Source organism: Phasianus colchicus, chromosome 3, assembly GCF_987193195.1.
Source record: "Phasianus colchicus chromosome 3, bPhaCol1.hap1.1, whole genome shotgun sequence".
Classification (NCBI taxonomy): Eukaryota; Metazoa; Chordata; class Aves; order Galliformes; family Phasianidae; genus Phasianus; species Phasianus colchicus.
In genome coordinates this window covers 73,157,495-73,222,989 of record NC_143438.1, presented here as the reverse complement: position 1 = coordinate 73,222,989, position 65,495 = coordinate 73,157,495, and the positions used below count along the sequence as shown (strand labels likewise).

General features: G+C 39.9%; 1 protein-coding gene and 1 pseudogene across 2 annotated transcripts; both read right to left on the bottom strand.

The window, feature by feature from the left end:
* Positions 1–6,031: 6,031 nt before the first annotated feature.
* On the bottom strand, positions 6,032–38,570 carry MTDH (metadherin). Of its 2 annotated transcripts, XM_031591041.2 has the most exons (13): positions 37,871–38,565; positions 32,325–32,429; positions 27,362–27,443; positions 26,714–26,893; positions 25,309–25,377; positions 23,026–23,277; positions 19,338–19,424; positions 15,677–15,775; positions 13,322–13,449; positions 12,676–12,795; positions 11,578–11,697; positions 9,964–10,120; positions 6,032–8,850 (listed from the first exon to the last, which is right to left on the bottom strand). In XM_031591041.2, the coding sequence occupies exons 1-13, from the start codon at positions 38,255–38,257 to the stop codon at positions 8,780–8,782; spliced, it is 1,857 nt and encodes a 618-aa protein (XP_031446901.2). In that variant the 5' UTR covers positions 38,258–38,565; the 3' UTR covers positions 6,032–8,779. The 2 variants fall into 2 exon arrangements, with proteins under 2 accessions (XP_031446901.2, XP_089993953.1); XM_090137827.1 differs by lacking the exon at positions 19,338–19,424 and having other exon boundaries at positions 37,871–38,570.
* Positions 15,783–19,319, bottom strand: LOC149918677 (uncharacterized; annotated as a pseudogene).
* Positions 38,571–65,495: the final 26,925 nt, after the last annotated feature.

The window sequence follows — 65,495 nt, the reverse complement described above, 5'->3', positions numbered from 1 at the left end:
GCAATAATGAACACCAAATTCTCTCTCCTCTCACCCTGAGGAAGCCTGTGAATGGCTGTAATAATTTTAGTTCTCTAAACAGAGCTATTGAACCTTACACCCCATCTTGTGCCCAGGAGCGAGGAAGAGCTTTGCTTTTCCCTCTTCTGGCCCAGCACAGTTGGCTGCCCAGCCCTGTGCAGCGAGTACCACTGCAGCCATGCTTCTCATTTGCAGAACATACAGCCTGAAGAAAGCACCAGGCAGTGTGCTCAGGCACTTCTTGCACAAGCCTTCAAGTCTTTGCCCTTGTATTGAATCCTGTGCCTTGGACCCAGCTAGAGACCCGCTTCCTGAGAAGTGGAGGCACCATCACTGGTCTTGACAGCCTGGCTTCTGCCCATCATCAAGTCGTTAGCACCTATTAACTTCTGCTCTACAATGAAGTCTGCTCCACATCTTTTTGTCAGATTGAATTTCTACCAACCAAACGCCCCTTCCAGTCCTTTAGGTACTGCTTTCTGCTTCTCTTAGAGCTGCATCTAGGCAGTTTTGTAAGAGCCTCAAAAATCACAGGTGTCAGACATGACAGAACCCATTCAATCGGTGGGTGCGGTATTGGGACTGCTCTCCCACTTCTCTTCACTGCTCAGATGCAAACATCCCAGGATTTACGCTTGACCTTTTGCCATGATGACACAGGGGAAGGTCTCGCGTACAGCTTGCTTCGTCCTTTGGCCCCATTACCTACATCAGACATAGCATTAAACTGACTGATATGGAAGGATACAATCTATCCGTAGTTTGCAGCCAATTCTGAAGCATGAAATACAGCATATTAGGATGAGATTCTGGCTGTGGGATAAATAGGTGCCAGCACATTGCCAGCAGTGCCTTACTGCTTGCCAGATTGCTTAAACAAAGGAAATGTAAGTGACAGTTTTCAGTACCACGTTGGGTTTGCGGTCACAGGAGTCGCAAAGCTTTTATCGATGGGAGAGGCAGACCTTCCAAGAAAAGCTAATGTACATCAAAGCATATTTACTTCCTCTTAGCTCCATTAGTTAGATTAGTTAATTTTTAATTTATGACTTCATTCGTGTATTGGCTCAATACTGGGAATTTGGCCAAATTTAATTCCTCTTTTTTTTTTTTTTTTCTCACATGATTATGCGTTTCTCTCCTTCTTGTAAAGGCTTACATCTTCATTTTTATTAATGCAGAATAATAGATGTCCGTCCCCCCCCGTCCAGCCCCCCTGGTTTTCCTCATCAGCCATGTTCTGTTTGCATAGTTCTCAGGATTACTTTCCCTTGTACCTAGCAGAAGACATGACCATCTTGCCTTTCAGTATCAACCCCCGTGCAGTGACAGAGCATCTTCTTCCATCCTACTGGAACCAGCACTGACTTCTAAGTACAGTCAGGAAGAACTAAAACACCACAGATTTCATGATTGCATCTTGTTGCTGCCCATAATTTACAAGCAAACACTTCCTAGTTTCATCTTTTCTGTTACTCAGGTTCCAAAAGTTACTGCTTGAAGCCTGCTCAGACTTTCCCTGGTGTGCTTTCTTTAAACTGTATGCACTGAGCTTTAAAAAGCCATCAGCAGCTTTAAAGCAACTAAATAACATCTCAATCATTACTTTGATATTTGCCATTCTCTTGAGCAAACTCAAGGGCATGCCACACAATTTTCAGTAGCATTCTTCACAGTGAGAGGTTTCAATTAATAAATCTATTGCTTGTATCAGGAAATGCATCTAGGAAAACCAGATTGAAAGCTACAGAAGATGAGCCACCAATATTGGCTACACATGTACATAGCTGAGATACCTGGGACTCTTCAGCCTGGAGAAAAGAAGGCTGAGAGGGGATCTCGTAACTGTTTGTAAACATCTAAAGTTCAGGAGACAAGTTGATGGGAGGGTAAACTTTTTCAGTGATGTGCAGTAATGGAAGAAGGGGCAATGGGCACAAACTGGATGCTTCCCTGCTGTAGAGAACTGTTGTAGCAGGGATTTGGGCTGAGTGATCTCCAGAGGTCCCTCCAATCCCTACAATTCTGTGATGTGGGCAAGACTGAAGCTCTCCAGTGCTGTGTGTTTTATGTTGTCTCTTATAAACAGAGACAGATGAAGTCACTAATGTTCTTCTAATTAGAGTAACCAAAGATACCCCTGGCTTGTCCTCATCACACTCCTCCAAATGACTAAAATGCCTTCTTAGGATCCCTCAAGCCAGAACTAAGGTAAAGAAGTTTCTATGAATGTTTAAATCAGTTCTGAAGCTGAAAGTGCTCTGCAATTATGTCTGTCAATCTAGTCACAACACATATCCACTGATCTGCTTAGACATATTGTTACATCCTGAATTTTGCTGTTGCACGCACCTAATGTCATTTTCTTCCTTTCTCAGAGTCCAAATTCTTCAGCCTGAATAGTTTAATGCCTCACACAGTATCACATTTTCAATACAGTAGCAACAGACTGTGCCAGAGACAAGGTGTGATGCTCTCTGGAGTGGTTAGCAGTACGCCAAGTCCTGTGTGAGAACACCTGCTCCACTAAGGTGTTATCAGCAGCACAGAACGATGAGCACAAGCAGCCTACTAGCACAAAATCAAGATCGTTAGTGATGGAATTATTAACTTTAAGTTGATACTGTGCTGCTTGACCAATGTTTCAAGCTGGCAGTGAACAGGTAAAAACTATTTTCTGGTGTGATGCACACTATTTCTGATGCATGTCACTTCTAGTTGCCCATAGCTAGTATTCAGATGATGTTATTGTGAAAATCCAGAATGGCAACTACAGGACATGCAAACAACAGCTCCTACTGTCACAGACGCACTTGACTCTGGAAGCCTTCAGCCACGTGTCTCTGCCACAGCCTACAAAGTATTTTTATATTTAAGGCAGGGCAATCTTCAGTGTATTAAAACCCCTAAAAATCACTACATTTGCTATTCTGCATGCCTACTACAAACTCTTAGCTAAAGAAGCACTCCTAAAACACCGTGAAGTTGTTACCCTAGCAGGCGGCACAACCGAAATGACTTAGAGCAGCACCTCTTCAATCTATGATTATAAAATAGAACGGTATTGATTTTCCAGCTCCATTCTACCCAGTGCTGAACATCCTGAGCCCATGCCAGAAGAGCACTTAAATACATTCTTATTCATACAGAGAGTTCAGCTGGATCCAAGGTCTGAGATCCTTAGCCTTTTCCCTTTCATAGTACAGAAGACAAAGGTTGTGATGAGAGATGGACCTTAGACTCCAGCATCAGTGTAGAGATCATTGCCATTCAGTCTGCTTCCAAAATATCCCTGTACAGGCAGCAACATGGGGACACACTGCCAATGCTGGCTGACAGCCTGCTATTACTGACTTTTCCAGCTCACTTACCAGAGTGGCACAACTGCCCAACATCACTGCTTACATATTACCCTTACATAAATGAATGGCAGCAATCTCTAGAATCACAGAACGGCCTGGGTTGAAAAGGACCACAGTGATCATTGAGTTTCAACCCCCTGCTATGTGCAAGGTCACCAACCACCAGACCAGGCTGCCCAGAGCCACATCCAGCCTGGCCTTGAATGCCTCCAGGGATGGGGCATCCACAGCCTCCTTGGGCAACCCGTTCCAGTGTGTCACCACCCTCTGTGTGAAAACTTCCTCCTAACATCTAACCTAAACCTTTCCTGTCTCAGCTTAAAACCATTCCTCCTTGTCCTATCACTATCCACCCTCACAGACAGACATACCCCCTCCTGTTTATACGCTCTCTTCAAGTACTGGAAGGCCACAACGAGGTCCCCTCAGAGCCTTCTCTTCTCCAAGCTAAACAAGCCCAGTTTGCTCAAACTTTCATCATAGGAGAAAATATCTGAAAATTTTTCAAAGATCTTGAGATGCTCTAATTTTCCAGCCAGGCTAAACACCAGCATCACTAAGGCAAAATCAGAGCAAAACAGTTTAACAGTCAAATGAAACACCATTGGTAGCATAACACTGTCTCTTGCAATAGCTGACTCGAAGCGGGCACCTGAGGCAGCTACCCTTCTTCAGATGTCCCTGGCAAACCTCCACTGGGCCAGGATTGCGGCCTTTGTTTTAACGGACGTGTAGTGTTTGTAGTGTTGCCTTAAAAACTGAGAAACACTCAGAAGGTTTCAGCCCACGTAGTTCACAATCCTTTCCCCCCAGCCCTCGCCTTTATCGCTTGATCTGCAGACAACAAATCCCGAAGGGATCCCAGCTGTGCTTGTACTGCTGCCAACCGCTATCCACCAGAATGGAGAAATACTGATGAATTACATTCTTCTGGAATTCAGGAGCATCTGAGCTCTGCTGGTGGTTGCAAGGAGGACACTTAATGCTGCCTTGCAGTGTAAAAAAATACAGTCTTTTAAAGGAGAAGATGGAATCCCCGAACTCACAGCCAAAGCTCTGGAAAGAATAACCTTGAGAAGCACGCACAGGACTTGACTGCCAAGAAAATACAGCTATAGGAGGTGCTTTGTGTATTCTGCAAGCAAACAAGTGAAACACACACACACAGAAAGTCAGGTAGCGGTCATGGAATGTCATATCAGTTTTCTGTTCTGTTAGGTTCAAACAATACAGAAGTTTAAGTATTGATTATTACAATTATTTTGTCAAGGAAAGCCCTCTTCATTCAAATGGAACTTTATAGGCTTAGTGTGGGAAACCTTCATGTGCCAGCGTTCCTCCCTTTGGGCACAACGTCCAGCTCAGTGGGCACACTGGACAATGCATCACTGGGCCACCTTACAGAAGAGCTCCTGTGTGAAGAACAGTCACCATTTGCCACCTCTGCTGGATGAGAGCTCCAAGGATTTCTTTTAAGAGCATCTCCTCCTCCCTAAGATTGGATGAAGAATTGGAAGGAAAACATTATGGCTGCAAAAAATCATTTTTACCAATAAGATTTTGATGTTGGGATACTTCAAGCTTGTAGTCAGTCCAGTGAGATCGATCACCTTGCCATTCACACCTGGTCTCGTGAGAAGGAACTAATAGCGTGGACAAAGAATAAAGAAAACAGATTTCTGCGTGTATTGGATCTCTGATATACCTCAGCTGACAAGGCATAGATTATGATGATGTATGGGGTGTTAACTATCTCAAGCAGCCCTTCCTTTCCTAGACAAGCACACAGTGACAGTGATTGGCAGCAGTACAAGCACAGCTGGGATCCCTTCAGGATTTGTTGTCTGCAGATCAAGCGATAAAGGCGAGGGCTGGGAGGAAAGGATTGTGAACTACATGGGCTGAAACCTTCTGAGTGTTTCTCAGTTTTTAAGGCAACAAAGTTTACGGAGATACTTAGAGCATAAAGATGCAATAAGGACATTGAAGATCACTGTTCCATAGCAGGCAACAAACTAAATAAAGCTGGAAAAGAATTCCAGCTTGAAATAGGGCAGTTTTATATCTGGATGACTTAACACTTGCAGTTGATCCAGAATGCAGCCTGCAGCTCTTCATAAACCCCAGTAGGAATTTTGGGATCATCTTTTTCACCCTCAGAAAGATGCTGGTTCAGTTTTAGGATTTGTATATCGTCGGCCAGAAGGGGCCATCAAATTGATTGCACATATGATTACACCTTGCTGACATCAGGACTGGATTTGGGGCAGATTTGAACTTCCAGCAATGGCATCTCCTTGCAAAAACACCTTCTGCAGCCATTGTAGGCAACCAACCACAGAGATATGTCAAGTATAACTTCTGCATATGTGGTTGGGTGAAAATGCAAGGTTACCTGTACCTTCATACTGCCTTCAGAGACTTCTGAAAGCAGAAGCAAAGCCTGTGCATCTCTTTGGATGTATACCCAGCCTTCTCATTAACAGATTAATAACATATGAAAGTATGCTTAAATTACGTGCTCTGGTATCATCCCACAGCTGTTATCTCAAGCCTCCCTTCACAGGACAATCCCACGGCAAGGAACCACGAATTAGGCAGATTCCAAGGAGATACAACTCAGTTACAACACAACAGTACTAGAAGTATTTCTATAAAGTTTGAAATGTTTTTAATATGTACATTCTTAGTAAATATCAAAGTAGTGCTTTTCTCTTGCACTTTTTCTTTAGACTTCTAAAAGGGCATCAGAAATACAGTTTTCATCCCCCTCCAAATCAATGCACAGGTTGTTACCTCCGTAACAAGCACATATGAATTCTGTACATCTTCCCCTCCCCACAAAAGAAAAATATGCCATGACTATCCAATTACACATCATCACAACAAGTTTAAATTACGCATACAAATAATTCTGGAGTACTTAAAAAAACCCAACATATCAGATTTATGAAACCATTCCATGCATTCAACAAGAAAAAAAAAAAAAGACTCGTTTCTTTAAATGGTGTTTTTCTATGCCAGTACCAAAGTCTGGATTCAGTGTAACCATTGCTTGAGTCATAGGAACGTGACAATACATAGATAACCAAGTTTCTATTCATAGACAATATGCTATACTGTTACTACCTCTTCAATGAATGTCAAAGCAAGGTTTGCTTTCTAAGACATTGAAACTGCACATTAAGAAAACAGTAAGAGGTGCTGCTAAATAGGTAACAACATTTTGAAAGGAAGGCTACGTATTTATACGATCCTGTTTGGGAGCAGCAGTTTATCAACACGGTTCCTACCTTGTTTGCTAGTTTCTTTTTTCCAGACAAGCTTTTCAAGAGCTAGAGTGTATTAACCCAAGAATACCACCAACTGTACCCTGAAGAGACAAAAACCAAGATTTATGCAGTGACTCTTCCTTGGGACAGCCTCTCTGTGTTATCTCTGAGAGCAGCCCATTGCACAACATACAGTTTGGGAAGAAACGTTTTGAAAATACATTACAAACCTGAATTCAAAGGGTGCTCTATTGCCAAGAAAACGTAAAATTAAAATGTTATTTACATGCATACAACTCTGCATGATTTTGTAATATCCAATTTGTGTGTCTGCTTTCAGATACTCCTTGAAAACTGTACTTCAGCTCTCAATTTAGCTTACGTGAGTCCTGCCTGACAGGTATCAGCATCAGGCATTATTCCCTCCCAGCAAATTAATGAGTACTGTTAATACACTGAATTTATTTTGACAAGTCAGTTTAGAGGTCACACATTCCTGATACACAGGCATCAATTCCTGTGCAAATTAGTATTCATTTATTAGCAAAGTTGTCCATTAGCAAGGTGCATTTTCAGTACAAGTAAAACCAGCTCGCATCATTAACTAATTGTGTCTTGCAGTAGTGCTGAACTGCAGTTCAGTACAGTAAGACAATGAAAGTTTGTTGACCAGTACCATGAGTTGCAGCTGTTAGCAATTCTGCTCATGGTACAAAACCAGAAGTCAATAATTTAGAAACATCCTGGCTCTTTTACTGAAAGTCACCAGGGGATGCTAATCACCATCCGCATCCAACAGTTTGTTGTAAAGGCTATTTACAGTGTACATGACTTAGCATGCACCTTACAGACACAAACACATCTGTCAGTTTGATACCATGTAGTTACACAGTGCCTGAAAATGACAACACATCTTAAACACCATTTCAATTAACAGTTTCAAGCAGGAAATGTTCTTTATTTTTGTAACTGCTATACTTGAGTTAATGTTTTTCTTTTATTTTTTATAAAAACACAAACTCCTGTTCAGAAGTCTAGACATACTCTACACACTACAGGTTAAGGCAGTAAAAAAAAAAAAGTGTTCCTGATAACTGGTCTTGACAATGTCAATTAAAGCTGTCTGAAGCCACTCCAGTTTTCCAACAGATCACTGAAATCCCACATAATCTGTTGAGTGAAAGAAGTTCACCTTATTTTGAGCTTTAGCAACAGAGAACAAAACAGAGTTGGGTAAATGGTAAATGAATAAAGTCCTAAGGGAAGAGAACATTTGATTTCAATTCTTGTGTGATTTTAAGAGTTAAAAGTGTTACAATTTTGGATGGGAATTTGAATCAACCAAGAACTACAGCGAATGAAGCAGAGAAACCAATTTTTATGCACATGACTGCATTCTTAAAATATATATTGTTATCTTCAACAATTCAAGTAAGGTAATAGGCATTATCAAAAATAACTTCATGGACCATACTTATGTTTTAAATCACATTCTCAAACTTTTAACCCAAAGTAGTTTTATTGTGTTAACTTCATATACAAACCGTGAAGGTCTGACTCGTACAAATGGTTATGATTTGCACTTGAGATTCCTGTACTAGCTAGCAGACTCGCTAACCAACTTACTGTAAGGATATGGCAGATTACATATTAAATCAAAGCACTTTGATTTAGGCATGAAACAAATTCAAATGGTTGACATTCTGTGCTTCTACTGCATCACCCACAAGAGAGGCAAGAAACACCCACTATTGTACAGACAAATATTTTTACAGAAAACCCTCCCTTGAAATTAACCTTTTATCCGCAGCAGTAGATGAGAATATAATCTGTTGTAAACAGGGCACTGTGTTGTAAAACCAGTTTTTTTTTTTTAATTAAGATCTCTCTCCAAAAGTTGGAAAAACAGACTCTTCAGAATGTCTTTCAAATGTAGCATGTTCTGTTTCCTATATTATAAAGTTACTTTCGTTTGATTCCTTTTTGAAGATGTTTGTGTTCACAGCAGTTCTGTTTTTAAAAATTGTTTGAAACTTATAAAATTCTGTACATGTTCACAAATTATTGCATAAACAGCATAATCTTCATGACAGTATTCAGCAACGCATGTCCATCTCAGGAAGTTCACGTTTCCCTCCTTGCTTTTTTCTTCTTTTTAACTTGCTTGGGGGATTCCCAGCTTTCTTCAGACTTTGCTAGAAAACAAAACATAACTATAGAGTCACAACTGAGAAAATTTAGATAGACTTTCAGAATAGTAAAGTCTACATAAGATAGAGCTATTCTTCAACAAACATGATTTTTGAAGGAGACTACTATTTTCTGTTGTACTGAATAGGCTAATTCAAAGAGTCTGTAAAACAAAGTCTGCTAACTCCAACCTATTTTTATTATTATTTTTACACCACAAGTAATAAAATGAATGATTTTCTGTAATGTAAAACCTTCTATAAGATAGGACACAACAAGCCACTATTATTTCTAGTTAGCAAAAATAATAATGTATGCGTGTACAACATTAATTGTTCACTTACATCAGATTTTAACCACTAAGTGACTCTCTTCCTTGGATGTATTCAAGGCCAGGCAGGATGGGGTTGGTTGGCAGCCCGACCAAGTTGGTGGCAGCTCTGCCCAAGGCAGAGGGGTTGAAATTACATGGGTTTTGAAGGCCCCTTCCAATCCAGGCCATTCTATGATGATCCCATAACAGTTACAAGTCAAAAGATCAGTTTTTAAAATAACGAACTACATTAAGCTGTGGTTACAGGTATCCAGAATTAAATGAAGCAGCAGCATAATTTTATCAACATGGATAGCCTCAGCACACGCTGGCTGCCAGAAGTAGTAAGACAGGTGAAATATTTTATCTGTAGAACAGAAGATATTTTCCTGAACCGCCAAGGCTGGAATTAGTCACAAAAGCCCTCCTACTTCAAAACCAGAGCAAAAAGCAGATAACTGACATATTAGCCACTTAGTCACAGCATAGAACTCTGGTCCTGATTGTGAGCAGTAGAGCCAAATGTCTGTCAAGGATCAGACAAGGCCAACAAATGTTTTCAGTCATTCAAGCATACTTGAAGCTTGTTTTTCTTCATGGTGAAAGGACATTTGCCAAACTACTTAAACGAATGCTATAATATCACAAGACATATATATTTCATGTATAGATATCTATCTGATGTGCTACTCTACACCCAAACCTCATGGCAAAGCATGACTACACACATTCTATGGAAAAAAACAAAACAAAACAAAAAGCCACACCCTAAATCCAGCCCAAGGGATTGTACTGACATACTTACTCTGGGGAGGAGGCACACTGTTTTGCTTAATACTGGGACTAGAAACATCTGTCTCTTGCAGCATCTGTGGCACTTGGGAAGCAATCTTGACAGAATCACTCTCTGATACAATTACAGATGGCTCAGTAGAAACAGCAAGAGAAGGAGCCTCCTCAGGCTATTGGAAAAAAAGAAAACATTTTCCCAAAAGTTTACCACATCATACATCAGTAAGGTACCCTTATACATTCTTATACTACTAGTTATTAGCTGCTGGGAAGATGGCACTGAGAAACTAAACCAGTAATAAAAACCCTTAAAATTCAAATCAAGGCTGCAACACTGACTGCCATCTAGTGCCAAAACTTTTAGTTGCATACAAGCAAGGCCACACAAACTAATTCCTCTTAAAAACAAACAAACAACCACACAACAAAAAACCAAGTGAGGCTGGATCAGGCCCTGGGCAACCTGATCTAGCCCTGGTGTCCCTGTTCATTGCAGGGAATTGGACTAGATGGCCTTCAAAGGTCCCTTTCAACTCTAAGGATTCTATGATCTGACGATTCTTTAAGAGTTGTACCTTCTGAAAATATACACCAGAGGTTTTCCTTAGCACGTGAAGCCTAATGTGTAATAAAGGAATGTATTACATGGAAAAATATTACCAGATCAAAAAAATAAAGAAAAAAGTACTCAATGTCTTCCTGTTTCTGGTCTTCATTAGGATATTCTGAGTAACTGCTTTCTGTACTCTAATACTGGTGTTATTTCCCTTGGATATGGTTCTCATATTCCTTTTCCTCGCATTTGCTTCTCAGCTTAAAGAACTTTTGCTCAAGAATGGATCATCTTTGTCAGAAACTTAGGTCATCCATTTCAGTCATCAGTTAGAGACTACTTCTAAAACTTTTTGTTCAGAGAAGTCAAACAATATCAGAAAACCACTTAACACAAGCTAAACAGCAGGAAAGCCAAATCTGATGTCAAAGGAGCTTGAAGACAACTGACAGGTCATCATCAGGGTTGCTTAAGTCTAAAAACAGCAGGTACACAGACCTGGCTTACAACAGAGCTGATGCTGTTTAACCATTAAGTTGGGACTAGTTTTAACTACTAAGTAACAAAGTAGTCTGCTGAAACTGAGCTGATGTTGGATAAAGGTTAAAGAACTTGTATTCTGTGTATATGTTTAAACTGCAAGCTGAAGCAAACGGTCTATTTGAGAACTGGTTTCATGTCAGTTCAGAATACAGTAAGTTGGCGACTCTTCATTCTTTTTGCAAAGAAGCCATAAAATATGCTAAGATTATAGTCTTGTACTCTTACCTATTCATTCCCAGGTTTCCAGATTTCAAAGTTTTAACCATTTATTCAAACTAATGAAAAGAATCCAACTTTGAAAATTGAGAAAAAAATTATTGTTTTTAGCAAATGTTGTTTTTCAGAGTGGGTGCCTTTTACAGGAACTCGTTACCGACCTGTACCTAATAAATTTCAACCTTTCAATTACCTTCATATTAATAGATGTAATTCAAAGCAGTATTATTACAGTAACACCACCATACACAAATTAATGTGTGATACATCTTAAATGTTTCAAAAATCAGAAATCATACAATTTCATATTCCTACCTTAGCTGGTTCACTAGTACTTATGGTCTTCAGAGAAAAAGCTATTTCCTGCTGTGGTTTAGCTTTTGAGGTATCCTCTTGAAATTCCTCTCTAGCTTCTCTATCCAGTTCTTCAGTGTCCTACCAAGTGGGAGGGGAAGGGGAAATGAAAGCCTTTTAATATTTGGTATTTAACTAGAATTCTTGGTAGGAATTGTCTTTTACAGTTGTGTTAAGACAACCTCAGACTAAAAGCATGACAATCACAAGAAAGAAGTCCAAAGTAAGTATGACTGAAATAATGCCTTCCCCCCTTCAATTTACCTACCCAGCCAGATTCAACTGAGAACTTTGTTTTTTTGTGAAAAAGCTAAGTTATGAATGGCTGCTACCACAGGCAGAAAAGCAGGACGTATTCTCAGCATGATCTGACAAAAGATTTCTCCTACTTGAAAAGTACTTGTTTTCAGCTATTCAAACACACTTCAATTGCCAAGTGCAATCTGCTTTTGCTATTTAGACAATAATTGTGTTTCAAAGTAATTCCCCCAAAACTACTTAAAAATAACACAAAGCTCTAGTCATCATCAGTTTGCAAATAGTAGCCATCTAATTCAAATCTGGTTTCCACAGCATACCTGCAATTGTGCAGTTAAGTGTCATTACCTTTAACATTTCATGTAAATTACAACACTATTTCTGGAACACTATATTCTAGAGGAACTGCACTTCAACACATCAAGAACACCTAAAAGAGAACTTAAATTTCCCTTGTTCCCATAGCTAGCCATGCACAGGAGGGCAGTTGTCTCTCAAAAGGCAGGAAGGGAGTGCTTCCATGCAGAATGCCTGCTAGAAGCATCTCTACAGTACAGAACTCTGATTTACCAACAATTTGAGGTTCTATGTGTTTCAAGTTTTCCATAAATCCAGCAGAACTACAATGTATTTACCAGTCAATTCATAGAATCAATCAAATTAAAGGAAATACTGACAGATTAATCTCTCACGCATTTACCTCTCAACTTACAAAAGAGGAGTAGACTACACAATAAATAAATCAATTTTATCTTTCTCTGATTTTGTGAATTCCTCACAAACTGATCTTATTCCATTTACCTGTGAAGGAGAGTTAGCTTCTTCACCCTGCTTCTTCTTTTTCTTCTTCTTTTTCTTGGACTTCCCACTTGTAGAACTCTGAAGAACTGGCTCTGCTTTTTCTCTTTCATTATCTAAAGCCTTCAATATGGAAATAAGATATTTAACATGCTTTTTATATGCTATGTATAAATTACTAGCTACAAGGTCTATAACTGCCTATAAAAGTGGAAATAAGTGAGCACAATCTTATCTGTTCATTTTGGGAAGACCACATTCTTTATACAATTTCTGAAAGCAGAAGTACAGGAGCTGGGAATAAAAAATGCAGCAGAGAACAATGGACCGGTGGCACAGAAATGCTGCTTTTCTCAACATTTTATTTTTGTGTGTGAAGTATTTATGGGGAGAGATCCAAATCCTTGATTAGTACACAATGAAAGGTAATACCTTACATTATGGTGAGACAGCAAGATTTGACGTGGAGCTAATTGGTATCTGTTTTACCCATTAGCAACATTCATCTTCACATATTAACAAAATTATGATGCTCTTATCAGTGTAAAGGAGATGAGAGATTACCTTTATCACCACCTTTAAGTTACGTTAAGAAATAGCAGTGGTAAGGGCAAAGTCTTGGTGCTAAGGAGAAAATATCACCTTTTACCTTCTGAACATCAGATAATGCCTCTTCAGGCTGTGGAACAGATGCAACTTTTTCTTCATCTACCCAGTTTCCCCACTCTTCTGCTGGTGCATTCCAATCAGAGCTAGGGTCAGCAGAAGAAAGTCCATCTACAAAGATTAAGAAGATTCTCAGGAACGTTTTCATTCTTTACAGGTGCTCTTTGAGACTTTAAAAATAATTAAAAAAATACTACGCAGAGAACTCTCCCTGATACCAAGATATAAAGAGGCATTTCCCTGAATTTCTGAAAAATTTTAGTGTTTTAATAATAAGACATAGACTTTGGCATGTAGTGAGTCAGTTCTGAGTGTTTTACAGAGCAATAGGATTACAAACTAGACATAGCAGCAGTTATCTAGATGCAATTGCTTCAGAATACTCATGGAGAATGTAAAGAAGGACAAATTTAAGAGAAGTTCTTTATCTCAATTTTTTCTAGTTCGTGAAGAAATTGGGATGAACTGTGAATAACACTGATGTTTAGAAATTTTTTTAAAAGAAACTTATTTAAAAATGTCTTACTGAGCAAATGTCTTCTTGTAACATAGACATTTCTTAAAATCTTAGAAGAAATAAGGTATTAAGTCCCTACTCCATTTTGCTAGTATTGTCATTTTATGATGGTGCATTATGACAGAGAAATGACAAGTTCATTTGTATGCAAATTAGAAACCCTAGAAGGGAAGAACTAAGCCTGTGTTTGGTAGAAAGCTATAGCAAGTTTCTTTCAAAACTGAACAGCTTGTTAAACATGATATAAACACAAAACGAAAGACTATCAGCAAAAATGTTTCTTGCCCTCAGTCTATGCCAAATATGAAGATACAAACAGAAACAGTCTGCCAGCTACAGCAAAATTCAATTTAAACATATAAAAACTTACATCAAAAGAAAAAGTAATAATTAAACCAATTACATTTAGTAACAAATAACCAAAAGTTTCAGAATAGTCCTCTTCAGGAAGTCCTGTTTACAAGGGTGGATAGTGATAGGACAAGGGGAACTGAGACAGGAGAAGTTTAGGTTAGATATTAGGAAAAAGTTTTTCACACAAAGAGTGGTGACACACTGGAACAGGCTGCCCAAGGAGGCTGATACCCCATCCCTGGAGGCATTCAAGGCCAGGCTGGATGTGGCTCTGGGCAGCCTGGTCTGGTGTTGGTGACCCTGCACATAGCAGGGGGTTGAAACTAGATGATCATTGTGGTCCTTTTCAACCCAGGCCATTCTATATTCTATGAAAAGTACAGTAGGATTTTAAGATTACTTAGGATTTTTTCCCCCCCGTCTCCTGCTTTTGTGTAAAAATATTACCTCAACTTCATACTTTGAAGCACTAACACTAAAAAACTGATTTGAAAGAAATTACTGTGCAATGTAACTCTTAATAAGCTTTGTCTAAGAAACTAATGGTGGGACAATAAAGAAAAAAACGCTCTCTTAATATAAAAAATTCAGTTTCTGCACATGCAGCTAACTTCCTTGTACTGAACCTGATAAACCAGCAAGGTATATCTGCATATAACTTAGAGCTGGAGTGCACTAATAGGAATGGGGAAATAATTAAGGTTCAATTACTTGGTATCTATGAATAAACTACTTGATTAGAAGAACATATAGCCATAAATATACTATGCCCAGAAATGTGAATAAATTATACTCCTGTGATGTAAAACTGATCACTTCCAATGATTAATTGAAATGTGCTTCCCTCATCCTTGAACCAGATAGAAAACAAGTTTTTATATGATTTGGTATCTGGCAAAATTGGAATAAAAGACTGCAACAATTCATTTTACTTCTGAAGTCATTAAACAAGGCACTGCTTTCTGAGAGAAGGTAATATGCAAGGCAGTTTTGGTCAGTCCATTGACCAAGTTTTTAAGTCAGTGAGGTCATTAGCCATTGTTTTTCTTAAACAACCATTTTTATATTTTACTGAATAAAAATATCAATTACAAGGCAATTCAAGAAACAAACACCACAAAACTTTCCTCATGGGTGTGGTTTCAGTAGTAGGTATTTATGTAAGACTAACTTCACTACATTACTCCTACTATCTCTAATACGACCCTTGTCTAGAGAGGCTGGGAAAAGCAAATCTATTCTGCAATTAGCAAGGAAAGGGAAGAATAAGCATCAAGCCTATGCTTTCAACGTCCAAGTAGAAATCACTGTGTTTTCAGTAAGATACAAACACATGAAGGCAAACTCGATTACTCTAATGCATGTTTGCAAATGGCTAATGCAAGTAGCTATGAATGCTAGTAGTACATATGCTGTAGAGCTGTGGCAATTACAATTTTTGTTAATGAACATTTTAGAGGAACATACTTAACCCAGACCATTCATCATCAACAGGGGGCTGAGCGTGACTTAAATCCCATGGAAAATCAGAAGTACCAGCCTGAGAAACCGATTCATTGTTGGATCCTGAAAAGGAATAAATGAAATTATAAGTTGCAACTTCCTGAATTATTTTAGATAAAGAAATTCAAAGCAAAGTAACAAAGGAAGACAGAAGACTGGAAAACAAACAAACAAACAGTCTAATTCTAACAACTCTGCACTACAGGAACACTATAAGCTCTTCAAAATTAAATATTTCCAGAAAACTAAGGAACTGGAAAAAGCAAAGTTAAGTCAATAGACTATGGGGGGGAAAAAAAAAAGAGGTAATACAGATGAACTTTTTTTTTTTTTAAAACAGCTTTTTTGCCTCGCTATTCACTGATAACTGCTTGTTACACAGCCCTCAAATATTTGGTTTGGTAGGAGAGGACTGGGGAAAACAACATCCCTCCCACTGTAAGCCAAGATCAGGTTTGAGACCACCTGGGGAACCTGAACATTCACAAGCCTATGGGTCCCGATGAGATGAATCCTACAGTCCTGAGAGAAGTGGTTGATGTAGTTGCAAAACCACTTTCTATGATATTTGAAAAGTCGTGGCAATCAGGTGAATAAATCCCTCTTGACTGGAAGAAAGGCAACATCACACCTATTTCTAAGAAGGGTAAAAATGATGATTCCAGGAACTACTAATCTCTCAGTCTCATCTCTGTGCTAGGAAAGACCATGGCGCAGATCCTCCTGGAAGCAATGCTAAGATACATGGAAGACAGGGAAGTGACATGGGAGAACCAGCATAGCTTCATCAAGACCATAATCTGCTTGACCAACCTAGTGGCCTTGTATGACGGTGTCATTGCATCAATGGACAAGGGAAGAGCCACTAGTGTCATCTATCTGGACTTCAGTAAGGCCTTTGACATGGTATCCCACAACATCCTTCTCACCTGATTGGAAAGATATGGATTTGATGGGTGGACTGTTTGATGGATGAAGAACTAGCTGCAGGATTGAGTGCAGACAGTGGAGGTCAATGGCTCCACATCTGGATGGAGATCAGTGACATGTGGTGTCCCTCAGGGGTTGATGCTGGGCCCAAAACTCTTTAATATATTCATCAATGACATCAACAGTGGGATCAAGTGCACCCTCAACAAGTTTGAAGATGACACTAAGCTCTAGGGTGAGGTCAATACACCAGAAGGATGGGAAGCCATCCAGAGGGACCTAGACAGGCTTGAGCAGCGGGCCCAGGTGAACCTCATGAGGTTCAACAAATTCAAACAAGGCCTTGCATCTGGGTCAAGGTAAATTCTGTTACCAATACAAACGGGGGGATGAAAGGACTGAGTGCAGCACTGCCAAAAAAGACCTCGGGGTAATGGTGGATAGGAAGCTGGATACGAGGCACCAATATGCCCTCAGAGCCCAGAAAGCCAACCATACCCTGGGCTGTATCAAAAGAAGTGTGGCCTGCAGAGTGAGGGAGGTGATCCTGCCCCTCTACTCTGTGTTGGTGAGGCCTCACCTGGAGTACTGCATCCAGATGTGGACTCCTCAGTATAGGAGAGACATAGACCTGCTGGAGCGTGTCCAGAGAAGCACCACAAAAATTATCCATGGAACAGAACACATCTCCTATAAGGACATGTTGAGAGAGCTGGGATTCTTCAGCCTGGAGAAAAGAAAGCTGCAAGATGACCTAATCGCAGCTTTTCTATATCTAAAGGGGAACAATAGGAAAGAAGAGGACAGACTCTTTAGCGGGGTCTGTGGAAATAGAACAAGGGGAAATGGTTTAAACCAAAATAGTGGAGAGATTTAGATTGCATATAAGGAAGAAGTTCTTTTACATTAAGGGTGATGAGATACAGGAACAGGTTGCCCAGAGATGTAGCGAATGCCCTGTCCTGGAGACTTTCAAGGACAGGCTGATCAGGCCCTGGCCAACCTGATCTAACTGTGGTGTCCCTGTTCATTGCTGGGGAGTTGGACTAGATGACCTTTAAAAGGTTCCTTCCAACTCTAAGGATTCTATGAATGCTGCAAATCTTACAGAATGCTGTTAGTCTCCTCAAAATGGAAAGCAATAACTTTACAACCCACAGAATTTCAATCACCTTGTGCAACTTTGAACATTCATAAAGAATAGCCTAAAATAAAAAACTAGAAAAACTTGGTCATTTGCACCATAGATAAAGCAATTAAATTATTCACTACTAAGGATCAATTTTTCAGTTCAAGTAAAAGTTTCCAGAAGTATAAAGGCAACATGACAAACAGCGAGGCCAATATCAGCTCTGATAGTAAGCGTTAGACATTTAACATCGTTGTTTTAGAAAAACAGGGCAAGCAGAAACAGTTCAGAAAAAAATGAAAGTTCAATTGTGAGACTACAAGAACTTATTTTATGATGAGACTTATTTTTGAAATGAAGAAGTTTAGCTAAATATGATCCTACCTGGTTCACTCTAATTTATAAACTCTTCTGCAAAAGATACCTCAAATGACAAGAATCTTGCCACATTCTCATCTTTTGCCAGTTGGTCACAACAGAAATAAGTAAATATTCATTAGTATGGAATTATGACACTGTTGGCTAATGTACAAAGATGATGAATATACTTCACTTATGCTTCTCTCTGAATTAAAGCTGAAACGATGCTATTGCAGATGGATTACAGATCAGTCTTCCCCACTTCAGTAACTGAATTTCCTTAAGTTTCAGAGTAGCAATTGAACTTAAATTCAAGTGGTGCCCTTGAAAAATTAAATTTTATTAAAATGCTTTGTCTTAAGCAAAAGTTCTTAACTGTACAAGCTTTCATTCAGGGAACTGCTCTTTGGAAAGTATGGTGAATAAGACCTTGGTATTTACAACTTCCTTATTAAACTGGCACAGAAGTGCAGAGAATGAAGCACTTGTAAGCTATAGGACAACCAGCGTTAGTTTTACAGTTTAAAGATGCAAACTGCAATACAAGTAAAAGTCAAAGCACATGAGCACTCGGCTAGCTACTTTCTAAAAGAAAATAGCCATGCCAAGCTCCAAGGTAATTGGAGAAAGCAAGAACAGAAAACCTGAAATACAATTCCTTTATTGCGTAATAAATCACTGAAGCACTTATGTCAGTAGTGCAACACACACGATTTGTTAGGAAGCCAGGTTTGCACTCTGCAGCCATTTCACCCTTTAAAACAAGAAAACTCTGCAGTTCAGCTTTCTCATCCATCCTGAAGAGCAAGGACTCGGGAATTTTATGGAACACATTTTTCAAGTAGCACTTCAGTCTCATGAAGGAAAACAAATGAACAAACCAACAATCAATGAACAGTAAAATCCCTCAAAATTCTGGATCAACAAAGCTTCCTAGAAAGCAATTTTCAAAGTCTTCATCTTGAGATGTAGCAAGACCAAGCATTTGATTATCAATTTTAAAGTTACCTTATTGCATTATTTGAGCATAATAAGACAAAAAGCTTTCCAGACTTTCACAAAGCAGGTCTTCTACTTGTTTACATTTACCACTACTTTTTCAAAAGACCATTGGAAAAAAAAGATACAAAATTAATAATATTTGGCAAATTCTATTTCCATCTGGTAGGGAAGCAGAGAGGAGGGTCTTTGGAAGCATATACATACCAGAAACTGCAGGAGTTAATCCAAAAGAAGAGAAAGAAGTAGAATTCTGTTCAGAGGTATTAATCCTTGCATCTACCTTCCAAGCATCTGTGGGGAAGTACAGGAGGAAAAAAACAAAAAAAAACACAACAAACTTCACACTGCTGGCAACGTTGAAGAAGTTAGCTATCTAATGATAAACAGAGTGAGAAAAACAGAGGAAGTTCTAGTCATGTTAACATTCTACAAAACTGAATTATTTTGATTATTAATGATACAATCAGTGCTGTTAAGAGACATGAATGTGTGAAAATTCAGACAAGTAATTTTCAAACTATCTTCCTCTCTCTACAGACTTTTCTATATGTAACAAGTTTTTTTTCTATAAGCTTTTGAGAGAAAAAGTTGATTGTGTTTTGAGACCCATACTGCTGTAATTTTCCCCACTATAATCACCTGAGCAATTAAAAATCTTATGTTAGCTCTGTAGATTACATCTAGCTTACAGAAAGTTGCTTATGTCGTATTTCTGACAAATAGGAGACGCTGATTAAAAATCAAGACGTATTTGATTGACTCTGAAGCATAAAGCAGAAAACAAGATAAAATAAGCAGTGGCACAATTGTGTCAAAAGAAACAGATGGTAAGACCCCAATTACAAATAAAAGCTACCAGGAGTTTAACAAGCTACAAAACAGAATCAATCAGGACGGAAAGGATCTCAGAAGGTTCCTAGTGCACCCTCCTCCTCAACACACATTCAGCTCTGAGGTCAGACCAGGATACACAGCATTCTATCCAGTTGGGTGTTAAAAACTTCTAAGGATGAAGACTGGTGACTCAAAAAGGCCGTGCATGGGCTGCCTGACAGTATTTTTTCCTATTTATTATTGTTGCTCCACGATGTCAGAGGCAGATGTTGGTGGTATGGCAGTAGAGGATGAACTCCCACCAATATTCCCTTACATTTGTTGCCGTGTGACAGGTGGCAGCAGAGAGGCAGTCTGACAAAACATCATTTGACATGGTAGCACATATGAAACAAAGGTGTGTCACTGAAATTCTCCATGCCAAAAAAATTGTACCCACTGACATTTACGGATGCTTCACGAATGTACATTTCAGCTGTGGCAAAAGTGATATGAAAGACAAGCCACATTCAGCTCATCCACATGAATTAGCTAATGGTAGTGTTTATGGTAAAAAATAGTATCTTGTGGCTGGGAATTTGCTCTACCAGAGTTGTTATATCCTTTGTACCTGTTGTAGTTTCCATGGAAATAAAAAGAAGGCATTATTTTTGGAGCAACCTACATACAATGCCTTGTGGTGAAAAAGTTTCTGCTTACATTCAGTCCAAATCTACTGACTCCTCTTTCTACCATACACCACTGTACGGTAGGCTCTATCTTCTCAGAAACATCTCACAGGTTCCAGAAGGCTCCTGTTAGGTCCTCCTGAAGCCTTCCTTTTCCCAGGCAAGATGAACCTCATTCCTTTACCTTCTCCTCACAGGGCAAGTGCTTCAACAACTGACCATTTCTGAGTTTGCTGCATTCATTCCAGTAGATCAATATCCTTTCCTCAAAGGGGAGCCCCCACACTGGGTACAGTATTCCAGATTAGGTCCAAGAAGTGCTTAGTAGAAGGGAATAATTACTACCGCAGTCAACTGACTGACTCCTATTAATACAGCCCTGAACACTGCTGGTGTCCACTGCTGCCAGGGCCCATGGCCAGCTGGCTCATTTCCATCTTTGTGTCCACCAGTTCCGTTCTTTCCAATGAAGCTGCTTCCCAGACTGTCATTCCCCAGCTCAGGGTTCTTCCTTTCCAGGTGCAGAACATCACATTATATTTGTCCTTGTTCTAGTTTGGTTTAGGTCCCTCTGGATGGCATCAGCTAGTTCCTCAAGGTTTTCTGTAATCTGGAAATGTGATGCAAGTTGCACTTCATCGTCGTCTCCATTACAGAGATGATAAAGCCCTGGGACATCCCACTGTCAGCCTCCAGGTAAAGTATGATCTCTGAACCTAATCAGTTTTTCAACCATCCATAGCTGAGCCCCTTAAACTGGATACAGAATATGCTGTGAGAGACAATACTGAAAGTATTACTGAAGTTATGGGAAAAGGATATCCACCTCTCTCCCTTCATCTACAAATCCTGTCATTTTACCAGAAGCAGATCAGCCTGGTCAAACATGATCTGTTCTCCATACCAAAACAAGAACAGGATGTTCAGTCAATAAGTAACACTGTATTAGAATACAAAGTACCACCTGATAGGACAGAGGGGAAACAGTTAAAAACTAAAAGAACAGAAATTCAGACCAGATTTCGGGGAAATCTTCCACTGAGAGGATGGTGAGGTGCTAGAACAGGCTGCCCAGGAAAGCTGTGGATGCCACATCTCTAAAGGCGTTCAAGTCAGATTGGATGGGGCCCTGGGCAACCTGATCTAGTGCCTGATTAAATGATTGGCAGCAGGTTTAGAATTAGATGATCCTGGAGGTCCCTTCCAACCCAAGCCATTCTATGATGCAAGCAGAATACAGCTTTCTGGAATATGAAGAAATAACACAGAAACCAAAGCACACCTTTGCTTCAGCTTGGCAACAATAGAGCTTCCAACAGAAATCCTTCTAATAGTCCAGATTCAGATGCCACACTTCAAGATATGTGGGACAAATGAAGTCTGCCTAGACTTATAGCAGTGTTTCTGACTATAAAAGAACAATGTCTTGCAGAAGTGACTAGGATCTGAACAGTGGGAAAAACAGTATTACAGTATCTACTAAATAAAAAGGCTGTTCCACAGACAAATGAAAAAATCATATTATACAGAACAGCGTAAGCAACAAAAGCTAAAAACTGTACTACAAAAGATTGAAAAATAAATTTCTAATGAGAAAAAAAGGAAAAAAATAAAATCAGTGAAACACTAAGAATCTGTGACAAGATCTAAACACTCTTTATTCCTGAAACCTAAACAAATGTCTGCCAAAGACACAGAACCATACAATGGCCTGGGTTGAAAAGGACCACAATGATCATCTAGTTTCAACCCCCCTGCTATGTGCAGACCAGGCTGCCCAGAGCCACATCCAGCCTGGCCTTGAATGCCTCCAGGGATGGGGCATCCACAACCTCCTTGGGCAACCTGTTCCAGTGTGTCACCACCCTCTGTGTGAAAAACTTCCTCCTAATATCTAACCTAAATCTCCCCTGCCTCAGTTTAAAACCATTCCCCCTTGTCCTATCGCTATCCACCCTTGTAAACAGTTGTACCCCCTCCTGTTTATATGCTCCCTTCAAGTACTGGAAAGCCACAATGAGGTCTCCCTGGAGCCTTCTCTTCTTCAAGCTAAGTCTAGCTGGTTTGATTGTGTTATGTCAACAGACCACATTAATGTTCTAAGAAATAAGTTAAAAAGTTACATTCCACTATGACTTAACTATGCAATTTCAGAATTCTAGAAAAATAAAAAAATCAGTTCCTACAAGTAAATAATTTCATTTCAGATAACGTCCAGTCAAGCTGTAATCATGATAAACCATCAGAACTTCCAAGAAACAGAAAATGCTTAGCTCACATTTCACTACACCATTCAATTATCATTCTAATATAGCAGCATAAAGCTATTCAAGAAATTCATTACAAAAAAGAACATTTAAGCGATGCAAATTTTTCTCAGAACAGCTTACCAATAGGAGTGAACAAAGAACGCTCCTTCCAGGGCCTGCTCACCAGGGTTACGCCCCAGTCCTTTCCATTTCCATTAGCATCTGCAGTTTCCTGGGCCCAGGCAGATGTCTCAGTCTTCCTCTTCCCAGCTGTAGCTGAGGAAACAGGAGTCCATTTTTCCTCTCCTACACCAATCTGTGAGGAGATTTTTACAGGCTTCTCATTCCAGCTTCCACCATTTACTGTATGGCTTTCATTTAATCCTGGGGAAACTTAAAAGCATAATAAAAATAGCATTTAAAATACAAACTGGATGAATAATTAAAACAGAACTTTTTTTTCTTTTAATTCAACAACAAAAGGGATAATTTCTCTTACATGGTGATCTGATGGTTTGTAGAGTCTCACGCACTGAACAGAGAGTAATTTCTGTTTCGTAACTATGGTAACATACAACAGTCCTCTAAGCACAAATGAAAGAAATGACCAAGGAATAGAAAGCGCTTTCTGAATGCTATGTGGAAACTACTAGAAGCATAGCTATCATTAACTAGAGTCCATCAACTCAGAGGGAAAAGAACATGGTAAGCTCTCACTAAGGTAAGAGATCACAAGCCTTGGCCTACAGCCTACTGTACCAAGGAATTACTAGTCAAGGCAAGTTTCATACATACTTTCAGAGGACTCACTTCCTAAACATGACAAACCTTTCTCAAAGGGCCCTATCAGTTTCTTTTTTTTAAGAAATATGCATCATAAAACAAGAAAATTGCCAATCTGCATGATATTTGTATATCAAGAATGTAACATAAATACTCAGCTATGTCAGCATAACATGCTTACAAAAACTACAGACAAAATATTTTATTTCATAAATAAATTTCACTCAGGCAGCAAAAAGACTTTCAAGGCAGCACCCCTGGCAAGGAAATTATTTGCTGAGTTGTGACTACGTGTTCCTAGACAAACCCTATCTCCAAACACAGAGATCTGTAACATCCCAATCCCTGTATCTAGAAGTACTGTTCTTTCTCTACCCAACTCCAGAGCTGTTACACTCCGTCAATAAACATTCTCACAGGAAGACAACAGAAATAACAAACACACTGAAACTGTAGGGTAGCTGGTAAAGCAACTGTTTCGCAGCCCTGCAAGAAAACAACTGAAGTTCTCAAGTAAAAGTTTGATTATTCTGTTTATCAAACTGTTCTCGCCTCACTTACATACACTTTCTGTACAACCAGCAACTTTCCACAGAAATTACAGAAAACTTAAGGTTGGAATGGATCTCTGGAATTCACTTGATTCCACCTTCTGCTAACTGATGTACAATTCGTTTCAAACTTTTATCGCTTTACTCAAGTTCTGGAAATCATTAAGGCTGAGAGTTCAAACCACCTCTGGGCAAACTTACTAAGAGCTTTCCTTCTCATGCCCAGTCAGAATACTCCTTACTGCAACTTAAATCACTGCCTCCTATCCTACAATTATGCTTCTTTGAAGCTCTGTAGAATGTGGCTCCTCCTTTCCGAGCTACAGTCCATGAAGTTAGCATGTAAATCAAAGCTCTCAAGAACTAGGAGTGGCGTACTTTCTGGACCTGGGTGCTTTCAATACCTCATCTGTTGACTTGCCTTAAACACAAGCAATGCTCTTGGTTAAAGAAATACTATGAGTGTTGGCTATGAAAAACAATCACCTTTGTTCACAGTGCCAAAATTTAATCACCACCACGTCAACGTCTCTTATCAAAAAGCCACTGAGATTCACCAGTCAAATCATAGGCTAACATAGTGAAATTACACATATGACAAATAAAGTCATTCTTAAAATGAATGCTGGTTCTCAAAGGAGAATGGAAAGAGCTGAATAACCCAAGCATGCATAACCTGCAATGAGTGCAAACTATGAAAATCAGGACTTATCTTTGAAATAAGTTAACACATTAATTCTTTAAGTCAGGAACTCATTAACAGGAAAAAGTTTGAAAAACATGAGGGACTTTTAAACAGACCTTGAGAATAAGTTTTACTGTTCTGTAAGTAACAACATGTGTAGCAGATAATTTGCATGAAATTTCTAGGCACTTTTTGTTTTCTACACCCCAATAGATATAAGATCAATTTCCACATGTTAAACACCACCTGCAACTTAGAAATATAACACCTGCATAGCCAAAAAAGCCAGCTGTATAATAGAGTCCTAAATTAGTAACCATGCAACATCCTGCAGTGACAGTTTGTTTTCACTTCCTTAAAACACATTTCCAGTTAATTAGGATGCCTAGCAACAAAACCTTTTACCTTGTGGAACTGATGACTCCCCCTTTGAAGGTTTAGAGCTGCTAACTTGCACATTCAGAAGAGCATCACCTGGATAAAAGGTAGGAGACAGAGCTAGAATATGTTTTTTTGCAAAGACTAGCAAATATCCTGAGAGCATTCACTATTGATATCTAAAGAAAACACAATTATCAGTACCTCAAAATAAATTAAGCTATTTACAGGGAACTCAAGAATAAAAATAATGCTCTATTTTTCATATTCTTGATTCTTATAGACAGATTAAACACTTAAAGGCCATTAAGGGCCTATACAGCGAGTAACTGCACATTTCAAAGAATTCTGGCTATAGCTTCCTTAAGAACAAGGAACAGAAATCTAAAACAGAAGCTGCAATTTTCCAACCAAGGGCAGCTCAAGTACTTCAGAAACATAAAGCTATTTCTAACTTTTACCTTTCCATGAGAACATGAGACATTACTGATTCTTTTCATATTCATCTGGTACAGTGATACCTTAGAGCATATGCACAAGGGACTCTGTCTAAAGAGGTTACAGTAGTCATGCACTGCCAGAAATACCTACAGCTGGAATTACTTGTTGAAGCTGTCTGTACATAAATGGACAAAATAAGGAAAACTGGAGACAACTGATCCAGTTTTCAAAGAACAAGCCACTCAGTCAAGGTGCCAACAAGCATCAGTTAAAAAAAACAAATCATTAAAGCATGGAAGTTTCAAAGTATTGTTACAAAGTACCAAACAGTAGCTAGGCTTGGTCTTCTTGTCACTATGCTAGAACAAATTTTATCAAATTAGAGAGCCAAGTGCATTCTTTAAGTCTCTGCTCAGCTACAGCCAAATATGAATTCCTGTGCCTACGCACTCCTTAAACCCATGCAACTTTCTGAAACATCAGCAGCCACAAAAGCCTACATTTCCCTGTTGAAACCTTAACTGCCACAACTGACTACTGAACTTCAGCCAGATGCCCCACCATCATGAATCACTTCAATGCAGGTACTAATAAACTAGAAACCGAAACAAAAGTCTACATGTTAAGCAGTAAATGATCTGTGCAGAGAACTCATAGGCATAATCTTGCCACAAGGAAGTAATCAATAATTTGAGAAGCTGGTCCTGGCTGCAGCAGTCCTGTGGGTGAGTTTGAAGCTTCCAGGATCATCAAGGTCAGAGTCAGTGAAGCACAAATATGGGAATTGAGATGTATGGCCTGCCTCTGCCATTTACCCCAGAATGTCCTCCCCAGAGCTCTCCCACGAGTGGCTCAAAAAATGGTATTTTTGCACACTGAAAACTAATCTTTACATGGCTTGTGTTACATCTCCAAATATACCACCTATACTTCCAACACAGTCACTATTTAAGCATTCAAGTGTTTTCTAGAAATCTCTAAACCATCATACCTTTATTTTTTCTGAGACCAACTGGAAGTGATGGTGGGGGCATCAGTTGTTCAATGGATACAGCAGCTGTGTTCTCTGTTCCTTGGAGATTTGATTCTCCTGAACCACCATCAGTCATCACCTTGTCTCGCTTGCGCTGCTGACGCTTTTCTCTGTTACTGATTTTCGTTTCCCAGGTTCCTAAAATGTTCCCCAAAGTGAAAACATCACAAAGTTAGAGAGAAAAAAATGACAGTTTTACCTTGTTTCCTATCAAGCTGAAGACTAAAAACAGGTTCAGTTTAAAGAAAACATCACAGATGTGGCAGTCAACTTCAGCATTAGTCTGAGAAAACAAATGACTGACCAAAGGTAAGTGCTGTTCTGGATGCAATGCAATAAATCTGCTTCACAAAGCAAACATGGATAAAATGAGCTATTATTCATGACTACTCTCAGTTTCTGTAAGTTTAACAACTTCAACTGCTTCATTAACAATTAAACAAACTTGCTTCAAAGATCAGATTCCCATTAAGATCAGATTTAACATAATTCCGTAGGTATGACAAAATGAGTTTCCCATTACTGAATCACAAACAAGTAATTCTTAAGTAGCACAGAAGTTAAAAGAAACTATTTTATTTAACTACTATATTTTGTGCTCAATACCTTCATCAGCTTCCTTGCCATCTAGACGTGATGCATCCGGAGCTGTTTTAGCATCTCCCTTTGATTTCTTTTTCTTCTTTGACTAGGAAAAGAAAAAATATGCATTATTTTAATTACTTAATGAACACTACAGCAATTTAGATTTTCAAATAAAAACAAACAAACAAAAAACAATCAGTAGAACACAGGCAAATTTGAATAGATTTTCCTTAAAACTTCCTGTACAGACAGTTGAAAATGAAAAATGTACTAAACAATACTGATTCCTAAACATAAATTAAGATTGCTGAGGTACATGAAAGACTTGCACAGTACACAAGTGTTAAGAGCAAGCACTTATTCTACAGAGTACAAATCCCAGTGGAAGAAGCTAAGCTGAGAGAGTTCTAATCACAGAGGAACACGAACTGTTTGGCAGGAAGATTCTTCTCTGGCAAAATCTGTACAGAGTTCTATGCGAAGAATAAAAGAATCATAGAATTGCTCAGGTTGGAAAAGACCTTAAAGATCATGAAGTCCAACTGCAACCTAACCATACTACCCTGCCTCTAACAACCCTCCACTAAATCACATTCCTGAGCATGACATCCAAATGGCTTTTAAACACATCCAGGGATGGTGACTCAATCACCTCCCTGGGGAGCCCATTCCAGTGCTTAACAACCCTTTCTGTAAAGAAGTTTTTCCTGATATCCAAGCCAAACTTAACCTGGTACAGCTTGAGGCCATTTCCCCTCATCCTGTCACCAGTGAGAAGAGACCAGCTCTGCCCTTGCTATAAACACCTTTCAGATATTGAAAGGGAGCAATAAGGTCTCCCCTCAGCCTCCTTTCCCCAGACTGAACAGCCCCAGGTCCTTCAGTCACTAAAGAGTGCCAGTGACATCTTTAAAATAGTTAAGAGAATTCTAGCATGGAAAATGACTTCAAAATTGCAACTATGATTGCAGCCCATACAATATACATACAGTTTGTTTATTTATATTAAGGTTTCTACTGTCATTGCTTCTTGGCTATACAGACAGAAGTAAATGAATAGGAACAGAGATGACAACCTTCACCAGTAGTTTTGGTGCAACAGGTAGTAATACACAATGTTAAAAAGATGATTTTGAAGGGGGAAAAAGAAAAATGACACAAGAATCAGGAGAGAGTATAATATAGAAAAGGCCCAGAGTTTAATCTTTTGATAAGCTGAAGTATTGACAAAATGACTTGCCTGCCTTCCTGGAAAGAAAAGAATGCTGAAAAGCTTTTCAATCTAGTGAAGAACTACTAGATAAGTCTGAATGAAAAAAAAACACAAGCTGTTAAAGAGAGAAGGCTATTTACTCAAATTAAGGTCCAGCTTTCACTGTTTCATATTTTTTGTATGAATATATTAACAGTATTCCCAGCATACCACTATCTTTCTGGACATTCAGAGCAAGCCTAATAACTGGGTAAAGGCTAATTGCCTGCTTTTCACTTGAGTTCAGACCACACAATTTGCAAGTCTTCGATATACTTTTTTTGGATATCAATTTCTCTAGGATTGCTAACAACCAAGTTAACACCACAGCTGCAGTAGATACCTCATGGCTCCAAAATGCTATGTAATGTACATGTCTTTGAGTTGCATGCTCCAAAACAATCGTATAGCTTCAATATTGGTACTGAAAGCAGCACAGCTTGTTGATGCAGCTCCACAGCTAATAAAAACACCACTAGTTGTACATAGTGCTGTATCAACATACCTGTAGCACTTATAGAAGTGACTAGAACAGTTAACTCACTGCTTACTGAGTAATACGCATACAAACAGAATTATCTTCCAAGTTTGCTCAGCAGACTACATTTACCCGTGTACTGGCTATTTAGCTTCTGAAGTCTCCAAAAAAGTAGGGCCAGTTTCAAAAGCAATCTGGAAAGAAGTGGTTCCAAAAACATGAATAACCCAGATTATCTGCCAGAGCACCTTCCAAGTAAATAATTAAAAATAACAGCAGACAACATGAAAAACTATGATGACTTGCTTCTTTCAACTGAATTTGAAAGGAGATCAGTGATTTTATTGTAGATTCATTTTTCATTTTCAGCTACATTGAGACTGGAAGTTGAGTGATGTTCACAAAGCCATGACTGCTCATCTGTCCTTTGACACTAAGAGAACACCTCAGAAGACATCACAAGTCTTTCAGATAGCTGTTTAAGATGACTGCTTCTCTAAGTTATAACTGCAGTTTCTTAAATAACTTGATTTTACAGAGAAACAAATTTTACACTTCTCATGAAAATCCAATGTTTTGTCGTTTTGAAAACAAGGTTTGTTTTTCAGAAAGTCAATAATTTAAATATTGAAAAGATACTTGCTTTCTTAGCCTCAGTCACTACAGCTGAATCTCTGAAGCTAGGACTATAATTAGGTACCACTTACTCATCACCTGCAAAACTGAGTGCTGTAACAGTCATTATTATCTTGGTTACAAACTGACTGCCAAAGGTTAAAGACATTAAATGTTTTTGAGCAAATGAGCCAATCATTTTGCAGCAACCCTACTCATTCAAAGCGTCAGCTTCTGCAACACAGAGAGCTGCCAGTGTTGGGTCTGCCACCAGCCAAAGAGAACATGAGGAACTTGGCAGGCTGGCCGAAATTTAGGTCTGTAAAATGAATGTTCCCAGCCCAGCCCCACAACCCAAAAGAACAAACTATAGAAAAATAAGCCTTTCTTCTTCATCCCCAGTGGACTATTTATTTCTAGTATTCAAGACAAGGCAGTTTTGTGTACTGGCAAACAGAACAGGCAATGAAGTTCTAAGATCTTATAGTGTCATCAGAAAATACTTTTTTCTACTCTTTTTAAGTTCCACACACTAAAAACTAAAGAACTCTGTACCATGCAAGTCACTAAAATGGAAAAAAGGGAAGAAGCTATTTAGTGTCGAAATGATGAACCGTATGAAACAACCACAACTGAGCCATCATCCAAAGCTTCCCCTCCTCACAAAGCAGAACAAGAAGTGGCATCTATTGTGAAAAAACATGCATGAAACTCACAAGGCTGAAACAGCTATGAAATACTGAAACAAACGAAGTGCTGTTTTTCACCAAAAGCATATATTAAAGCACAGCAGTAACAAAAAAAATCATACCCTTCAGGTCACAGATTATATATATATATTCACATATATCTACGTTCACACGCTGCTTAAATCCCAGCCATCAACTTATACCACCCACCTAAAGCCATACAAAGAAAGAACACCTACACAGGACCCCCAACGTTCTCCTTAGCAGGCATATGATGTTACAAACGCAACAGATGCCCCACAAGGCTTAACCAAATAATTAGATGTCTGTAAAATTACATGTAGCTTACAGCAAGTTCTTGGGGCTGTTTTTAACTGAAGGGCAACAATCAATTCCTGAGGCAAATGTGCTCTTTCCCAGGCTTCCTCAAAGAGTTATGAAAACCTAATCTGGGGAAGGAGCATAAGAATCTATGTACTGACTTCACAGAGCTGCAGCTTCAATTTAACATTTCAAAATTCACATTACTATGCTGGCAATTTTACGGTAAGGCTCAAGTTGAGTATTTAAACACCTTACCTACTGGGAAAGCCACTTAAGATAAAGTGAAAGTTAAGAATATAAATGCAGTTACTCCTTCAGGATCCCATTTTGTTCTGCCCTTGAAAAAAACCCACAAAGTCAATCTGATATGTGACTCATGGAGAAGAAAAAGAAGTGTGCTGCATGAAATTTTAAGGCAAAGCCATTTCACAGAGAAGCCTGTTTGCAATGATGAAAGCTTTCAGAGCTCTACAGCCAACTGACACGATACAGTTAACTCGCAGGTACAGTTGTGCTTCAGCCAACATACTAACTGCAAAAAAAAAAAAGGTAAGTCAAGCAACTTAATTAGAGCCTGAGTGAGCTAAACTCATTACAATAACTAAATGCTGTTTTCTGACTGCTTGAGCATACTAATTTCTCTTTCCAATACTCCTCAGCATAGGCAAAGCAAATGCATTTTTGAAGAAAATAATTCTATTAATTTATACTTAAATATATCAAATGATTTGAGTTACATTACTTTGTCAAAATGTGTATATATATTTTAAATAGTGATTTTTTATCAATCCTAATAGGACAGAATACAAAGGAAACCAGATCAGAACAAAACTGACAGTCCAGTCTTCACTGCAGCACAAGCCAGGATATCTATTATGAATCTTCAGAAATCCATGCCAGAATTAAAATTTCACATATAACGTTATCAAAAAGAACTAAAATAAAATTTTTGGTCAGAGGCCTACCATAAATCCACCTATGTTGCCTAGAAGAGAGAGCATTTGTGATAAAGCTACAAGAGATTGGTCCTAAGGGGAAAAAAAAACAAAACCAAACATTTAGTACAGTTACCTTCTATGTAAAGCTACAGACTGTGCTTGGAAAAAAGATGTTCTAACACAGCTGCTCAATTTGCATAACAAAAAGCTCGAACCAGACTTCAAAGCCCCTATTTGTCACCAGAAATTAAGATCTCTAAACACTAGTGGATACATCTGACAAAAGAAATAAGCAAGCACATGGTCTCAATCCTTTCAATAGTAGTCCCTCCATTGTTGTGCCACTTAACAATACTATCATTACACTGTATCTCCACAGAAGCCAGCAATGATTAAACAAACTTAATTTCTCTAGGTTTAACATTTTCAAATTGCTAACAACGTTATCAGTGTTCAGCATGGGGGTTTGTTTTGCTTGATGCAAACGATCCATGATAAAGCATGATCTCAGAAGTTAAGAAAATACTGTTAGCTCTTTCCAACACATTAGATTAGTGCTCTTTATAGTAAGAAACACGTCCCCTTGCTCATATATAAGCAGTAGGAATTCCAATCACAAGCAGAGTTACGTGACATTGAAGCGATGTGCATTAAACTTCCACGTTTTCATTTCAAATCTGTAACTGACCTTTTCATTCTTCTTTTCTGCATCCAACGGCTGCTTTGTATTTTCCTTACGGACGGGCTGTATTACTTCATCCTCAGATACATCAAGGAAAGACCGTCCATTAGGCTGCATAAACAAGAAGCATGGATAATAAAAAAAACTGGAGAAAGCAGAAGCAGCAAAGCTCAAGCAACATAATTACCGAAATGCAACTATTTGTTGACTGAAAAGTACCTGTGAGCACAGGGAATTTTGGATAAGGACTCAAAGTATTCACAGCAATTGCACATTTACCAAATGCACAAATGAGAATGGAAACAAAACAGAAGTTCCCTCATTTTATCTCCATTCTCACAGGAATTACCAATCAAAATGCAAATTTCAAGAAGTTACTAGCTTTCAGAACAGCTACATCTGCATGTGTTACAAATTAAGTCATTAAATGAACATATTTAGCACTTTGTGGCAGTTCAGGAATGAGCTTGAATTTTCTAAATTACTCCTAGCTTGAACAAATTTCTGCACTTTATTCTCCAAATCTGTGCATAACCCTCACTTCCTTCACAAGTTCAACTTCACAGAAGAGAGATTAGAAGTTAAACATGCAGCACGAACAAAGGCTATCCCTATTGTTCTGTTCAGACAGTCAGACTTCGTTAGCCTACCATTTTCCCCTCACATAGTAATAAAGGGAAGGAAACTGGCATGTATTACTTTCCAAAAGTTTCCACAATAATGAAGTTAAACTCTGCACAGCCATTAGTCTGATCACCACCTTTGGCAGGAAAAGCAAACTCCCTATGCAGAAATACAATAATCTAAGTAATGTTAACACAAATCTAAGGGAGATGTTACTGTGCTCGCAGAGTTGAAAGAATCTAAAGTATTATTCTGCTAGACACTAACCAAATGGGGTGAAAATCAATTATCAGAGGTACTAATTGATACTGTGTCTACACAAGTTTCTTGTTATTCATAATGATTTCTGCATCAAACTTTCACTCTAATTTAGCATGATAAGCACAAATAACTACTTCACTTTCCTGTCTGGGGCAAAGGCCTGTGTAAAAGAGCAATTCAAAAGAAGCCTAAACAAATCCATGTATTATCATTATTTTATTAAAAAAACATAAGCTACCTTAACTCTGCATTATACCGTTCCCCACTTTAACTGGAGTTACATCTTGCCATGCTATATTATGCTTACAGAGCACCCCTGGCATGCTCTCACCAGAACATTTCATAGTATTGCTTACTGTAGCTGGCTAGCATGCCAGCTTGTTATTTTGTACCTATTAATAGAAATTGAAAGATCAGGTCACTCAACTCCTCCTTTGCAATAACCTGCCTTAAATTAGACTTTTTATATCTAACTTGCAACAGATCCCTCGGCATTCTGAAAACGAAAGACATTTTCTAGATCTCCATCTAAGAACCATTCAGAAGTTCTTCTCATAAGGCTCCCAGAACAAGGCTCCACAGAGATACCAAGGAGTTGACATTCAATCTTGGAAAATAACCCATTGTCAGTATGGGTTCTTGAACCTGATTTCCTCTAGATGCCATACAGCTAGGCTGTTAGTGTCAGGATGCCTTTTAATCTATGGCAATACCCGTGATGTTTCAAGTCGCAAGCTGGAGGAAGAATGCGAGTTATTCAGCGGTGTATCTAGAGAGTAGAGCTGCCACATCTGCTCTCAGAATTGCCTCAGAGATGTTCACAGCCCGCTGACTTCTTTTAATTCTGCACGGGGCTTTGCTTCGCTTTTTTGGTATAACATACATATCTTCAGTGTGAAAATCACTTTCTTGATCAACATCTAAAGTTTTAATGCTCACTTTCGAAAACAAAAGCCATTTGTCAGAAGAAATAAAGTAATTCATACCCATTAAGAACCAACCCTCCAGAAAAACTCACCCACTTAAAACCACTGACCACTTAAAACACTGTTCCATCATCTGATCACGTAAGCAGCAGCCATCACAAGTAAGTTCTAAAATCCGTACTCTCACGCATTTCTCCCTGAATATTTGTAATATTTGCCTTCTCAGTGGAAGCTTTCCACATTTTATTCCTGCCCACAGATGAATCATAGACTTTTAAGCAAAATTCATGTGACCATTTTTGGATATAACAGTAGCAGAAGCTTTTCCATAGTATTCAAGGGCATTTCTTTTAAAAGGCAACAACAGCCTAAAAGGCAAAGCTTAAGACTTCAAAGTAATATATACCCAACTTCCATCAAAGATATTAACTCTTCTAAATGCTCTAATTTATTATATACCATCTTTTTTTATCTGATCCAAACAGCTACAGGAAGATGTGAAATAATGTCAGAGCAGAAATGATGCTGTCTAAAATATTCATTACCAAACAAACTTCTGAACTTGCCTGCTGAACTTAAAACTCCACTGTTTAAAAAAAAAAAAACCTTTTTCATCCCATATTCTCTATAGAGGGTGTTAAGATAATTCAGAAGTAGAATACGGGTATTGCTGAGATTGAGTGCTAAAATAAAAAAAAACGTTCTTTCAATTCAGTACAGCGCTATGGATACCTCAATTTCACACTTAAGAAAACAAAATGAAATTACTATCATTTGAGCTTTACAGGGCCTTATTAATCCTTAGTTACACATTATAGAGCTATGCCTACCTACACTATTTTCGGCCAATGAAAGAATCCATTTACCATTATTTTTCATAAGCTTTTCTTAAGAAAGAAACGGAGCAATTTACCCTTGAAGCAACAGACAATCCTACAGCCTCACTCCTCCTGCAATCTGACAGGCACAACGCGCGAGTATCAGTTGAAAGTATGAAAAAGTCTTTATGTGGCATATTTCTAGGAGCAAAAAGCGTAGTCTGAGAACTTCTTTCAAGGAGGCCAAATAGAAAGCTTTCGCAGATGAACGCCAATGCCTGTACTGAAAGAAAGCATTAGCATGTGGCCTTTACTGCACAGGTAGACTCCAACCTATAGGAAATAAATTGCTAGTTTGGTATTTTTCTGCACACGTAAAGACTTTTTTTTATTTTTATTTTTTACAAGCTATAGCAGAATACAGAAAAGGATTATTCTTAAGTTTCTATGGCGTTTTTCAGATTGTGAAGATACCACCTAAGAACAGATTCCACCTTTTTCTGCTGAAGGTTTAAAAAATGTTAATGAACGCTAAACCATTCCAGCTTCATTTTATCTCAGTCTATCCACGGCAAGTAAACAAACAGAACCCCATCGCTGCTGCTGCAACCAGTGAACTCAGCACTACTGAGCTAAATTGATTTTACTAACAATATCAGTTAGATTGTACAGTACCCGTAAAGGAGCTGAATAGAGCTAAACTCGTGGAACGAGGCAGTGATATTCCTCCTTGGAAAGGGTACAGCAAAGAATGTTTCTGAGCCTGACTGACGAGAGTTACACATCACTGTCATACAATGAGCTCAGTAACTCTACATTAAAGTAACCCTACAGCTTTTAATTAGACATCTGGAGTGCGCTTTTTAATGCTGCAGACCAGTTGCTCTAAGCTTTCTGTAATACCTGTAATGGAAATCTAGACTCTGGTATAGCAAGCCCTCTGGTAAATCTACTGATAATAGGCTTACTCTTTTTCCTCCACAGAGCTCATCACCAGCACTAGGGTGTAGAAAAATACAGCATGAAAACCAACATGCAGCCTTTGGTAGGAATTTTTGTTCCACTTTTAAATTCACGATGTTCTCCTGTAAATTCTCCATTGTGAAACTAAGTCAGAAAACACTGGGACATGCAAACACCAGTCAGTCCCTATGAACTTACGTTGGGTAATGAGCACAAGGCAGGCCTATTTAACTTCACTGCTATTAGAAACTTATTTGCACTGTAATTAATGATTTAGTTTATGCATTTTCTTTTGTTGAGAAAGTTGTTGTTCCCCCTTCCCATTTTTGCATGGAAATAATGGTTACAGAGTACTATGAAAATAACTTTTAAGATCTTGAGAATATAGAATGACAGCTTCACAGCTAAAAAACATTTTTATACTTTTTTGACTGTAAAGCTGTTTGCTCTTACACAGCCTCAATTTTTACTATTTTGCCTGAGAAAACCAAGCCTGAAACAATACAAGTATTTATATTCACTGAAAATGTCAGTTAAGTTTACATACAAAGCTTGCTTTCATGAAGCCCTGTACAGCAGAGCACTGTGAAGTTAATGGTGTATTTCTTCACTGTCTACTGTTGAAAAATTTCTCAGCCTCCCCAGTCATGACTTGCAAGAGATTGCATTTTAATTCCAGTATAAAAACAGAATAAGCAAAACATGGATTATTTCTGAGAGCAGCCACTATTTTCAAAAAAGTAAAACAGATCTGTTAAATCCCTTCACCTTTCAGGAGGGTGAAAAGCGCTGCCTCTTTAATATGTCTTCTCCAAAATGGAGACCTAGTAACATTTGAAAAAACTCTGAATCACAGTCCTTCTTCTTCTCAGTGCTCTGCATTTAACCTCCTGCAACTTGCACAAACAGCTCCAGCAAGTTTCAGTAGTTCATTGCTCAAAGACATCTTGATGATGCAGAGACTTTTGCACTGTTCACAAGAAGCCAAAGCTAAAATATCTTAAAAAGAAAAAAAAAAAAAAAAGAAGAAGAAAACAACCAAAACCTTCTCAAGCCTCAATATTGCCACAGAATCAATCAGGGGTACAAATTCCTCTTGTACCTCCTTTTTTCTGGTCATAGGCAAATCATTCAGATTTTACAGTGCAAAATATGAGACACGGTTGTAACAGGCAGGGGACATCTGCTGCACTTTCATTCCTATAATCCATTTGGACATAAATAGGATTACAAACATACCAACAAAATAAAAGCTACTGAAGCAATTCCTTCAAGTCGCTAACCTACGATTATCAGGAGCCTGAAAAGGGCAGCTGATAATTTCTGTAATCTATTAATTTTGTCACGAAAACACTTTCAGAGACGCAAGGCACTAGCGAGAGCACACAGCGAGAATTAAAAAAAGACAGGAACGATCTGTTTTTAAGGGGCTGCTCAGAGAGATTTCCTTATTAAAGGAGATTATCCTTACTGTAACAACTAAGTCAGACATATTCCCTCCGAGGGAAGCTCACCGCCAGACCGACGTTAAGGCGTTCTGTTGAGAAGACGCCACAAAACGCCTTCAAGTTTGAATCACTGCAGCATTTACGAGGCTTGTAATGCCGCCGCCTGTACCTGCCTGGGCTGCCCCTCCTGCCTTGAAATTACACCAGAACGAGGTCTCCGCTGCCAGTTCCCAACCCGGCAAGCCTTTAGATTAATGACGATGAGCAAAGAGAGAGAAATATAGATACTGCTTTCGCGTAATATTGTAGAGCCATCAGAACGCCTGGAGAAGGCAGCGCTGCATTCCCCGCTCGGTACCAACACGGCGTTCTCGCGGCTCGCTGCGGGCTGTCGAAGCAGCGCCGCGCCACGAACCCCGCACGCAGGCGACGCCAGCCGGGCTGACGGCCCCCAGCCCCGCGGCCAGGAGAGCAGCAGCGCGAAGCGGTTCCCAGAGCCCGCGGCCCCTCACCCTCGCCGCTTTCTCCTGCAGCTTCTTCCTGCTCCTCTTCTTCTGCTCGTCGCCCTTCAGCAGCCCCGGCCCCGCCGCCCTGCCCGGGCCCCCGCCGGCCGTCAGGGCCGCCGCCTCGTCGCCCTTCCTCTCGGCCGCGCTCCGCGCCGCCTTCTTGCGGAGCCCTCCTCCGCAGGCCGCGGCCAGGAGCAGCCCCAGCAGCGCCAGCCCCAGCGCGGCCGGGAGCGCCAGGGCGAGCCAGGTGGGCAGGCCCTGGGGGTCGAGGCCCAGCTCCAGGCCCAGCTCGGCGCGCAGCAGGCCCAGGCCGCCCGACAGCACGTCCCGCACCCGGGCCGCCGTCTGCTCGGCCTGCCGGGCCGCCGCCTCCTGCCAGCCGCCCGCGGCCATCGCGGCCCCTCGCCCCGCGGAGGTCCGAAGCGGGAGAGCTGCGGAGGGAGAGCTCAGGCCGAGCGCATCGCGGCCCCGAGAGCCGCCCGGAGCCTACGCGGGACGCGGCCGCCTCCGCTCCGAAGGCGCCCGGTCTCCTCCTCTTCCTCCTCCCCGCCCTCTGGCCTGCGCCAACGTCACCGCCCCGCCGGCCGCCTGCCGCAGCGCGACGCCGCCATCCCCGCCCCTCAGCAGCCGCCCTCCTCCTGCTGCTCCTCCTCTCTCCGCCCTGCCCCGCCCTGCTCTGTTGCGGGGCGGCGGGCGATCTCGACGTGGCAGCCGGCGGGAGGGAGCCGTGACCTTCCTGCCCAGCGAGCGGCGGGGCTGCTTCCCTGTTCGTGAGCCGCCTTTAATTCGCTTCGCCTGCAACATATCTCGGGTGTCGCGGTACGCGGAACGCTGGTTTGCGTCCGCCCTCGCCACTCCCTGTTTCGGCCTTACTTACAAGGTTTTGTTCTTACGGCTCCGAGCAGGATAACCTTCTTGGGCCCGTCAGGCCAGAGAATGCCCCAGGTTCTACAACTCCCGAGGCTGAGTCACCAGCCCCAAGGGAACACCTCTGGCTCAGAATCAGCGTATCCCACACGCTGTGTGCACATCAGCACGTAAGGACAGGTCCCAGTGGCAAATGGAGAGCACCAAAGCAGCTGAGTGCAACCTCAGCGCCATGGAGATCAGCTGCCCAGAGAGGATGTGCATTCTCCTTCTCTGGAGACATTCATGACCCACCTGGACACCTACCTGTGCAACCTGGTCTAGGGAGTCTGCTTTGCAGGGGGGTTGGACTGGATGATCTTTAGAGGTCCCTTCCAGCCCTTACAATTCTGTGATCCTGTGATTCTATGGGACAGGCAGATGGATACTACTTCATATCAAGCTTGCACTACAGCCTTCCAGTAGGCCTTCTCTGGTGCAGTAAACATTTTCAAAGATGTCACCAAAAAAATAGACGTTATTTTGAAATATTCCAGCAAAGTAATATGACAACATAGATGTTTTCCAAGAGCTATGATTCCTAAGAGCTCAATGCCCACAACTGGCTAAATAGATGGAATTAAATGTTGAGCTTTATGTAAGTACAGCTGAATGAATGGCAATGGGAGGTTTTTGTGTTGGAAGGAACTCTGCAGATTCGTTTCCCCAAGCACATTAAAGGTGGACTCTAAAAAATGTGACCCCATTGTGTGTCTATTTTTCAGAAATCTGGCCTCACAGTATCCAAGGTTCCTGCAGGGGACAGAGCACCTCCCCCATGAGGACAAGCTGGGAAAGCTGGGGCTATTCAGCCTGGAGAAGAGAAGGCTCTGAGGAGCCCTTATTGCAGCCTTCCAGTACCTGAAGGGTCCTACAGGAAAGCTGGGGAGGGACTTTCTAGAAGGGCACGTAGCAACAGGACGAGGGGAAATGATTTTAAGCCAAGAGGGCAGATTTAGACTAGATATTAGGAAGAAATTCTTTACTGTGAGTGTGGTGAGACACTGGAACAGGTTGCCCAGTGAGTCTGTGGATGCCCCCTCCCTGGAAGCATTCAAGGTCAGGCTGGATGGGGCTGTGAACAACTTGTTCTACTGGGAGGTGTCCCTGCCTATAGAAGGGAGTTGGAACTAGATGATCTTAAAGGTCTCTTCCAACCCAAACCATTCTCTATACTGATCTATACTGTAGGATTATGGATGTGAACCCAGGAGCTGGCATGGTTGGCTTCATGAGAACTACAGCTTGGCCTTCTGCAGTGGGCATTGCTGGAAAATAATGGTCTGCTCTATCTTTTCTGTTTGCTACTTTGCTTACAAAGAGTACTGGTCTCTTGAAGTCTGATAGAAAATTATCCATACTGGAATGAAAATTTAATGGGATACTTGAAATACAAAATGTAATAAAATTTGCTTAAACAGCAGAATGATAGATCACACTGGTTTTGTATGCTGATAATTTTATTTGTGAAGTCAGTATATTTTTCATACACAAGTATTTATATAATTTTAAATCCCTTAGTTTTTAGCAAAGTACTCTTAAAGTGCTCTGATGTTCAGGGTTTTTTTTACAATGTCACCTTTAAACTGGCAATCAAGTGCTAGTTTTCTAATAGAGTCCAATTTGGAATGAAAAGTATTGCTGAAAGGGGTGGTAGCAACTGTTTTACTAATAGACATTTATATTCTTCTAGAATATTAGTTAAAAGCCATTATACTTTGTTTTCTCTGCTTTTGTGCTTCTTTCCATGCTTTTATGCTTCAGCATAGACTATGCACTTGTTTTGGAAAGCTATTATAGTACAGAGTGTTGCACAACTCAGCCACCCTTATTTGCCAAATAAATTCATATTCTGTAAGTAGTTTGTTTCTGATGTTGCCCTACATAGCTAGAGTTGGCAGAATAACAATCATATCGAATCATAGAATTTGTCTGAAGGTGGAAGAGACCTATAAGGAGCATTAATGGCTTCTGGCTCCACACAAGACCACCCTAAAATCAGACCATCACTCAGGTTAAAATGTTTTTAAAGGCACGAATCGTAGGACGTAGATTTTGTGCATTTTCACTTTACATAGGCAGGAAAACACTGCAAGAGCTTTCAAAGTTCAGGTGATAAAGACCGACTAAATTTTTTAAATGCGGCCCCGTGGCACCACCGAGTGGCAGCACCGTGAATAGCAGTGCAGTCATGTTGGCGTAGAACAGGCAGCAGACTCCCTATGAACATATAACCTATTTCAGTTTGCTTGGGATGATAAAACAAAATAATCTAAAGCTAACAATCTTTTTATTCTGAACTAATGTGATACATTAGCTGGTAGACATGAAATTTGTAGCAGACTGAAATATTTTGAAGGAAATTTTGGTGGCTTTTAAGTGGCAGAAAATACACATACTGCTCTGACTATGAAAATCAAAGAAATGAAACTAAAGGACAAGTTCTATTTCATACTAATTTCTATACTAATAGCAGATTAATATTAATCTTAAAAATTTCTTAATGGATTTGACTGAACCTAACCCAAGGATCATTCCCAGCAGTGCTGAATAGAAAACATTTCTCACATCATTCTTCAGAGAATAAGAGCAGAACATTGAGCAACACATTACAAGAGAGAATATAATGAAAAAAAAACCAGAAAGAATAAAGATAAAACTTAATCTTTTTTTTTTTTTTTTTTTTTTGTAATCTCTCTTCTGCCTGTAAATGTTCCTTGTTTTACCGCAACTGTTATTAGACATCGCCTACATAAAGCATTTCCATGGCTCTAAGCATAAAAGGAAAATGGTTATTACAAAATTTAAACTAGCAGAAAAGTTTTATGGAGGAGTTCACAGAAGATGTGCAAAAAAATATTTAAATCTCAGTACCTGCTCTTTGATGTGGTGTGTAGAAAAACTACTGCATGCTCTACTGTGCTCAATACATGGAAAATCCTAAGGATTCCTTTATCCTGAAGTAAGGAAAAGTTTTCCAATCCAACAATCGTTATCCTTGGCAATGTTAATAAATAGCCATAAAAGGGTTGGGCAGTCTGCATACAGAGTTCTACCCAGGGAAATCACTCATGTGGGTCAGAGCTGGGTGCCTTGGGCTAAGGCTCAGCCCAGGCTGAACATTAGGGTTAAGGTTTGGGTTAGGAATGTAGGGTCATTACACCTAGATGGGGCTATGAAGGGTGGGCAAAAAGGGGTAGTCCACAGGAAGTATTATTCCCTGAGGCCTTTTACATCTGGACTGTGGTTGGGCATGCTGGGGAAGGCTCAGCTGATTACTAGTGTTAGGGTTAGTGCTGGTATTTCAGTGTAAGGGACACACTGAAAATAATTCTGAGATCTTTTTCATCTGGATACTAGCTTGGATTTTGAAACAAATGCTCAATACATCCTTTACAGTCATACGAAGAGTTTTAAGGGGTCAAAAACTAAGAGTTTTAAGAGCTGAAAAAGAGTTGCCATAGGAATTTTGTTCTGAGTTCTTGATCATGTTGACTATAACTTGGAGTATTTGGCCATCTCAGTTGATGTTGGGTGTTAGAGCTCAGGATATAGTTAAGCTTAGAGACAGAGAACAGATGAAATCTTGATCTCTGGAGTGGTCCAGGAAAGGGGCTGCAAAAAGTGTTGCTCTTTGAAAAGTTTCTCACATGGGTGATTGTAAGGGACCTTGGGCTAAGTCTCAGTTCTTATTGTTAGGGACCTTGTCATCTTTAGAGCTGGGAGAAGGGAGAACATTTAAAGCTCTGTTTGTAGTGGGATTGGAAAGGGCAAAGGACAGCAGGGATCAAAAGAATTGTTTGCTGAAGGCATAGTCTCTGTCTGTGGTTGTTGGGCTCAGCTGATACCTAGGTTTGGGGTAAGAGTTAGAAGAGATGCCAAGACTCCCAGCAATAATTGTCTGGAAATGATCTGTAGAGATGAAGAGGAGGGTATCAGAAATGTTATTCTCTTTTGACCTAAGCCATGGCTGGGATCTTATGCTGAGCCTTGGTTGACGTGAGAATGTACTTATCTGGGCTATAGCTAGGATATTTGGGGCTAAGTCTCATTCAACATGTAGATTAAGATCTAGGTTAAGGTTAGAGGTACAAAGCTCTAGTTGGAATGGATTTCAAAAGAGACTGCAAAGGGAAGAAGTGGTGTGCAGATAAAATTTATGCCTGAGACCATGCTCCTCTGGGAAAAGCCTGGAGGTATTGTGCTAAGTTTCAGCTGTAGCACAAGTTTAGAGTGGGAGATTTTGCATTTGGAAAGAGAGAAAGCAGGGAGCAAGGCAGGAAAAGATCTGTCATGGGAAAGAGGCATGCAAACAGAATTCTCACATAAGGATATATAAGTCTGGGCCATAGCTGGGGTATTTCAGGCTGGGTCTCCACCAGCATGTAGGTTTAGGGTTGAGAGACAAAGCATAGGGCTCAATTTGAAGAGAGTCTTGAAAGCAGCTGTTGAAGGAAGGTGTAGGCTGAAAAAAATATAAAATGAAATGTAAAAAAATACTTGTGCCCTAGGACTTGTTCATCTGGGCTGTGCTTGGGTGACCTCTCATAGTAGTTCTCATAGTAGTGAATGATTTCAGTAGGTCTGGAGACAGTTTCCTTACTGCAGTACCTCAGAAAAGATTTATTTCCCACCTAAGGTAAGTAGGCATTTCAGTTAAAGGATGAGTATTCCATACCCCACTTTTACCTTGGAAATTCAACTCATTTATTTTTTCTATTGACACGTTCACCTTTTAGGGCTGATGCAGAATCTAACATCAAAATTTACTGCTAAGGAATACTGTCTTCTTCAAAGTATTTATTAATTTTACATTACTTTCCATGATAGTTCATGTTCTTCTGCATAACCATATCATGCAAATATAGAAACATTCTGACAAAAATCATAACCTTAATTCCCTGTATGAAGTATAAATCTCTTCTCATTAAACCTTTAACATAAATAGTGTTTAGCCATCAAAACTAAATTGTTGTTATGACTGATAGAGCTCATGATTGTCTTGGGAGGTGAAAAACACTTTGGCAGACAGTTCACATTCAAATTTCTATCAGCATTAAGCACTGAGAAAAATAAATATCTCAAGACTTGTTACCCAGCTGTGAAAAAAAGTTCAAATTAACACAAAGCAAAACACGGAATTATAGGCCCATTAACTCATGTCCGTGGTTATACAAAATTGTTTTCTGTATTTTTTTCAAGTGAACATTAAATATCCCTTGTAATAAGTCTTCTAATATTTATCTTTGGAGAGTTTTCACAGTTTCATTTTGTGGGCAAGGCAGTTTTCCTAATAGAGCATTTCAATCAAGAAGTGGTTGCTGTTCATACAGATGGAATTGAGTTGGCTTGAAACCATGTGCTTCATTTATTAGCAGTGCAATTGCAGAATCAAAGCGTGCAGGCCTATTCGTGCAATTACCCTATTGCTCTACAGTCTGCATTGCTGAGTCTCCAAGTACCTGAGCCAGCCAGTAGCAGAAGCAGCAGGGACATCAGCACTCAGACCTGCTCAAGCTCTTTTAATTGTTTCTCTGGATTCTACCCTAAAAATGTTATAGGCTTGGGCTGGTTTCTGCAATTCTGACCGAGAAGTCACTAGGAATATTAAAAAATACCAAATGTTACCAGGAAACTGCCATTCAAGGAAATGACAGTGACTAAGGGAAATGTCTCCATTGTAGTTCGATGTACTGTAGCTGGGGTTCCCATAGGAATCTGGATCTGTTTCTGAATCAATGTCCTATATAGCAGATTGCTGTGAAGCCTAAGCAACCTTACCCTATGGTCTAAGATTACCACAGAGAAGACCTGAAAATTCAGCTATATTCTTGGAAACCCAGAAAACCCTTGTCTGAGCTAGCATGTCATGGGTTTTCAGTGCCTTTCCTAGCAGGGGGAAGCTGAATAGTCCCTTGGGAGGAGAAAAAAACAACAATCAGTCATGCAGCTATGAATAATACATGGAGCATATGTGGATTCAGTCTGCACTGTCAGTGCTAAGTCTGGCATTTCTCCACTTTTGGGTACTTGATTTGGCATTCTTAGCTATTCTTAATGTGAGAATTTCCATACCAATTAGACTTTTTAGAAAATAAAATAAGAAAAAAAAAAAATCACCTAATCATCAAATCTACTTCAGAGGCCTTGCTGAAAAACTCAGCTTCATTTAAAATTCCCTGATGACTGATTCTCTGAAAGATCACCCAGAAGGTTTTGTCTGTAGAGCCCAGTAAAATGACCCCAGGGCTGGCTGTGGTTATGCTGTCCAGATCTTTTATGTCAGTACTGACTAGATCATACTTCCGAGTTTTATTTGGGTACCACATGACATGCCTGTGACACTAAGACATAGCTGCTATTTTTTGAAATTATTATTGTTTTAGGTCAAACCCTCTAAAACCATATGGGAGCTGTATTGCAGAATGAAATTGTGGGGTGCGCTTGTATGCTTTGCTGTGCACTTTAAGGCTCTATGAATATGTTTAAATTGTGAAGACCATAGTTTAGAGAAGCCAAACCTTATAAAGCAGTGCTTGCAGTAAGCTGCTCTGAGCACACTGCCTGCATTTCCATGGAATCACGGAGTGGTTGAGGCTGGAAGGGACTTGCAAACATCATTGTGTCCAATCTACCTACTGAAGCAGGGGCACCCAGAGCAGGTTACAACTTACAGCAAGTTCTTCTGGCTGGAAAGTTAGTTACAGTGGTCCAAAATAAAGCCTGAATGCAAACTAATGGTTAAGGACTGTGAATGCTCAGAGTAAATTATTCACATTCAGTCTTTTTATTTATCTGTCCGTCCAAAATGTGTTACACAGGTACTGAGAAATGTTTGCTTTTGAAAATTTCATCCTCAGCCTTGACTAAGTTCAACGTGGAAGTCCAAAGCAGCGCATGAAAGAGGCCATCTAGATTTCTGTGAGGTTTCATGCATTAACTTCCAAACCAATGCTTTTTGTGAATCATGTTCATTACTTAAAGGTTCCATGTGTGGTTTTGATCTAAACCAGAGCACTATTACGCAAAACACACATATTTAAAATTACACAGTAAATTAAGGTTGGAGGGGCCCATCTATTCCCATTCCTTGCTCGAAGCAGGACGATTATGAAGTTTGATCAGGTTGCAGAGTTTCATCCAGTCAGATTTTGAAAATCTCCAAGAATGGAGATTTTTTTGAGTTCTCTGGTTTAAGATTCCAGGACTGGGCAAGACTTGTGGAAAATGTTATCTTTGTATCCCAATTGAATTTCCTGTGACGCAGCTTGCTGCCATTGCCTCTTGTCTTTCTGATGTACACATCTGGTAAGCATTGGGCTCTGTCTTCCCCAGAACTCTTTTTTAGTTAGCTGAAGACAGCAATTAATTCATCCTTAGACATCTCTTCTAACCAAAACCAACCTCATATCATTTCCTGTAGTCTTCTAGGTATTGGTAAAATACTGATAAAATAGTGAATTTTATACCAAGAAAACAGACTTACAGAGCCTGCAAATCAGTGAATAATTATCAGTGTAAATAAAGGGAAGGTTGGGAATTAATAGGTATTTTGGATTGAACCAGAACAGAAGGGAAAGTGACAAAAAATGAATATTGGTCAAAACTGAAACGACTGTTTTTCCTGTTTTTAGAGCTACCTCTTTTTCTTAGTCTTGTTTTCATTTTAGCTTAGACTATTTTTAAAATGAGAAAATGTTCTTTTGAAAGAAAAATTCATACTTTAAAGCTTTTGGCATTCCTGAATAAGAATATTTTTCTTTATTGCAAAGAAGTTTTTTTTCAGCATGTATAGATTTTCCAGTCTGTCTTCTAGTTAAAACTGCTGGTCAGCAATTTGACTCCAATTCATGAACATTTTCCTTTAGTTCTATTTTTATCACTTCACTATTAATTGATTTTGCTATATGCTGAACTTTAAGAAGCGTTTTATAGCTCCCAAAAGGTGAATAGGCCTAGCCATTTCACTAAAAAAAAAAAAAAGGAAAATGTAACAAGTCACAGATGTTTAATTCTAGATATTTTTCAAAGCATACCCATGATAATGAACTGATATGACAAAGATGCTGCAGACTGTGCACCAAATTCCTGAGCAGCACCCTAGCTTTCTACCTGCAGTCCCTATCGCTTCTGACTTTAAGAAACTTCTACATGTCCTTGTCTTCCTTCTTCCATTTTATTTTTAAGTTGCTTTGAAATTATACAAAATACTCAGTCGCCTAGTCTAAAGACTACCTTTTATGATACTTAGTTTTATTACATGTCATTCATGGAGAGTATTCAACAATTGCTGCCCCATTTTTACTGTGTCTAAAATAGACATTCTATTTCCTGCATTAAAATTATACTCTCAAATCCTCTCATGAAGTGTGGGATATTCTTTGGGGAATTATACTGAGCAATAATAAGAAAATATTCTCAGGATATCAGCAGTCTGTGTGCATTAGGGAAGAAATAACAGATGCTTAAAAATCTTTACAAGACAATGGACTCCTATTAAAATCCAAGGTGATGCAATTAAGCAGATGCCAAAGTGCCTCTAACAGTTACATGCAATTCCTAATGCTGATGTCTGGATCGTCGCTTAAACTATTTGTTTTTATGGTGAGCATTTTTTCTCAAAGTTCTCTGGGATAAATCCTTCTAAAATACTGCATGTCTTGCAGTAGCACTTGGACAGTAGTGAAGAGACTTTTTGAAAGGCCAGTAGGTGGTTCATTTATTCAGCAGGGCACAAATGACATTCTTGGTGCTCCTCTCTGGGTGTGGGTGTTTTCCCCGACATTTTGAACCTCTTCTTTCTGCTATCTTTTCCACAATCTCATCTATCCACCTGTGGCTTACCTTCCTTTAGTTCATTTTGTTCCCCTCCATCCTGCCCTGTTTTTTATTCTGTTTTGCCTGCACTCTTGCTCTTTACTAATTCCATAGCTCATGGAACTCTGTCTGATTTTTTTTTTTTTCATTAAACTTATCTCAGTGTAGTATATACGATAACAAGAAACGAGAACTAAAATATGATATAGTTAAAACATCTGCTGGCCTTTATTCCAGTTACTGCATGTATACGTTGCATCTTGCTTTTATCCTGTCTGAGTTGCAGTGCAAATTCTTCAGGGCAAAACAGTATCTTTTTGATGTATCCTTACCACTTGTTTATAGGGTCTGTTATGCTGGAGTCCTGTTTATGATGTGGGACATCACTGCACTGTTGCTTTTAGTAACCGTTTTAAAACCTGAATGGATCAGTCTGGCTGGGAAAAGCATAAAAGAGGCTCCGTCTGCTCCATATGTTAGCAAAGAACAACATCCTGAGATAAAGAAAGAACATTTGACTTGGTGTACTCTGTCTTTGGCTCTTCCTTAGAGATCTCGTATCTGTCTTGGCTGCTAAGAAGCACTTGGCACATTTCCAGCCTGGTTGGGTTGTCTGTGTGAGCCTGAAAAAAAAAATACTGCAGAAATCAAATGAGCTCTTGGAACTGTCTTCTTCTGAAGGTGAGAACTAGAGGATTTAATTCTCAGAAAAGAGAAGATGCTGTGGTGCTGGAGAAGGGCAGATTTGGACAAGCAAGAATAATCAGACTTACAGTGTCAAGAAATAGTCGGGGGTGACAAAAAAAAAAAACAACAAAAACCAACCCTTTCGTCTGGTCCCTGAGCTCCCTTCATTATCCTCAGCCACGGCAGCAGCTTGCAATCCACTGGGGTATAGGAGAGAGTTACTCTCATTAGTAGTAACAATGACTCTAAAAATGGCTTATTGCCTTGTATTATCTGGTATCATAATTAGTTATATGGCATTTTGCCACAGACTGGGAGCCCTGTATGTGGTTGTTAACATGCTGCAGTAAAGCATTTGAAAACAGGATTTCCAAGATTGCATCCATTTGATTTTGTCTGCTGTGAGAATGTCAACATCTTTATCCAGCACTGATGAATGATGCATGTCACTTGGAAAGCTTTTCACCGTGGTGTCCAATGGAAAGTACTCCAGGCCTTAAAGTAACATCCTCAGCCAGAAGTAATGGAAAAACTCAGACTACTTTTATGCTTTCAAAGGCTGCAGAAGTGCAAAGGGAACAAAATGGGCAGAAATATGACTGCTGAGGGGATTCCTGGATTGTCCAAGTTCTTCACCTGCTTATTATCTGTATGGTGCAGTAAGTTACCATCATGGGAACCCACTCAGATGTGCTGTGTGCAGTCAGAACAACAAGACAGTTCCTGCCTCTGAGACCTTACTTTATTTGTGATAAATCTTGTTAGTGATCTTCTATCCCTTCTAGGAGGTCTGACAGTATGCACTGAACATGTAACTATAGAATCGTAGAATCATTAAGGTTGAAAAAGACTTCTAAGATCATCTAGTCCAAGTGTCTACCTACTGCCACTAAAGTACCCACTAAACCGTGTCTCTTCGTACTAAATCTAACTTTTTTTTAAACACCTCCAGGGATGGTGACTCCATCACCTCCCTGGATATCCATTTCCAATGCCTGACCATTCTTTCTGAGAAGAAATGTTTTCTCATATCCAGCCTGAACTTTCCCTGGAACAATTTGAGTCCATTCCCTCTGGTCCTATTGCTGTTATCTGGAGAAGAGACTGACCCCCACCTCTCCACATCCTCCTTTCAGGTCTTTGTAAAGAGTGATAATGTCTACCTTGAGCCTCCTCTTCTGTGGACTGAACAATCCCAGTTGTTTCACTTGCTCCCCATCAGACTTGTGCTCCAGACCCATCACCAGTTTAGTTGCCCTTCTCTGGGCATGTTCCAGCACCTCGATGTCTTTCTTGCAGCAAAGGCCCAAAACTGAACACAGCACTGGAGGTGCAGCCCCACCAGAGCTAAGGACAGGGGGATGGTCACCTCCCTGGTCCTGCTGGCTACACCATTTCTGATACAATCCAGAAAGCCACTGACCTTGGCTACTTGGGCACACCACTAGCTCTTATTCAGCTGAGTGCCAACCAACGCTCACAGATCCTTTTCCTCCACACAGCTTACCAGCCACTCTATCTCACGTCTGTAGCATTGCCTGGGGGTGTTGTGGACAAAGTGCAGGATGTTGAGTTTGATCCCATTGGCCTCAGCCCAGCGATCCAGTCTGTCCAGATCCTCTGAAGGGTCTTCCTACCCTCAGCCATATTGACTCCTCCTCCTGGATTGGTGCCATCTGCAAATTTACTGAGGGTGCACTCAATTCCCACTTCCAGATCATCAAAAAGATATTAATCAGGGATTTAATAAAGATATTTAACTCCCAGTACTGACCTACTGGGGAACACCACTAGTGACCAGTAACCAATTGCACTTACCTCCATTCACCACCACTCTCTGGGCCCAGCCCTTCAGATAGTTTTTTATTCAGCAAAAAGTATCCTTGATCCTGGCATCCAAGGCCACAGACACAGCATGCAGAAAGCTGGGGCCCTGTGCATTGCAGCCAATCCTCTTACCTGGGTACTTGGTTCTTTCTTTCAGAAATGGTCACCATGCCTTTGAGCCTTTTGAATTCCTCTCTCAATTTCAGCACCTCAGCAGCTTTGGAAATTTGGTTTTGTGGTAGCAAGCGGAAGGAATTAAAGACAAATTACTCAGATAACACAGAATTTAAATAGTCCTTAATGGAGAGCTTGTCAAAACCACAAAATGATGTCATGAAGAGAAGTGTCACAAATGATCCCATTGAGCTCAACATGGGGCTTTGTGTTGGCATGTGCCTGTGGATTGAAGCTCAAACATCAAGAAACTGGGCTATGGAGAGGCAGGAGCAAGTTCCAAGTGAGTTTCAAAAGCCTATTTTTTTAAGCATGGTCTCAAATGCTGCCAGCTGAGAGAGGGAGGGAGCAATGTTGTACGTGGGAAATAAAAATACATCTCCCCACATTTGAAGTATATTTGCATAGTTTGGATTATGTCTTCCTGACACCAGCCTGGGAGAGTGAAATCAATTTTTGATCCTGAATAAAAGAAAGAAGGAAAATATTTTGAACATGTCAGGTTTTTTTTCTTTCTGATTTTGTTCCTCCTGACACTAATTAGCTGCAGCATGTAAGACAGAGCAACTATTGCACAGAACAGCTATTTTTGGGCACTAGGCAGCAACACCACAGAACTGTCTTTGCACTCACATGAACCCGACAGGAACAGGCAAGGACAGATTGAAAAAAAGATGAAAGAAAATAGCTTAGAATGTAGGGGGGGGGTGTGTGTGTGAAAAAACTTGGGTTTTGACCACTCAGGAAAAGTTTGGTGCCTGGGAACCTTTGCCACCAGAGAGCAATGGAAGCCTTTAAGTACACATATCACCCACTTAGTTTAAAAGACTTCCTTGTCTATCACTGAATAACATGGGCTGTTCTTTCAAATTTGTTCTAAATCCAGGCTAAAGAGACTGAAGATCAGTTGTGGAAGCTTTAGTAAGGCTCTCTAGAAATTATACCCCCCGTACACATGAAATATTTTAAATATTTGAGTCCTTTTTCCTTTTTAACTAGTTAGAAAACAGGCATTTTTATAAGATGTTAGAGACTTTACATGCATTTTTTCAGGGAGCAGTGAGTCAGTACAAGCTATAAATCCACTAAACCACAGTATTTTGCACATGACTAAGTTTCTCCTGTTCTGATGTTATATTTTCACTCGCTCTCGTGGAAATTAGCTTTGTCACTACAGTCTTCAGTGGGTAATAACTCCTATTCTAAACATGATTGTGAAAATTCAAAAATAGTGGATGACGAACTGTCTATCAGTAGTGTGCCCCTGAAACCAATGTGGTGCTCTTCAAAATGATGAGCAAAATGATGGGGAATTCCTGCAACTGGATCTTTCAGGAAAACTCCAGCCTGGCCACGTACACAGTGGGATCTGCACTTGCTGATGCTTGCTGCTAGCTGCCCACAGATCACCTTCAATTAATATGCTTTTCAGCTTTCTTCATACCAGAAGCATGAAAGTACTCGAGGTTCACCTTTAAGACAACATGTAAGAAAGAGAGAAGCATCTGTACAGTGTGTTACTGTGGTGAGTTACTGTCTCGTACATCCCATTCTGTGAAGAAAAGTGAGAATGGGCAAGTTTCCTGAGGGAACTGGTAAAGACAGTGAAGTGAAGTGAAATATGGCAGCTACTACTTCACAACACATCTTGACCATCAAATACCAAAGTTTCTTTTATTTGTTAGCAGTAAATGTGCCATGAGAGCAGATCAGTGAAATGGGTGGAAAAGATGATGTTCATGTGATTTAGACTTACCCAGCCCTCAGCCTGGTCATCGTACATAGTCTACAAAGACATGCCATATTGTGGGAATCTTGAAATAAATGGTAGCTGGGAATACTCAGTCTGACAGATTTCTCTAGCAATTGACCATCTCTGTTTCATCTCTCCTAGCTTTTCATTTAGTCTTTATTCCTCAGCTTTCCCATTCACAGTGATTTTCAATCTCTTCCTTTAGTCTCTTATCTAAACTCAGCTTTTTGTTTGCATGTCTTTTCCTAGACATTTTTCACTATTTCAACTGTATCAGATTACTAGTTAAACCCATCTCCCTTTCTCACCTCTTTCCTACCAACATATTTATTCAGTCTCAAGATCCTCTAGATCCCTGCTGTGAATAGTCCCATCTCACTGCTCACAGCAGTTTAGCAACCTCTTCTAAATTTCCTTTCTTCTGCTACCATGCTATGCCATGCCATGCAACCCATACCACGGCATTCCTGCCCTGAGCAGCTCCCCTTTTCTCCCTCCCATCACCACCAAGACCCAGTGCTGTGGCTGCTGACAGTACATCCTTTCTTTCAGATCCCATGCCCAGACTTTGTCCAACAACAACAAAGCTCAGAGCCAGAAACGTGGGGGAAGTCGTGTACACTCAGAGGCTGGAGCCTGTCAAGTGGATGGAGTCTTGGAGAGTTTAATTCAAAACTGAGGCTTCTACTGAAAACATATGTTATGCACAAGTTCCAAGTTTTATAGTGTGGCCAAATTTTGGTCAAATTTTGTGAGGGTAGCAAGAAGTTAATCTCCAATAAACAGGCCACCCAGCTTGCAAAAAGGATGTCCCTGTACCAAAGGATGAGAGCACTACAGCTATTTAGAGAAAAGCCTACAAAAAATGTTTAATGCAATCAAGACAATGCATTTTTTCTTCTTCTCATTTGTGTTTGCAAAAACAGCTGAAAGCTTTACACTGAAGTTTTCCAGAAGTGTGTCCTGAGGCAAATATCCAGCGTGGAAAATTCCAGACTGAACAATTAATACATGGTATAAGTATATGCAACAGATAGCAGGGCCACAGTTTGGGAAATGTGGGGCAGGAGTCCAAGCAGCCCAATTTCAATCCACTCGTACTAACCAGGCTGCTTACCACTGCTCACCCAAGGGCAGCAGAGGCAGCATGGATTCTAACATTTCTCTCCATTCATTTGCATCATGGACGTATGAATTCTAACTGGAATAGTTTCAAGTGCATTACGAAGCACAGCCAAATAACAGTTTTTTGTGAAAATCTCAGAGAAATTTATTGCAAAAGTCAATCTGCATGCAACATATATGTGTGTAACAGCAGCCATCTGTATTATTAATAACATTACAGAAACACTGGGTTTGTTTCCCTTTTAGAATGTTTTGTCACCAAGTTTAACTTACATACTTTTTTACTTACATTTGAAAAAAAAGAGAAGACTGAGGCCCTTTTCTCTTTGAGTGTGCAGTATTGCTGTATGCTATTAACACTGTTTCTGGCAAATACTTGCAGAGTGGATAGAGGAGGATTGTTCAGTCAAAACGCTGTGAACACAAACATGTTTTTAGTGGGGTTTATGAGCTAAAATGAGAACAGTGTGGGATCCTGTGCAGACAAATGGTCAGGGCTTAAACCAAATCTCCAGTCCTCTTCCATTGGATTACTCTGTGACTCATTTCCCCTCTGGTAAATAACATATGAAAGTCTCTGTTATGTCACATTAAGTTTCACTTTCTCAGATTCTTCCAGAGTCCTATCAGTTCAGTTTTCCTGTGTTTGACCACCTGACCAAATCGTGCCAGCTTCATCAGTGCTAGCAAACGTCCATCCAGCAGATGGCAGATACTGCTCATCCAATGTAACCCCGACACCCTGCTCAGGATGTCAGCTCTGGGACCTGGAACACCAATAAAACATGAGCTAAATCTTCAATGCACATGTGTTTCAAAATGATCTTGATTAAAGCATAGTTAAAGTTTGGCATATTTATGTTTTTATGTAGCACAGAATTCCTAGATGTGTGTTTCTCCGTATGATTTCTTGGAGAAAATAATTATGCAAAGCAAAGATCTCGTCGTTGAAAACAAACTTTTCTTAGTAGGGCATGTTTATGGCATTTGAGTACAAACATTTCCTGTTACTGAATCACATGAATTGCTACTGATAATGTAAATTAAGATCTGAATTCTTTCAGACCAGAATTGGGTGTTTTTTTAATGGGGCAACTCATACAAGCCTGACCAATACATAGCAAATTTCAAACCCTGATGTGCTTTACAGTAAATCTTGAATAAGTCTATTTTTACTGCCATTCTTCCTACTGTACTCATTAATTCTCTCTCTCCCTTATTTAAGTCCAGAAAGTCAGAGGAGTTACAATGAAGTTCATTTCATGGTGTAAGAAGCTGACAGAGAACTCTAATTTCAGTTGCATGTTTCATTGTATTATTTCTTGTCCATTGCTTAAGAAAAATTTTCCAGCTGGTGAAAAACAGGGCAAAAGAAATAGTAGGAGATAGTTAGATATCTGCAGTCAAAATTCTGTGACCTCTCTTGTATACCCTGAATTATTTTCCCTATCTGAGCTGTTGAATCAAAGCCTATCTTCTATAAGAATTGTATCCAATTTCCTTTCTGTACATCTAGATTTTTATTCAGTAGACATTCAGCTAGAAAACCAGAACTATTCTTGCTTGGTGTCCTAGGCTAAGAAAACTGTAACAGTACTTTTTTATTGAGGGTTGGGTTTTTTTTTATTTTTTATTTTTTATTTTTTTGTTTGCTATCTGGATATTGTTGCATGGTCACCTAGGAGGCCATTTCATTCCAGTCTTTTATTTTAAGTTTTCTTCATTGATTTTTCTGATCTTGTCTTCAGAAGGACACCCATTAGAGAATGACCAGCTTCTGAAAGGATGGAGGTAATTCCTAGGCAGTATCATCATCCCTAAACAGAAATGTTACAACGATGCTTATCATAAGTATTGAAGTACTCCATGAACACATAGAAATAAACAGATTTGGAAATTCTTAATTCTGATAAGAAATTTCTTGGCAAAACTAGATAGTAGCAGATGATGTTTTATTTATATTATTACTATTGCTGTTACTACAATGTGGGTAGAAGTTCCACTTCTTAATGTTGAACCATTTCACCCACCAAAAATAACCACAAAGCAACTGTGAAGGACTTTTCCATTGAGTATCCAGCATAAATGTGAATGACACAGCAGCTTTTTATGTTGAAGGCAATTTAATCAGAATTACAGTTTGGTTTGGAAATAAAGGTATTTCCTATGAGATATATGCCAAAGGCTAAGAATTGAAGCCATGGGCAAGTCCTGTTTTCTCCTGCTTTGTAGCTAGCAGGGATGAATATCTCCAGGATAACATTTCACACTTTTCAAAGTCCTTCTTTCAGGCCAGTGTGAAATATGACATGAAGTGTTTAGTAATGCCTGCCATGTAACATCGAACTGTTAGACTTCAAAGATGGACAGGAAGACAAACAGTATTTCTATTCTAGGTTATTTGTGCAGTCAGATGGGGGACTCAGGTGGCATGGAATGTATTGTTGGTCTTCTTGCATCACACAATTTCTTGTGCATTATGATTTTTGTTAAGAATTGACAATCTGTCATAAAATGCCTTCTCAGGAGCCAGTATACTTGCCAAATATTTTCTTCATTCTTCTATACATACTGTGTTGCTGTGTCATTGCTCTGATAAGGATCAGGAGATTTGTTTGGGTTTTGGTCTGGTTTATTAAGAGCTAATTGTTAAGTGCTCCTTACTTTTTGTGTGTCTGGAAGGAGAGAAAGACAAAGGAGAGGAAAAAGATAAATGCCTGAGCCCTTCTTATCCTCCCTTCTTCCTTCTTCATTGCTGTAGGTATTGGCTGTCTGAAACATAAATGTTTTCATGTATAAAGTTAAACAACAATCCTGTCCTTAGAATCTTGATCGTAGGGGAGGCAGTTTTTCTTTCTTCTAGAATGAAAACATATAAACCTGATGTGGCATAAATAGTGCTATATGTAACACATTAATCATTCCTCCTCTATTCATCTATACAGACTGAGGAATGAAAGAATAAAGCAGGAAAACAGTGTTAAGGAAAAGGAACAACTGAGGTTTAAATCTGATTTAACATTGCTGGCAGTTCTACTTTCTGGGATTATAATCAGCATTACTTTACATAAATTTACTTACACTATCTGATTTTTAAAAGTAACTTGGAAATTGGTCGTGTCCTGGACTTTTGATTTAGGCACGGAATCTTCTAAGCACAAAGTTTCTCTATCTCTGCATTGCTGGTACTTTATGTACAGTATTTCCCAGCTTGAGTATACACAGGAACAAGGAGTGGTGGGGAAAGGGCAATCTGAGCCCTGCTGTGATTTAGCACAAAGGATGAGAAATGCAGTCTGAATCCAGTCGGATGTAGTGGAAGAAAGAGCACTCTTGTTGCAGTACCCAAGTTTGCATGGAGTTGGGCTTGAGTTTCTCAGCCATGCTACAAAACACTGCAATTGTCAGGTAACCACATTCCCTTCCATTGGTAGCTCCCATGTGAGATAGGCACCCGAAAACTTTGAAGGTCTGTGTCTACAGTGTCACCATCTTGGTTTCTCAGAATCTTCCCTGGATTCTCTGTGCAATTACAAAGTGCTTCTTCTTAATATTTAATTTTGTTTGAATCTTTAAGACTGTAGCTCCTTGTAGTTACTTTGTTGTGCAAGCAGCTATATAAACATTTGCTGTTATTATTTAATGTTTTTCTTTCTCCTTTTCCATTTGGTCTTTTCCTGGATTAGACTGCAAGTCTCTTAGGGCAGGGACAGCATCTAGCTGAATTTCTGTAGGGCCTACTACAAGCAGCTTCATAGGTTTCTATAGCTGTGTATATATATGACTGAAGATGTAGACAAATGGACCCATGCTCCTGTTAGGGACCAAGTGCTCCCATCACTTTCTGCAAGAGCTTACAACAATGAATCCTCCCAGCACCCTCACAAAGGAGAGAGAAGCCCTTCAGAAGAACCCTGAGCCGGAAGCACAACAGCACCATTACTTCACTGATGAGACAACACAATTAATCATAGTGTGGAAATGCTTGTTTGGTGAACCAAAACATCAGTCGGAAGGTCCTGAGCCTTCACGGAGGTAGCTTTCTTCTCCACTCATCCCAGCAAGGCTGTGCATTCCTGTCACAGCAGAAGATCCCTGACACTGCTGCTGGGAAATCCTTTCTGATCCTGTCAGATTGTCTGGGAGAAAGGTGTTGGTGAGAAGCAGTTTGTTTGCAGGGTGAGAAGTTGGAGAACCAGCATCAGTCCCAAAGTGCTGAAGGTTTCTGCACAGTCTGATGGCCTGATGCAGAGGCTCATCACAACTGCAGTGAAATACCCCTGGTGACTCACGGGGAGCTGGATCAGGAGGCCAGCTTAGCAGAAAACCAGCACTGGAAAATACAAACAGTTGGGTGCTGGTTTAGCTCTCCAGCCTGGTTTACTGTTGAGTAACAGGGAGAATCACTGCAAGAAAATGTTTGAGAGAAATTTGGAAGGTGTGAGAGGAAGGTGTCCTTGCCCTTTTAAGCAGCAGCTGGCCAGATGTGCTGCACAGATGCTGAGGCAATGGAGAAGCTGAAGCACCATCTGTCACTCTACAGGGGACTCCATTTGTCTGGAACATAGGGATTGTAACTCCCTGTCCTCCTCAGCCTGCCCCTCAAACCAGGCAGCAGGAAAACTTGTCTACTCCGTGCTATACAGACAACACACAGCTTTTACCTCAGTACAACACATTGTGAGAAAAATAGCCCTAAATTTTGTTCTTTTGGATCTGCTGTGTGTAGATCTACAAATCTATATCTCCTGCCATCTGTGTTTGTCTGAGAGTCTGGTGAAACTGGCATTGGAATTCTCTTCCGAGAAGGGAAAGACATGTGGGGTCATTCCTTTAGCTGATAAGGTGGCTAACACTTGAAGTTATGTCTACCATTAGTGGCTGGAACACTAGTAAGTATGACTGTATCTTTAACCTTCCAACAATAAACACGATATATAAATGGGCACATCCAGAAATCCTTGTGGGGAATTATAGGCTCTCTTAAAATGAGCTGAGGGGAGAGAAATAAAACTGTGCTTGAAGAATCATGACACAAAGAAAACCAAATGAACCCATAGTCCACTGACAATACACATGCTGGTCCCCATGTTGGATGCAGCCAATGGATGCCACCAATACCCAAAGGAGCTTTCTCACATTCCAGCACTCTGGAGGTGGTGCCCCCCTACAGGCTCTGAAAACAACCTGGAGTCAGCTGCTGTGCTCCTGACACTCACAACTCTGTTTACACTGCAGGAGGAATACTGAGAACTGTATTTGGTATTCACTGTTTCCTTATTAATAGAGTAGCCTAGATGGTTGCAGCTCCACACAACCGTACTACTACTGTTTCCTGACCTACAGATGACATTCATACTTTCTTTCATTTCCAGGATCCTCCAGCACCAATTCCTATGTGCTTCATCATCCTCCTCCCTCTCTTTCTTCACTTTCTTGATCCAGCTTCTCCTTACACAAGTGAGAACAAAGTTATAAAAAGAAGACATTTGTTTCTATCTAAACTCTGTTTTCAAAGATAGTATTCATTGCTTCAGTGCAAAACCAACCAACCAACCAACCAAAAAAAAAAAAACCAACCACCTTTAATACTTTAAACTTTTAAACCTTTTAAAATAGTTCAGTGCCTGACACTGAATCTACTTTCATTTAAACTTAGGCTATGTGCATAGGGGTGGAGTAGTGTACTGGTACACAGAGTCTGTAGCATAATCAAAGAGAAACCAACACCAATGGGACAAACACAAACCACAGTATAGTCCGAAGCAACTCTGCTTTGTACTCCATTTTGTAATCCCTTTTTATCTTTTATCTTGTTTCTAAATTCACTTATTCAGTCTGCAAGTGCTTACACTTTTCATAGCTTTCCACATGAAAGATACATGACTGAAATTTGGGAGCTGAGGCCCTGATCCTTTGACACTTACCACTGGGTATTGAAGAGGTTCCCAAGATCTGCAAAAAGTGCATGTTTTTACAGGACTGTGACCCTAAAATGTAGGAGCTTCAGCATAGGGCATGTGTTCCATTTGTTTTGAAAATGCTATGGTGTTGTGCAGTTAAATAGAAGTGATGTGTGATAGTGGTCATAGCATTGCTATTCATGAAGTAATCGTGGTCATGTTTTCCTTAAAAAGTTGTAGTTAACCAATACCCCTCATTACATTGTGCTGTAACTTCTGATCGTGTTCTCAGAATGATACCCCGTGTAAGAAGTGTTCAGAGCCTTTTTTCATTGTTTACATAGTGGCAAAGAATTTTGGCAACTCTAAAGAGCAGAACTGGTACCTAGAAAGCATTAGGAAGGCCAGCACTACCTACACAGACATGCCATTGCATGAAGGCCTGGGCTGTCTTTGTTCTGTAAGTTATGAGCTCATATGTCAACATGGGAAAACAGATGTTTAAATGAAAAAAATAAAGAAAATGCAGAATGAGGAATACATCCAAGTTCCTTTGGCATTTGTTCAGGTGTTTCATGGACTGAGCTAATGGTGATTCTGTGGACTGGCTGATTATCATTGGAGTCAGATGGTCTTGTCGTAACTGTAAAAAGAAAAAAGCAGTTTTACTCTATGCATACATCTTTAATTCACAGCTGTGCTTAATTAAAATAGTCTTTCACTGTTTATTGTGAGAAGGTTAGAAGTTAATTGACAGAATGCACTTAATCGTTTTCCATGGAATCATTTTCTGTCATCAGATTAATAGAAAACGATCGGATCTTTTCTTTTCCTCTATCGGGACGAAAGGCCTGACTTGGGCTCTGCTCCTCAGGTGGTCCTCTGTGCAAACCAGCAGCACCTCCTGCACATTCAGTGCAGACATTATGCTCAGTCTTCAAAGCTCTGTAAAATCATTTCATATTTTGCCCATTGATGAACCCCTTCCAGACCCAGCTTTTACTTACCCTTGAAGGAAGTGTTGCCATGATTATTTTTTTGCTTCAAGAGATGCATCCTTTTGTCACCTTCTTTTCCTCCATCTGATCCTATGTTACTAGCTACTGATAACTTCATAGCCTATTGTGTGATGTGCCATGTCTCTGTCTATGAAACCAACGTATTCCTAAAGAGTCAATTTTAATAGGCATGTTATTTTCATCTTCCCATGGACTATTTTTCTTTTGTTGCCTGAAGCTGCTATCTTGTAGGATGATTCACATATTTGCTTTCACTGGTGTGTAAAGTATGGAATGTGTGTAAAGACTGGAATGTAAAGTATTCGGTTAGACACCAAATATTACTTTTTCTTCTCTTACTCTCAGTTTTAAAGAACAAACAGAACTTTATAACTCAAGGAATCACTTTTATTGTGACTTTGGGACCCCATTTTGCCAGTTCCTGGTCCTTCTACACTTCTCTCAAACAACATTCAGGTAGTATCTCTCTATGTTCCATGGAATCTTTTGCTAGAAATTTATATTAAAGCCTTCAGTTAGATTTCAGTCTTTAAACTGTAGAGTTTCATGCAGCAAACGTTGCAGAGTTTTTTGAAAGCTGTGAATCTGCCGGCTGCAAAGGGTTGTTAATTGCCTGTGCTATCTTAAAGTTTATGCTGAGGAATTGCTTAGGTACATTTACCAAATGTAATAATAGAATAATCTGATAAGGCCTCTTTCGCTGAACTGTTTGCCAAAAGATGTGTTTATAGTATTACTTCAACATTCTTTCATTTTATTAATTCATTACTAAGTCATTTTTACCCAATACAATTCATCTTGACCTTAAAATGAAATGGAAACAAATGGTGCCAGAAGTAAAAGTCAACAAGGGAAGGATGATACATGGCTTTCATCCATTTGTCCAGAGAAATAAGATTAAGGGCTAGGTCTTCAGCTGTGCTAAAGCCGTGCTCAGCCCAGCTGAGAGGGGTGGGGGACTGTGGCTGTGAGCTGCCTTGTCTCTTCTTCCTGGGAAAATACAGTTTCCAGACAAACTGGGAGTCAGCATCTATTAGACCAGCCCTGCACCTTCCCACACCACCATACTTACTAGAAGCACACCAGTCTTGCAGCTTTCTAATTTCCTCTTTTTGGTTTGTGTCTTCAGCTTGAGAACATCTCTTTCAGTTTTGCCAGCACCTGACCAGCCTTATCTCCTGGCAGCTGTCAGTGCCAAGATGGCCCTTCTCCTCTGGAGCTGGGGCAGAAAACCAGAAGCTGGCAAAGATTTGGTTTAAAATGAGAGTAATGATAATTGATTTACCAGCTACATCTAAATTGTCTTCAGAGCCATGTCTACAAGGTCTCTTCCTCTCTGTCTGCCCAAAGCCTTTTAGATAATTGTTCCCAGCTGGTGTACAATTGTTTTAAAACTTGGTAATTGTATCCTTGAGCATGTGGTTCTTAGCAATAGGTATTTGTGATGCCCAATGCCATCACCCAGAAAGCATCTGAAGTCACACTGCAGTTTCTATTTGGAGAGGTGGCAGCGTTAGAAGTTGGAGCACCTTTCCTATGAGAAAAGCCTGTGGGAGCAGGCTTGTTCAGCCTCAAGAAGAGAAGGCTCTGGGGAGACTTCACTGTGTCCTTCTAATACTAAAAGAAAGCTTGTAAGCAGGAAGGAGACTGACAATTTACATGGGCAGATAGGGATAGAAAAAGAAGGAATGAATTTAAGCAGAAAGAGGGGAGTTTTAGGTTAGACAATAGGAGGAAATGTTTTATTCAGAGGGCAGTGGTACTGGCTGCCCAGGGAAGCTGTGGATGTCCCATCCCTGGAGGCATTCAAGGCCAGGATGGATGAGGTCCTGGGCACTGATCAAGTGGGAGGTGTCCCTGCCCACAGCAGGGTGGGTTGGAACTCCTTAGGATTCTTTCTAATCTGTTCTATGATTCTATGATTAGAAAACCAGACAGGATTGGACAGTCTAGCCAGTTGGGATGTGTGCTGGGTGGAAGCCTTCTTTCAGTTCAAACCTGGAGTGTAGTTCCTTCAGAATATCTGGAATGGTGAACTAATAAATGTCAAAGTTGCAAGAAATCTCTGCTTCACTCCTATCAGGGAATAAAGGCTGGCCAACAGGGTGCTCCAGCCTGCTGGGAGAGATGTTCCTCTTCTGTTGCCATAGATAATCCAGCACACAAAGACTGTATTGAGGATGTGATTAGTTCTTAAGTGCTCAACGATGTAAAGCACTGAAAAGCTACTCAAACACCAGTGTGAAAGGATTTATTCTCAGATGGCAGAAATGAAGAAATAAAGTGCTAATCATCATCTAAGGATGAAATCCATCTTATCTCAAGTAGAAAAAGTAAAGAGCTTTATGGAAAATGCCCTCATGTGACATGGCCATGAGATTCAAAAGAAAGCTGTGGATTTCTCAATGCTGCTTACTCTTTTTCAGCTCCTCCTTTTCTTAAGCGGAATCGTACAGTTTCAGCTACTCTTGGAGACACTCTGGCCACAGGATGAATAGGGGTTGTGTTTCAACCTAAGTGATCTCATATAATAAACTACTAAAAGCTGGTTTTAATAAAAGAATTAGAGAGAAAGAGGCTGCTGACAGACAGCTTGATGAACCTTCTCAAATTTCTTTTACAATATTGATTTGGTTCCAGTTTCTCATTTACAACATTTACTTGTTATATACATAAGCTATTTCTGAAATAGTTGAAGTCTTCCAGTTAGCCACACAACCCAAATTCCAGAGCTCTGTTTTCAGCAAGAACATTGTAGTAGATAGAAAAAACAGTGATGTCAGAGACTTAATATGACAAAAAGGAACAGCACACAAATAAAGTTTGAAGAACTTTGGCAAGACTGTAGTTAGTAGTACCACCAAAGAAGCCAGCCCCATACGTAAAAGTGTAGCAGCCAGAGCTGTTGCATCTGGTTTATTGACACTAGAGATATGCATCACCTATGAGTATGAAGAACTGGATATACCTAAGCTAGGCAACCTTTCCGTGGCAGACAGAGAGGAAGATCTTCAAAGAAAATATAAAAAAGGATAAGCAGGAGGTGTTTTTTTTTTTCCCTTGGTAGGTAGGTTATTTTCCTTCCAACCTTTGGCAATCAAAATTCTGATCAACTACAGTGTAAGTGATAAAGGCACCTGAAGGCATCTCTCTGTAACAGGACATCACTCAAGGAATGTGTTTCTGTTCTTTCTAGGGCATAGTGGCATATTTAATTTTTAATAGTGAGCTGTGGGTGAGAAAAAGAGAGAGAATCAGAACTATCTTCAGTGTTCAAGGGTAATATTTATTTTTAATTAACAAATGCTATTTATTAAAGTAGCCGGTAATGGGATTCAGATTGATAATAAAGCTGGAATAATATTCAGTTTTTATATTGACTGGAAAATGGGAAAGGCATCTGTGCAAGATCAGTTTGCAGCTAGATCTTAATTATGGACCTTGAGTGCTAACCTTTCCGTGTTCTACTTCATTGTTAAAATGGAGTGTTATTTCCCAAACACTTCAAATAGGGTAACGGAGCTGCAAATGAAATTAGCAATGTTCTTATGTAATCTCATTGAATGATACCTCAGAGATTTCAAGGAAGATGCTTGGAAACTGTTCCATTATTGTCTACATATACATGTTAATCGAACTTTCATTTGCTTAGAAAACAAAATGAAAAACAGTGGCTTAAGATAAAGGATCAAATTAACTACTCCCCTGAGGAAGATTTTTTCTTAAGCAACTTTATTAAGCCTAGAAATAACAGCATTTTTGACAAGCTAATGTCAAAAAAAGGCGCACACAGACAGATCCTGAGGCACAGGAGCATGGAGAGCTGACTTGCTGGAGGACTACTGTGGTATTGGTATCGGCAGTGTTGTAGTCCCTTAGATTCAGTGATACTAAAATTTAATGAAAATACTATTTTTCCCCCGCGAAGTTATTATCTGTCCATTCAAGAGCATGTTTTACTCTTACAGTCCTTGGGATGACAATAGCAGCAGTTAATTAACAAACCATCAGCACTAATAAAGTATCTCTGCCCAAACAACAGCCATTCATGTCATGGCTTTTACAACATCCTATGAGCCAACTTCATTTTATGTAAATCTACAGGGGTTGCACCAGGACTAGAGCTTGGTCTTGTGTTTTCCACTTTTTCAGTTGGCTGCTGAGCAGTGGGCAGCAGGCAGTAAGCGCTGCAGAATGAACACAGCAGTTGTGGGTCCAACTCAACTGGCGGTGCGCATGCAGAACTCCCAGTTGTTGGAAACTTCAACTGACTGGAGTGGTCTATGTAGCCTCTCCCAGCTACAGAAGTGGAATTTTAGCTTTAAGCCATCTTGGAAAGAAAACAAAACTTACACCAACCAAAGAACAACCTAAGAGGAATAATTGTATGCTAGCAATAAACTGATCACAGGAGAATTTCTTGCATAGAATAGAGGCAATCTTTAGAATCTCATTGTTCCAAATCTGCTCTCTTCAATGGATGCAGCTAGAGCAAAAACCTTACGTAGTATTTCAGAAAATCTATGCATTCCTTCTCTCCACTTGATATTTTGAGACAGAGAAAATGGGGAGCTGTTGCTGGAAAATTGGAATGGTATGGCCATAAGACACTGAGTAAGTGGTTTCATCTACACAGCATAGAACAAATCCATAAGAGATACTCGTCTGTGTGCTGCAAGCAGAGGGCATGTCAGCGTGGCACTACACTTGTGCAGCTACTGTGCCCTGGCTCCAAGCTAGGTCTCTGCCGCTGGCACAAGGCATCTTGCTCCACAGAGCAGAGTAGACATAAACCTGAGAGCACAGCAGAACTCCTGAGCAGATTTTTATGACCATGGGCTGATGTTCAGGAAAACGCTCTAAAGGAAACTTCAGGTTCCGTTTCAGCAACACTGGAGACAAATATTTTGCCTTGACCCAAAACGTGTCTTGGGCACACACTCATAAATCATCTGCCTTTCCATGTAGAAAAAAACCCCCCACAAATTAAGAGGAGATAAGTATGCCGAATTGATTAAAAAAAAGCCCAACAAACCAACAAACAAATTCTGGCTTCATATTTTGGGTCTGAGTCTTACTTTTGTTGTTGTTGTTGGTTTAATACATCAATTAGAAGAGGGTTAGGAGGTTCTTACTGGAACTGCTGAATATCTTGTATTACAGCTCTGGAAAAGTTCCTTGTTTGTTTGCCACTGTTTCCAGCTCAATATTATGGTGTGACAGATGGATTCAATAACAGAAGTTGGCAATCAAGAGATGTGAACCACGGGGTGTGGGGGACTTAACTCTTACCATGGCTTGTGAGGGACAATATTATTTCATATACATCAGCAGCTTTTCTAGGGGCCAGGAATTGGTTACCTGGCTTAAAAGGTGCACCACTGTTTTTTCTGGCCTCACTGCTCTTGGGAGTGACTTAC

Bases quoted from the DNA above. Each gene is read 5' to 3' on its own strand.
- MTDH (XM_031591041.2), bottom strand. From the start codon at position 38,257: ATGGCCGCGGGCGGCTGGCAGGAGGCGGCGGCCCGGCAGGCCGAGCAG. The intron at 19,425-23,025 runs GTAAGCTGTTCT...ACTTCCCCACAG, and splicing joins TTCTTTGTTCACTCCTATTG to ATGCTTGGAAGGTAGATGCA. The intron at 10,121-11,577 runs GTAGGAATATGA...TTTTTCCAATAG, and splicing joins GTACTAGTGAACCAGCTAAG to CCTGAGGAGGCTCCTTCTCT.